Source organism: Triturus cristatus, chromosome 12 (assembly GCF_964204655.1).
Source record: "Triturus cristatus chromosome 12, aTriCri1.1, whole genome shotgun sequence".
Lineage (NCBI taxonomy): Eukaryota > Metazoa > Chordata > Amphibia > Caudata > Salamandridae > Triturus > Triturus cristatus.
The window spans coordinates 353,346,942-353,419,030 of record NC_140595.1 but is presented as its reverse complement, the minus strand read 5'-3'; positions in this window follow the sequence as shown (position 1 = coordinate 353,419,030).

Below are 72,089 nucleotides of genomic sequence, written 5' to 3'. Positions count from 1 at the left end.
CCCAGGTAGGGTTACAATGAGGTTTGGATCGATATGCTTATTTCAACGGCCTCTCACTTTAACCAAATGAAGACAAGCACTTACAATGCAATAGGTCTCACATTCACGCAAGTTTGAGCAATTGGCATTGTAAATGACAATGCCTTTTATTTATGTTTTGGGTTTTAAAACATAAATAAAAGGCATTGGGCCAAATGCCAACGACCATAGTAAATTGTGACGCGATAAATTGCGAGTCGCATTTTGCGGCCCCATTGGGAATGGCTGGCCCTCCCAGGGAAAGTGGCCTGCTGGGCTCAGCAGACCACCATGTCTGGGACTGCTTTTAAATAAAGCAGTTTTTTTTTAAATGCACAGGATGCATTTAAAAAAACTTAAAATGAAACATTTTCGCTTCATTTTTAAAGGGCCCTAAAACATATATTCGCATGCATTTGCAAAGGGGAAGGGTTCCCCTGGGGATTGCATTAGCACCTACATAAAGTAGGTGGTAATTTGCGAGTGTTTTGCGATCACAATCGTGGTCGCAAAACATTCATACATGGCTCATGAGTTGCTTTTAGGAAGGGAACGCCCCTTCCTAATAACGAGTCGCAAAACCTATTTTGCGAGTTGCTAATTCATTAGTGAGTCGCAAAATAGGTTTTATACATGAGCCCAAGGTTTTTAGTGTGCGCAAACGGGTCTAAAACCGGTTTATGCACCCTAAAAACTGTCGTATATCTGGCCCATAGTCATTTACAATACTAATAGCTTAAACTCTCGCAAATGCAAGACCTATAGCACTGCAATAAACGGCCTTCTCGACCGCTTGTTAGATTGTAAATATCAGAGGAAGTGACCAGCCTGCAAGGTCTTCAAAGTAGTGATAAATAGTGCAGTGAAGAAGATGTGTAAGTGTTGTAAATTACACAGAAACAAAGTGTGCAGGGAGAGTTACATATGATCCGAGCTATAAACACTAACAAAGCTCTCCAACACCTTTCGCTCTGCGATTACAATGTCGCGGCTCAGCAGGATGCTTGGGAGTGCTGTGTGACATTGCATAATATCATTGCTATCCTTGGCCTAATTAAAAACACTCAAAATCAAAACGTTTTATTCGGTACATTATACATGACCATAAAAGCATTCTAATAACAATAATAAATGACATGTTTCCTCACAATTATTTACAAAACTACAGTCCATTTTTTAATTAATAATCCAAAGAATTCAATATAGTGAAAGTTCATTAAAATCTATTAAAATCATTAGTCTTATAAAACTTCTCGAAAGTGCGTATAGTGCGTTCAATTCCATATATCATACATTTGGAGTAAGGGGCATTGTAACTCCAACTTCAATGATCATAATGTTCGTAAATTAATGCCTCTAAATAGGAGTAGGTCATTCTTCTCTTAATAGACATTTGTATAAAATTGCTAGCAGCATTCATGATTTGATCATTCTCCAAACTACAAATAAAATTAAAAGCTTGTCTAAAATGATAAAATGTATTTGCTAAAAAAAGAGGTTTCAAAACAAGTTTATGAATGTCCCTATAAAAATTACAAAATAATAAAAAATGCAGCATGGATTGAGGTGATTTTCCGTCACATGGGCAATTTGGTAAAATATGATACTGTTGTAAGTTAATGAAGACAAGTGAAGCAATCAAGACAAGGTAAGCTCGATCTTTATTTCCTGTCATCCGCTCTCCTGAACTGAGGCTCTAGTGTCAACGTTCTACTGTCACCTCTCCCAGGCCGTACCAAATGGCACTAGCGGAGGGGTGTGCGGACCATACCAACATGTAACTTAAACTTAGATTACAACACATCTCCCTTTATATGGAAAACAAGGATTCTACCACAACGTAATACACATTGCACTGACGTATGTCTTACGGCTGAGATGATGCAGCTATTCTGTCCTTACTCCATGTCTGACCATTCTCTAGGCGAACAACATTCTTTCCTTCCCTTTGCACTTTTTGGTGTGCCTGGTACTTGCTCAACCCTGGTTGTACATGTGTGGGCTTCTTAACAGCCACTGTGGAACCCCTGCTGTACTCTTGTGTTTTGACACCATGACTCTGGTCATACCACCCCTTGTACTTCATTTGGTGTTGGGATCTCAGCTGCTAACTCACGTCATGGTCTATGTTCACCTTGTTACCACCCCTCAACCAGTGTGGGACCAGTTTGGTACACGGTTCCCTTCCTCTCAAGATAACAAAAGGAGACACCCCCGTGACCAGATTCGGGGTAGTGTGGTACGCCCACAAGCACTCCCTTAAGGAATCTTCCACATTGAACCCACTGGAGATGGCCAATTGAATGTGCTCCTTGATGAATCTGTTTGTCCTTTCCACCAAACCATTGGCTCTCGGACAATAGAGCGCAGTTCTCTCATGTTTTATGTTCAACTCATCCAGAAAGGTGGTCATTGCTTCTGAGGTAAACTGCACTCCGTTGTCCGTAACCAACGTTGCAGGAATACCTTCATAGACAAATACATTCTTCAAAAATGTGATTAGGTTACTCGTGGTAGTCTGTGATGTAAACTTAAAATTCACCCAATGGGACGTGTAGTCTACTAACACAAACATAAATCTTTTCTGGGTACCTAGAACTTCCATGGGACCAATTATGTCTACTGCCAATTTGGTCCAAGGAAATTCTGGCACCTCTACTGGGGATAATGGGGTTTTGCGTGTAACCTTGCTCTTATCGCTACTTGCACAGCTATTGCATTCCTTCACTTTAAGTTCGATCATGGAGTCCATCCTTGGAAACCAGAAATAGTTCCTGACTTTGTTTTTGGTGAGGCTCCTTTCCAAGTGACCCTCATGGGCCAGGTCAATTATCTTGTCTCTCAAACTACAGGGAGGAACCGCTCTGTTTCCACGATGTATCATGTCAGACATTAATGTCAGTTCAAATCTCACTTCCCAATAATCTTTGGCCTCATCCGGAACCTGTGAACGATGTTCAGGCCAACCATTTAGAATTAACTGTCTGAGGATGCTCATCTCCTTGTACTACCCCTTGTACTTCTCATCCGCTCTCCTGAACTCAGGCTCTAGTGTCAACGTTCTACTGTCACCTCTCCCAGGCCGTACCAAGTGGCACTAGCGGAAGGGTGTGCGGACCATGCCAACATGTAACTTAAACTTAGATTACAACACATCTCCCTTTATATGGAAAACAAGGATTCTACCACAACGTAATACACATTGCACTGACGTATGTCTTACGGCTGAGATGATGCAGCTATTCTGTCCTTACTCCATGTCTGACCATTCTCTAGGCGAACAACAGATACCTTTTCCTGGACTTAGGGAATGCAACTAGATAGTGTAGGGTACAAAGCCTTAATCTTGTTAAAAATAACCTATGTTGGCTATTTCTTACTTTGATGAGATAGGGTTGTATGCCCGTAAAGAGTGGGCGCTCATGGTAAGAAATAATACTTTGTTTCGTGCTCGATTCACCATCCCTTACCAAGTCTATGGCGGCAATAAGCCTTATTTTCGACTCTTTTTTACTATACCCTTGTATAGACATAGGTTCTTTACGCTCTAGAGTTAATTTGCAGCTTTTTAATAAAGTTTGAATATATTCAAGCCACAGTATTTTTCTGCAATTGTCCAGAGCCAAACAATCCAGTATTATATTCTTAGTAAACCTTGTTTCTTCTCTCGTCCATATCCCATGCCATAAAGTAAGACCAGCTGTTCTTATAAAATCGCTAATGTAGGGGACAGACAATTCTCTGTGGACTAAACAATTTGATGTAGAACTTGGAACTGCTAACAAACGTTTTAAAAACGTATTCTCTTGTAATTGGAGGGTTGCAATATTAGCCCTTCCCAAAGAGCTGCACCACTGCATGCGGTTGAAATAGATTTGCTTCTATATAGGGTGAGCATTTCCCTTATGGGTTTATTTCCTATTTTTGTAGAAAATCTAAATATACCCTCTATTGTTCATGTAAATTTTAAATTAGATAGGTTAATATGCGTACCCCATGTACCATTTTCATTAAACAGTATGCCCAAATACATACAACATAAAACTTGAGACTCTATCAATTACGGTGCCGTCCACATAGTGCTTTTTAATCCTTGCTCTGTTTTTACCACAGGTCATGACGAAGTTTTGTGTTAAGTTCAGCTTTAAATCCTTTTCGGTCATGAAATGAGCAAATTTTTCTATAAGACATTGCAGACCATTTGCCATCCTAGAAATAAAGGAGTACTGGGGTGGGACGAGCGCCTACCTTTGGGGCATCGGCCTTTAGGTTCTTCAAAAAAGAGTCAACGTTATTTATATATAATGAAAATAAAAGGGGAGCTAAAACACACCCCTGTCTTATCCCCCGGGTTACCCTAAAGTCTGGCGTACATTCACCCTTTATACCAAACCGAACTCTGGATAGTAAAAAGGTATAGATCTGGGACAAGTAAATAACAATATCTTTAGGAGCACCTAGCTCAACCAGTGTTTGCCACAGTTTATCATGGTTTACCAGGTCAAAAGCACTAGTGAGATCAACAAAGCAAAGGTGTAAAGACCCTCCTTTTGCTAGGGTATATTTGCCCACCAAAAGATCCAAGGTAACACGTTCTACCGTTCCAATACCTCTCCTAAAACCATACTGGACCTCTGATAGTATGTCATTCTCAGAGGCCCAATTTTCTAGTCTTCCCAGCAGGACTCTCCCCATCAATGTGGAGGTAGAGTCAAGGAGAGATATGGGACGATAGTACTTGGCCTTCCCTCTATCCCCTTTTTTGAATATGGGAACTATTATACTTTCAACCCAAGATGTAGGTAGCATTCCATCTAGGATTGCGTTAAAAAAGTTCAATAGGATAGGTGACCAAAATTCGATATCATACTTAAAGACATCGATTGGGACCCCATCGGGTCCGGCAGCTTTACCACTAGCACTTTTCTTAAGTGCCCCTTTAATTTCTTCTAGGGTTAGCCGTGGTGACCTAACAGGCTCAACTATAATAAAGTTGCTTTTTTCCTTTTGCATAACTATGGCACCTCCTGGGTTAAAAATACTTTCAAAATACGTTATACATTCCTCTAATGGAACTAAAACAACTATCATTACTGCTGAAATATCTCTAAAAAAAGGATAGTTAATGGTTTTCCAAAATAGGGTTGTATCACGAGTTGTTGCAGCTTGTATTAATTTGTCCCAGGCCTCTTCTCGGAGTTCAGTTTTCCTAAAGTTCAGGGCAGTTTTATACTTTCTCCTTAGGTTACTTATTTCAGAATTGTTCCTGGGTTTTGTGTTTAAGGTGATTTTTAATTCCTTATTTAACCTTGAACATTCCTGGTTAAACCATCTAGGTTCTTGGTTACGCATTTTATTCTTTTGTTTTATTTTTAAATCGTCCGCTATTTCAATAATAATATTGGAAAAAGCACCAATAATATCTGAATTAATGGAAGAACTATCTAGGCAGGTATCAAAATCATGCTGTTTTTCCCAATAAGATTATCCATAAACAAAGAAGGGTTAACACCTGACCATTTTATTGAGACTCCGTTGTTACCTTGGGTCTCGATGTTAATATCGTCTGCCTTCCCCTTTTTGTCCGAGACATATTAAGCTTCAAGGTCAATGTTAAGGGGTGATGATCACTAAATAGGATTGCGCAAACTGTAAAGGATTCCACTAGATCCCTACATTGTTCTGAGACAATAAAATGGTCAATAGTTGAAGACGATCTAGCACCTACAAATGTCTGGATGGGTGACTGTCCATCAAAATCATCTAATTCCATGATTACTAAATTATATTTGTGAATAGCAAAGTTAGTGGCTTGACCATAAATGTCATGGGAAAAATGGGAGATTCGGGCTCCATGATAATCAAGATAGCCGCATTGTTCTCCTGCTATAGCTTTACATTTTTCAGTATTAAAGTCTCCAGCCCAGATAAACATATGATCACCCCCCTATCCCTTTCAGGAAACCATCTAAATCCTCTTCTAGAGAGTTAATTACCTAGGATCTTGTATCATCGAAAATGTTATTATAGAAGTTAATTACAACAATGGACTGTTTCCCCTTAACTTTAAAATAAAATAATTGATAAAATTGTGATGCGATATATAGTTTGTTTAAAGTGAGGGGAGAGGATACTGGAATTGTGGCAGCTAAGCCACCTTTTGCATTGCCCATTCTAGATGGTGTGGCATGTGTACATTTAGTTTGACAACCATTTATAAAAAATGATCCAGTATGCCAAGTTTCTTGGAGCAAAATTAGAGCACAGTTCTCAAGCTTTTTTAAACATTCCTCATCATTTAATTTATTTGTTACCCCTGCCACATTCCACGACATTATACATAGATTTCCATGGGGGTGGTGACAAACACCATCCTCTTGTACGGTACTCCTTACTTCCTTTTCACAATCTGGAGACCTCTGTTCGAAGGGTCGTTGGCTAGCACAATCCTCTTGTGCAGTAGTCCTACTATCCTTTTCATAGTATAAATACTCATCATGCTGTATTCTGTTATGCTTAAAAGGGATTTTCTGATTACTTGCTGCTAGCCCGATAATATCCATCACCTGTCAATCTATATCGTTACAACTTCTTAGTGGGGTATATCTGTTAAACATAGGGGTAATCCCCATTGAATCATACCTTCCCAAGTTGTTAATTTCATTATAACAATGCTCTTTTTTTGGTCTATAGAAATATCCAAGTGGAACAGCAGTGATGTGATCACCAAAATGTGCATTGGACTCTACTAAGGAATTACAAAACAAATCTATCCATTTTCCTACAAGTTCCCTGCTACGAAAATTAACTACCACACAGTCTCCCTGGCATGTTTTCCTTGAACTCTCTACCCAACTCACTCTTCTCAACATTATGATATTTTGTTGTAGTAAGTTAATATTGAGTTTAGACTTAATAGAAATCCAGTGCACAACCTGATTCTTTATTGTGCCATATGATTGCCTTTTGGTTTCCATAGCTTTAGGGACATTTTTCAAAATAATCACATAGGGGGTCACCTGTGGGGGAAAGTGCAAAGCTTCCACAGAGTTATTAATTAATAGTTTTGACCCTTCTATTGTTTCCGGCTTATTTACTTTAACTGTAGTTGTCAAATTAACAGTACCGTCTTTTTCCATCCTTTTTGATTGGCCAGGTGACAAGTCATTCCGTTGTGGTGGTACAGAAGGCATATATCTTGGATGCTTTTTGCCCACTGTGATTAGAGTCCCAGGACCTTCTTTCTGTGTCCCAGCTGGTGTTTTTATGCTGAGTGTTTTATTCAATATCTTTGTGGGTGATGAATCGGAGACCAGTTCTAATAGGTGCATAACATCCTTATTAACTAATTTGATCACTGACATCAGTCGGCGTTCGATACTGTCCATTTTACCATGCAGTTTTTTAAAAAGGTTTTCCAGATTTAATGTTTTTTGAGCATGGTTATCCAGGTGGGTGCCCCCCCCAAACCATTTAACACCCCCACATTTTTCCCTCCTTTTTTAGCATTTCGGCTTAGATTTTGCTTTTGTTAGCTGGGTTGCCGTAGGCGTGTATTTTACTTGGGGAAGTTGTTTCGGTTTTTTAGCCGGTGGAGAAACCAGTTCCAAGGAATCAGATAGCACAGAAATTTCCAAAGGGGACGTTAGAACACAGGAATTTACCCTGCCTGTAATGTTCACTGTGTTATTTTCACAAAGGCTTGTAGTTTCTACCATAGGGTCCTTATCGTTCCCCTTATCATTCCCCTTATTCGTTGTGACAGGTGAAACAGTTGGTACACTCCCAGCCTCTGGTAGTGACTTTTTCATTGTAGCATCTAGGGCGTCTTTTGTGGCTGCGAGTTCTTTCTCAACCTGAGTTATCTCGTTATTAATTAACACCACAGCATTTTTCAGAAAGTTAGTGATAGGCACATTTTTAGTAGTGGACTTCCCTCCATTAGAAGCTAATTTTCTCTTGCCCATAATCCACTAACTTTTAAGATCACTAGAATATACAATTTATATAATCCGGTTCCTTACCAGTAAGGTGATGCTCTTAGAGCCAAGGGGAGTGGCCCAGCCCAGCCTTGTCCTGCCACGGACGGGTGCACATGGGCCCGCCCTTGGTCCAACATTCTTCCCGGCGCGTCCCTCGCGTGTCCTGCATTGCGGGAGTTCTCGTGCACTTTTGTTGCGCCTCCTGGTGCTGATGGGTGACGTCGCGACCGTGCGCCGCCGGTAACAGGCAGGGCTGGATCTTGTAGTCCACTGTGGCTGGTGGAAGGGCTGGTGGAGTCGGCAAATACAGGGAAGAATACGCCGCAGGTACGGCTGGCTGCTGGTCGGAATTGAGAACCCGCGCTGTGGGAGTTCTCGTGCGCTTTTGTTGCGTGTCATGGCACTGATGGGTGACGTTGCGGCCGTGCGCCGACGGTAACAGGCAGGGCTGGATATTGTAGTCCACTATGGCTGGTGGAAGGGCCGGTGGAGTCGGCGAAGACAGGGAAGAATATGCCACAGGTACGGCTGGCTGCTGGTTGGAATTGAAACCACTCCAACTGTAGTAGGGCTCTGGCTTCACCTCCTGTTGCAGGGCAGGCTATGCTTTATGGCAGGTATGGAGGGAGGGAGGGATGGTCTCGGCTGCAGCTCTGGCCTCATGCAGTGCCCCTGCTATTACTAGTGAGCGAGAGGCGCTGAGGTGATGGTATTGGTAGTGGTGGTGGTGGCATTGGTGGTGGAGGCATTGGTATTGGTGGTGGTGGTATGTGGTGGTGGTATTAGTATTGGTGGTCGTTGTGCTGGTATTGGTGGTGGTGGTACTGGTATTAGTGGTGGTGGTATTGTGGGTGGTGGTACTGGTATTGGTGGTGGTATTGGTATTGTTGATGGTATTGGTGGTGTGGTATTGGCAGTGGTGGTATTGGCGGTGGTGGTGGTATTGGTGGTGGTGGTGGTATTGGTGGAGGTGGTGGTATTGATGGTGGTAGTGGTGGTATTGGTGGTGGTGGTGGTGTTAATAAACCAGGCTTTGGAAAACAACCCATCAGGTGGCTTTAGTACAGATGACATGTAACACATAAGTGCTGTTGTCAGCTTCAGCCTATTAGCACAGGATTATGTGCTACCTCGAATTCACATGACTTTCCCTAATCATTTCTAAATCCATTTTACTTGGGTTGGGGGGTGTTGAAACAGACACGAGATAATGCCGGGCTAAAGTGATTGAAAGCAGGCACCCGTGTTACGGGGCGGCCGTGCTGCTTAAAAAAACACAAGTGGTTTCAGCTGTAGCAGCGTATGTCCAGCCTGCAGTAAGAGAAACTCAATAAAGTAAATATTGCTTACAGACTAAATAACAGGTCCAGTGTAACAAAAGAAGTAAAAGGGTCAGTCACCATGGGAGGATACAAATGAAGACAAGGCCGTACTATGGAAGGACTAACGAGCCTATTACCGAATCCAAAGGTAGCATTTACAAAAGACAATGACACAAGCCAATTAAAAATATGGGGGGGGGGAGTGGGCATGGCTTCTCTCCCATACTCTACTACAGCAGTCTTGCAGAGCGAGCAGCGCATGCACGATGCCTCTAGGCTCGACCTACCAAAAATGTTGCATTTTGAGACAGGGAAGCTGAGTCATAGTTGGCACTTCGGAACAACTAAACTGAAATCTTCACCAGCTGTGATGATTCTACATCTGGATGTCGGGTATGCACCCAAGGATACCTGCCATCTGTAAATGGTTGCACGTTGAGTAAACACCACTAAAGAGTACAATTAAGAAGTAGTAAATCACACACAAATTGTGGGGAAATGGTGGCTGAATATGTAGTTTGCCCTGAGAGTTTTGAATACCCAAAAATTCACAGGTTTGTGGCCATCCACAAACCATTCTTGATTTTCATTGCCTGGACACCCTTGCAGTGGATAGTGCACTTTAAAAACAAGCACATAACATAACTGGAAATGGTTGATGATTTACTGCTGCAAAGGGTTGGAGTAAATCCCCTTTCAGGGTCGGGAGAGGTAGTGTACACCTGTAAATCTCATGATAGGATGGTTACCACCATAGGGAAAATGATTTGCTGTGGAGAAAAAAATAAGAAAAAGAAAAATGTGTATAGCACGCTGCCTTCCCTAAGACTGTGCGCCACTCTGATTATCACTTTGCACTGGAGAAATAGTAAATGTTACCTGGCATTCCCAAGATGTCTGGGCCGGCATGGTGCACAGATGGGGGAGGGCATGGGGGCGGAATGGGTGAGTGGTCACACGGGGGGGTTAAATAATCATTAAAAAACGTACCTTTCCCGGGTCCCGCGTTTTCCAAGCTCTGACTTCTGCTTTCCTGCCTCCGCTGGAACCGGAAGCAGCCAGCCTCCCTCCCCTAAGCCAATCACAACGCTGCAATGGCAGCCTTGTGATTGGCTGGGCCGTCGACCGCACAGGAGTCTATAGGGAGGCCATTTTCTCCATTGAGGCTGCATGCAGCCTTCATGGAGAAAATGGAGAGTGGGCATGACTGGTTTGGTTGGCCCCAGAGGGCCGACCCAACAATCAGGGCCTGCAACATTGGGCTAGCCATTCCTCCCCTGCCCTCGAGCAGGACTGCCCACCCGCCCGCACCAACAAAACCCTTCTCATGCTTTCTCGCAGTGTGAGAAGCAGAAACATAAAATGGTATTTATAATACCATTTTATGTTTCTGCTTCTCACACTGCGAGAAAGCAGTGGGGTGATGCTGCTCCGCCCACATGGAGGAGCTGCACCTGAGTAGGCATGTAAACCTGGCATAACTTTCCAAGTTTACTACTGGGAAATGTTTGTGAAGTCCCAAAACTCATAATTCTACACTTATGTGTACACATACTTCTTTAGATGTAGTTTAACAAGTGGATCTGACCCATTGTGTTCATCCTACAAAAAGAACGTGAAGAAAGTGATCAATCACCAAATGATGTGAGCCAGCACCTAGAATGACTCCACCTAAAGCATTAACCGCTCTCTCTCACGGGTCATACTTGAACAAGATGATGATGATGATATGAGATTTATAAAGCGCACAGACACTCCCAGGAGTGTCCCGGCGTTGGATTAGAGGCTACCTACTAAACACAGATCACCCTGTTAAACTTGTTGAAAAAGCCATGTTTTAAATTTTTCTTAGATAAATAATATAAACAAGATAAATACAGATATAATTAGCATCAACTTCTTGCCTAAATGATCAGATCCTGCTTGAGAACAAACAACATTCAAAAGGCCAAAAGACTCCTGGAGCGTTCAACCAGTCTGCATTCCCTCGTGCATGGACTGCCTCAATTTATGTTCAACTGTAGAAACAAAATGTGAAACTAAACTAAAACAATACAAAGTTTCATCTGAGAAAACACATGAAGCAGGAACTTAAAGCATTTCCCAAATAGTTATCACTTGACACTGTTTCAATGCCTTTCTTCAAGCAGTGTTAATCACCATTCAAGAAACGGTAATCTGAAAGAGGAATTCTTGAGTACACGTTTTGGGAATGCCTAGCCATTCTCCATGTTTCTGAACAGGGGCCTAACACAGGCTCCTGCAGTGCAGGGGTACCCTCAACTATTTGAGGGGGCCCCATTCAGCCCATATCTGTGAGATATGGGAGACTAAGGGGCCCCTCATCACATTCTACTGGTGGGGGGCTCATTTTGTATTATGCCACTGTTTCTGGAGGACTCATAGTGGCTTGCTGATGTCATTACATTACAATCTACACTCAAGACCAGAGGCCCATTTTCCTTTGTAATTACTTTCCTAGTTGCAAATGCAGTGAATGACATGCATTACATTTTGCCAGCGAACACACTAATTAAGAATTGTAAGCAAACAATATGTGGCCTCAGCGACTAAGACTGCACAGTTGCCATGCGAATGAGCAATAGTATTTTTGAGAACGTTATATAATGTTATTAAGCATTAGGGTAGTAAGAAGCTGCCAAAAACTACCTATAGTGTTTTGGGTGTAAAAGCTATATCCTTTACCATCACTCCGCAATGTTATCACCCACATCCCCCATGTGATGGGCCAGACTCTCCTCCAAAGAAACCTTAAGCTTGGCTAGAGATAAATCACTATCAGTAGATTTTTCCAGTCCATTGTAAAACATTTCCTTGCTGAATGTTACAAATTATTCAGGCCTGTAGAGTCTCGGGGGTGTTCCCAGCAGTGCTTCAGAACCAGTAGTATGCATGTGCCTATATCCAGTGCTTTGTCCTTTACCTGCGTTGAAGTCATCTTAGTAGTTTGAATCGGGTTGGATAGTTTATGGGGCAAATTATTTTTCTGCTTGCCAGGTGAGGAGCTTGAGGCAAGTACTTCAGTGGTGGATCAATAGATAAACTGCCCCCAAGTACGCAAGTTATTCGCCTGTGGCACAGTTTTGTTGTCAAATAGGACTGATGTTAGTGGCTGGACAGTAGTACCTGCTCAATAAGTGAATTTTCACAATGCACAGCCTTTCTTCAACCAAGTGAATCTCATTATTCAGAACCCCCCTTGGGCTTGTAAGAAAACTTGCAATAGAGGCAGATGCACAGCCTGACTTACCGCATTAAATTGTGGATGCTTTGCTTTTCACCGTCATGGAAGCTTCAGGGGAGCAGAGCCTTGGGAGGTTGTCCAGCCTCCTCCACGCTCGGACAGGCACAGACCGCTCTTGGCCCGGTTTTCATCCAGGAGCATGCCACGTGTATCCTTCACTGTCGGGCTCACTGATTAGGTAACATCAACACACTCTCTGCCCCTCCTGGCCCCTCCTGGCAGCAAGAAATTGCGGAAGATGACATTTGTGGCTAGCAACAGGAATTTTAGAGTCCAAATGAAAGATCTAACAATAGGGCTTGTGGGCATATCTCCCTGGGTGCCAGGACAATATCACCCGGAAAGTATTTTCAGGTTATCTGTATCTCAGGGGTTTTTGGATCCTTTACAGTCAATATATATTATTAAGGGGGCAAGACTCACCAACACCAAACATCATCATTAGCAGGTCTCAGCTATGCGCAGTGATGTTCCCTATGCATACAGATCCTATATATTGCACCAGTTCAGGCAATCAATGACTCAGGGAAAGCCAAAAAGATGGGCAATGACCCCTATCTTACCTACTTGCAGTCACTGTGTCTCAAGCATTCTATGACACCCCAGCTCATTCCAATTCCAGCCCTGAGAGGGCGTAATGGTGCGTGATGCAATGATTAACTTGGTACAGCCAGATGCTGTTCCAGGCTGAGCTGCATCGACTACACCCAAGACTGCACTCATGTTCACAGTGGGCAACCCAGTCTTCGAACTGCTCCACAGGGCACGTGTACTGTTTCAGGGAAAGACCAATTCACTTAGCTCTGGGAGACTCCCCTATTGCACTGGACTGGAGGACAGCAACAGCGAGGCTGCCTGTCTACTCCATCTGGCCATGCCTCCCTCAAGGAAGGCCTGGCTACCAGCTACAGGCCCACCCGTGCCCCTCCTCCTGGGTGTACAGCAATGTTAAGGCACTACAACTGGTGGAAAATGCCTTTCTTCAAAGGCTTCTGTAGCTAAATTAATGTCCACTTCTATATGTCATGCTGAGCTTGGAATCCCCTTTTTTAAAGATCTGATAAATCTCTGCCCCCTTGCTTTGTGGTTAACCATTTACAGTTAAAACAAAACATCGCTTAACCATGAGATAATTTTGGATTGCCGCCAAATTAGATCATGGTAGACGTATACCACAGTTGAAATTTTTTTTTAAAGATTTTTGAAAAGACAGGATCACCAGGTGATTTCAGATCACCAGAAACTTGAAATCTTTGTTCTAAGGAAATTCTAAAACAAATATTTATGGACAAATGCTAAGAAAATTGGTTCTTGACAGAAGTAAATAAAACAACTGTTGGTACATATGTGCCACATATCACAACAAAACTGATTGAATCATAACTCAATTGTGTATCTAATGTCTACCACAGATTGTTTTTAGCAGGGTTTTGATTTAACATCATTCATTTTTAGTAACTTTTCTGGAAAAAAGGCTTTGGAATGTTAAATTGTGCTCCTGTCCTTGTAATAACAACTCTGTATAGCCCAAAATACATTGTATTTTTTTTCTTTCTTTTTTACTAAGTGTTGGACCTGTCATCCTTGGCATGGTTTTCCTGTAACTTTTAGCCCCCAAAACTTTGGTTTTTGCTGGCCTTAGAACTCTGGGCACTTAACCGCTGGTAACCAGTGCTAAAGTGCTTGTGATCTCTCCTTTAAATGTGGTACAATTGGCTTACATCGAATTGGCCTATTTACATTACTTGCAAATCCTTAGTAAAGTGGTACAACATGTACTCGAAGTCTGTAAATTAAATATTGCTATTGCGCCTGCAGCACTTACTGCGCCACCCAATTAAGTAGCCCTTTAAGCTGCCATCTCAACCTGGTAAGCTAAACCTCTTGCAAGGCCCAAATACTTATACATCATCCCTAGGGTAGGCCATACATAGCCCAAAGGGTAGGGAGCAGTGTATTTAAAAAGGTGGACATGTACTTTTAAGTTTTAAGTCTTGGTAGTGAAAATCTCCTTAATTAATTTTTCTCTACTGTGTGACCTACCTTTTTTCCTAGGATAACACTGGCTAGACTTATTACATTTATAAATGATAACTCTAAATTGGGAGAAGATAGGGATGTTGAGTTTGGTGTCTAAAAAATTGCAGTTTTAAACCCTCTTTAATGGTAAAGTCAGATTTGAAGTTTCAATTCTGAAAATGCCACTTTTAGAAAGTTGGTATTTTCTTGTCCTAAACATTTGGTGCCTGCAACCTATATCACAAGACTATTTGTAGCTAGCAGATGATCTCTGTGTATTGTTGCTAGACAGTGGGACAAATGGGGAATAGGTGTTGGCAGGATAGGCCATCTCTGACTTGATAGGGGGACAGAGCTGTCACCTTCAACACTTACACATCACAAAGGCTCTGCTTCAGCATACTCACAAAGGCTTTAACACCAGTCTTAAGTGCCCCCAGACAAAATGTGACCAGAGCAGGGAAGCAGAAAATTCCAAAAACCTTTGGGGTGGGAAACTCTATAAGCTTCTCCTACTTCAAAATGGGCAATAGGTATAAATATTGGACCCTCACATCCAACTCTTCAGTACACCTCAGGAGTGTGGAGTGCTGCTTTGCTGCAAGAGGGACTACTAATCTGCTGCCCTGGTACCCTGCTGCCTAAGTGAGAAGGACTGGACCAGCATCTTGCACTCAGAACCACCAGAGTGACTCCAAAGGATAGTCGGCTGGCCTCTGATCAGTGCATCAGGGATAGAAAAGGCTCTGCCCACCTGCAACCCTACACCTGGACTCAGACTGTGAGTACTGCCCCCAAACCTCAAGTGGCACCCCCCAGTCCTTGACACCTGGAAGTGGGCCTGAAGGTGCTCTGCCAGGCCAGCTGTGAGCTCAATCGGAACTGATGCAAAGTGAAGCGAAGCCCTGCAAAAACTCACCGCACACCTGTCAGCCTCATTGGCATCGACGATGAGCCACACGAAACCCGGCAGAGCCTCGCTGTCAGCTCCACTGGAACCGACGCAGAGTGATGCAAAGCCCCACAAAGCCTTGACACACGGCTTCATCAGAACCAATACCAGAAGACGCAAAGCCTAGCAAAGCAACACCGCACAGTCCCTGCACCAGGATTTAAGGTACTCTATTTAGTGGGCCTAACTTGATTGTGGTTGGCCTGAACTTGTGCCCCGGTGAGACGCTACCAGATAACAATATTTGGCGCGTTGAGATTTTTAGCACTGTTTTTACTTAAATCTTTAAAAGTTGCATATCTCTGGTTTTATTGATTGGATTTTTGTCATTTTAGTCTCAAATCTACTTTTCTAAATTGGTGTGGGATTTTTGGTTGTGTTGTGTTTTCACTTTATTACTGTTTGAAGTGCTGCATAAATGCTTTACATATTGCCTCTAAGTTAACCCAGACTGCTCTTTGCCAAGGTACCAGAGGGTTGATCACAGTTTAATTTGGGGTTTGCTTGTGTTTCACCCTTACAAGAATTGTGGTTGCGGCTTGAGTCGGGTTTCACCCCCTCAACCAGTAACCCAATTTCCTACATTAGGGAACTAAGGAAACAATTTTTATTGCCATTATTGTGTTCAACAATTTTAGACATCACAGCACTGCTTTTTTTCTACAAGGAGTATCAACTGACTTAATTTTTGCTTCTGTTGCAAGATTCATACATTATTTAATTAGAATAAGGAATCAATTCTCTGTAGTCCAGGATGTCTCCTGAAAGAATTGCTCCTATATTCCAAGGTACTATGCTATTTGCACTTTTCAGACTTGGCAAATAGATGAATTGTACTTTTTATTGAGTTTTTTATTGAATATATTGAATGTATCCTATTGTTCTTTTTTGTGTGATTTATATCTTTAATGGCAGATCTGAACCAAATAAAAACTATTGACTGACTTACTACTCTCAGTCATAAGTGAGAAGTAATCAAATGGTAGTAAAATATTGTAAAATGGTATTATCTATATTTCATAAGACATTCTTGAATTTTTGAATGTGAGGGAGGCATTTTAGTAAAGATTGTTCCCATTCATATTTTGAAAATTGATTGTGCTCCCCAACTTGTAGTATGTGTTTTAAAAGATAGGATATTCATTCAAAACAAATCACCATATATGAGATTCATCAAAGTCTTCATTCATACATATATCTAATGTTTGTAGTCTTATTTACAAGTTTATACTGTCAAGGTGCATCTTTGTTTCCTTATACTCAGTTTAAAATGCACATTGTTTTTGGATACAGATTGTAATTTCTTATTTTGTGATGTGTAAGAAAACAAGGCTCTTTGTAGATGCCCCCCACTTTTTGCCCCCATTTGGACTGCTAGATGCTGGTGTTAGACGGACAGTGCACTGAAACCTGCTAACCAGGCTGTTGTGCCATTGTTCTCTCCCTAAAACTGATATGTATGGATTGACAATCCCAACTGGCAAGGACTTTACTACCTTATGAGTCCCTAGTACATGGTACCAGGGGTTCACAGGGCATAGGTGAAACAGGGGCCCCAGATCTGCAGCACTGTTTTGACCCACCCTGGGTAATCCAAGCAAACTACTGACAGAAGGCCTGCCATTGCAGACCGCAGGAGCAATGCAAACTAATTGATCTCGACTGCTCCCTCACCATGTGTGGTAAAGTAAATACACTCTGTTTAATATATATCAGGCACCCCTAAGGAAGGTCTCCTCAGTCCAGAAGGCAGGGGGCAGTATATTAAATGTGAGGATATATAAGTGCAAGCCCTATGTTGGTGTTCCCCATTGGAAACTACTTTAAGTGTTAGCGGACCATGGGATAACATGGGCAGCCACACGTGCAGCATAGAGGTTGGCAGCTTCATTATAGTACCACAGAAGTATGTCATGTTCAGTATCAAACAACGTGCCTTCTCATCCCTGACATGAATCTCATGCCCTGCGTGACATGGCCTGCACCAAGGTGGTGAGCTTAGAGGTTGCCCACCTGGTTCCCCCAGCTTGTCTGAGCTCTGGCTGGCAAGTCTGTGCTTTCCTGCATCTGCTGCCACCAATACAGGATTCTGACATCCTGCCAGGCAGTGTAGTCACTCCCAGGAGTCAAGAACAAAGGCTAGGGCAGGAAGGAGGTCACACCTCCCTCCTCCCAAGCAGGCTAGTGAAGTGGCACATCTAGGTGGTGAGCTTCAAAGGCTGCGCCACCTCAGATATGCATCAGGGCTGACTTGCAGTGGAGGAAACTGCCATCCCCCTGTCCCTGGCACAATTGCACCTGGGCAGATGGGAAATTAGCTATGCAAGGAGGTGTACACCCCCAGAAGGCTAGCCTGGTCTGTACACCACAATTTGGGTTCTGCCATCTTTAGGAATGACAGAATAGAGGGTTCTGGGTTTTGTCCCTGTGTCAAGAGACTTGGATCTGAGTGAACAAGAATAGTCTTTGGCTAAAACGTGGCACTCCCTAAGAGAGAGACCCCTGTGGAAGCCAGAAGTACCCTCAGACTCCCCTAGACTACTGGCATTATTCCCATGTCAACTGCAAATGAAAACACTCACCGGATCAGAAGAATCACTGTCCATCGGACCCTCCATGAAATCGCACAAATTCAAATGGTCTAGTGCATTGTGGGAGTTATAGTCCTGCCTGCCACAAAGTTTCAGGCCACTACCTCGTTTCCTGGTACCCCGTCAACTGCCAGTACCAATTTGCTGGGCTTACTGCTGCCAAGGCTTGTTAGTCGTCAATTTGGTAACTAACCCCCCACACTCGACTCTGGATCTATAGGGAACACTGTGCAATCTTCATCCAATGTCAGCAGCTGTGCATCTGTTGTGTTTTTGCATTCAGTTTTCCTTCAGCACTGTGTACGTGGTAAAACCAGCATCCCTGTGACTCCCAATCAGCACCATGGACAGCCAGGACAACTCTGCACCTGGACTCCACAGGCTAGGTAAAACTGAACTGACCATTGTGGTCTGGTTCAGAAGCTCACATGACTTTAACCCTGTAAGGTAATCGACCTGCAAGTGACCGATTGTCACTAGGGGTTTTTCCCATTGACCTCAATAATAGTAATATTCTGCCCTGATTTAATATTGCTTCTAAAATCCAAAACACCGGTTAAATGTATGCTATTCTGTTCATTTGGGTGTCTAAATTAAGATAAAAATGCACTTTAATGTTATGTATTAGTGTCAGATTCCTATTGAGTCATGTCAATTACTTATTGTCCATGGTGAAACTCTGAAATGCTTAACACTTGTTCCTCTAGTAAAGCCTGACTGTTCTTTGCCACTCTCCCAGGACTGAGCTAAGGATTTATTAGTGTGAATCCAAGGACCATATCTGGGGTATTGTGATAGTATTACATGGTGCGGTCTAACCCTCACACTGCATAATACTACATTTTCCTACATTTATAGGTTATAGTCATCCACACCTACTATTTGCAGTACACTGGACCTATACACTTAAAACTACTTTTTGACACGTAAGAACATCTACAATCCTTCGTGTTATGGTTATTTGAACTATGGTAAACATTTCTTTTTACATTACAATTATTGAGATAAATAATTGCTATACATGTTTTCGATAAGAATGAATCTTGTGCATCTGTTACCACCATATGCTTTGGTGTTCAAAAACCTCATTACTGATTCGTATATATTATTAGCAAATGTTGTGGAGATTTTTCTTACTTGAAAATTATTCCTTACTTTAGGATTATTTCTGATATTTTGATCTCAACTGCGAAGATTTGCCTGTATAAAAATCTAAATGTATGAAATGAATTCTTAGTCTTAAGCTGTATAAGCCTTTTAGAAATGTAGCCTATTGACATGTTATGTATTTTTAGGTATATTGCTTTATGAATAACCTTGAAAACAAATGAAGATGTGCCCACTTAAATATAGTTGGGGTGCCTCAATGCTCAAAGTGCATTCCACAGAAAGTACATTAATTAAGTATGTACTTGGAGGTGTAACATCAGCTGTGCCCTCCGATGCACATTGGGTACCTTGCAATGAACTTCTATTTCCGAGACCACCAAAAACTATTGTTTTTTTAAAGATTTCACAACTAGAGGAAAAGCGCTAACTGAAGCCTGTGAAAAAGAAGTATAATCACCACTCCTAAGGACTATAGTTACCCAGTATTCCCAAACGTACCTTTTGGCACAGTGAAAAGACAAAAACAAGTGAAGATGCTAATCCTTAATTTAAAAGTTGGGAATATCGATGTTCATCAGTTCACTATCCAGTTTGAGAATTCTTTGGAATGGATACCCCATAAGCTGGAAGAAACAGAAGATGCATGGAAACTTCTGGAAACAATACAGAAAGTTGGCCCTTCAGTTCTCTATTAGAGTAATAAATTGGAGTTTTTCAAAACTGTCACCTTCCAGTTTTTTATTTGCGGCTGAGCTAAGGGAGCAGATGATTGTTGAAGACACCACTGCACATAACTTACACTATAGCTTCCTGCTACAAATGTTAAATAGGTAATTTCAACACCTTAGGCATAGGGAATTGGTAGGTGGGGTGACAGGATACTACTTCCCTTGCCAACTGCTAGTGCAGGAAAAAGGGGAAGGCAATGGGTGGGGAAAGAGTGACAAGAGCAGCTAGGGGCTGGAAGGGAGGAGGCTGGGATGAAAACAAAAAATAGAATATAATGAAATATAGTACTATCCAGGAAGTAAAGTTTGTAGTCAATGGACGTTGTCAGGGGTAGCAGCTGTGACCCCTGTCTTGCCACTTTTGACCCCATGACACTGGCTTTGCGACTACAGGCATCAGAAGTGCATTGCATATTTTCAGCGTGTTTTACTTTATACTAACAGCGAATAATATCCTGTTATTCACTATTAGTGTAATAAAACATGGAGCACACTTAGCTGGCATGGAAACTTTGGTGGCAGCTAAAGTAGGCAAACATATTTTAAAATGTATGTTGTGTGTGTGCTTACTGGGGGACAGTGTGCTTATGTGATATAAGAGCATGTGTATGTGTGAGCATGTGTTGTATGCGTAAACGTGTGAGTGAAAGTGAGTGAGAGTCAGTGACATATAGTGAGTTAGATTGTGTGAAATAAAGGACCAAACACTGCACCAAAGATTTTGGGCTGCCTTGTGTCAAAGGGAGAGAAAAAATGTACTATGATATTGTGCATTGTTTCCCACCCTGTGCGCTGGTGCACCTTTGGCAGCCACACGTCAATACATACACCCTTGCGCTATAGTGCAAGGGTGTGTGCGTTTTCTGAAGCATAGGCTTTATAATGGAGGGGGTACATTCCATTACACAAACTATGCTTTAAGGCTGTTCCCCCTTTGTATACATGCTAATTTAGAAAAATGAACAGAAATGAGAAAAGTTCTCCCCATTATGACTGCCTTAAGCAGACATAAGATTGTTTGCGCAAATTCCTCTCTATCAATGTTTGTAGTTAGGTATCAAATCCCTTTGGTAGTTGCATGGGAATGCCCATGTACCATCCATGGAACTCCCACTTGATGCTAAACAATGCATAGTGCAATTTTGCATTACTTTGGGAAACTATCCAACGCAAATAAGGATTTGCGTTGGATAGTGCGTTGGATAGTGAATCCTACCTTAACTGTATGCACTTGGTTTGCAGCACAAAAGCAATGCAAACATGGTGCAAAGTGTTAGTAAACCTGGGCCTTAATGTCAGTAAGTAGGAGTGAGATTTAAAGCGAATGCAAGTGAGTGAGGTTCAATAAGAATGGGTGTGAGGAGGTGTAGGAGAGTGAGTGTGTTGTGAAGGGCATGTGGCATACCTTTCTTCACAAATCTGGATTAAGAGACATATGATGTCACTTCCTGTGATAAAAGTGTATGTGATTTCATGTCCACTACCCCAGGCATTTTGGTGAAATTCCAAAAGAAACCAAAAATGGTGGATCTTTAAATGAAGAGGCCTACTCATAAAGAACATTTTGTAGTACTTTTAGTGGTAGTACAATAGTACTATGATATGCTATTCACAAACCAATTTGTGAACTCCTATCTTGTCTTTGTGGGGATCACCACCCCAAATTGCGGAGATCTCCAGACATGTATGTATATGTTTTGTAGTAAATATGGGAGGGGCCAGGAAATCACTTGTCTATGGTAAATATTTATGACTGCCTAGATGGAGTTCAGGAGGAGTAAGGTGGGGCTGAGGGACGGCTGTGAAGTTTAGGGTGGGACATGCACCCAACCTATAAACTGCTAGCAGGACATATCCGGTCTGCGTTGATAGCGGGGCGCCCTCTGACCGCCTGCACTTGTTTAGGTTATCCAACCAATCCCCTTTTATCATCCGGGATTTAGGTGTTAATCATAGGACCATGATATTTATCGACCCATAAAATCGACAAAATAGAATCAATAAAGTCTCAGTTCCTGACCCAGACGTATAAAAGATGCCCAGAGTGTGGGGGGGCTGGGGCTGGATCTTATGATTTCTAGCCGAGCCATTGCCAGTGCAGACTTTAGCCAGTCTTCAACTTTCGGGGGGAGGGGGTCTTTCCATTTAAGACAAATTTCCCTTCGGGCCAGCAAAATCAGACATAACAACAGACCTCTGTGGGATTGTTCCATATGAACAGTAGACACCTGGTCATTGGCAAAAAAAATCAAAGACCCATTCAAAACAATATTAAATCCGAAGGTCTTACATAGATATCTACACACCCCTTCCCAATATGTTTCCAATTTGGGACATTCATAAAAGGTATGTATATCATTGGCTTTGGGGAGCAAGCACCTAGGACATCTCGGTTCGGGGTTTGGGGCAAATTTTGAAATCTTCTCCGGAGTATAGTAGATTCGATTAGTAACAAAAAAATGATTTTTCTTCAAACTGGCTGAGTTTGTATATTTATAGAGCAGGATCAAGGAAGGTTCCAAAAGGTTTCCGATATCAGCTTCAAAAGGAGAGTCATTCCAAACTGACACCTGTTGTGAAATACCTACATCGTCTGCGTTAATCAGGAACCTATACCAAATTGCGATTTCCTTCTTCAACTGATGAGTGTTTTTAAGCACAGCTTCCACCTCTCAATTGCCCCTTAAATTCTCCTTTTCTGTTTCAAACCAGGATTTTAATTGGATGAACTTAAATCTTGAAAACCCTGGGCCTATCCTTGCTTTTAATACCTCCCAAGGGTATATACCATTTTCATCCCCCAAGTCGGACCATATGGCTACTCCGGCGCTTTTAATGGGGAGAGCCATACTGTCCTGAAGACAGAGGGGGGTCCCAGGGGAGTCCCAGATCGGAGCCTGATCAGAGTAGTAACCTATCCCACATCTAAACCGAATACTATACCAGACTTCCAAGGCATTTTTAATCACCTTCAACCTTACTCGTTTAAAGAATTTTGGTGAACCAAACTTATAAAGGAACCCTACCTTACCCCCCCACCTTCAGTGGTGACCGACTCCCCCAACAGTTTACCCGAGGCACTTGCAGTTGGTTCACCTAGGAGCATCCTGATAGCCTTGAATTGAAAGGCGACCAAATAGCAGTGGATATCGGGGAGGGCCAAACCCCCTTTAGCTAAGCGGCGCTTCAGTTTTTTCCAAGATAGCCTAACACCCTTCTCCCCCCAGATGAAACTCCCAATTTTACTCTGCGCCTTTGAGATGGAGTGTTTAGGAAAACCTAGAGGAACCGCGTTAAACAAATAAGTTAATTTCGGGAGGATGATCATTTTTACTAGATTCACCCTCCTGAAAATAGTCAGGGGGAGATTCCTCCACCTTGCGAACAGCTGATCTATTTCTTTTATTATTTTTTCAACATTTATTGATGGAATTTTTTCGAGATCTTTCACAATTATAATACCAAGATATTTAAATTTATTGCTGGTGGCCCCGCTCCACTGATCGATATTCCAACACATAACCTCCGTCTTTGTGGAGTTAGCCAGATAACCGGAAATTAAACAAAAATCTTCCAACAGGGCCCCAACCTTTGGCAGTGTTGTCCCGGGATTATCTGTGTAAATAATTATGTCGTAAGCATATAATGTGATTTTAGACCGATATTGCTGAGTCTTAAACGGGGAAATAGTCTCGTCTAGCCTTATAGCCTGGGCGAGAGGCTCAATGTATAGATCAAATAATAAGGGAGAAATAGGGCAACCTTGCCTAGTCCCTCTCTGAATTTCAAAGCTAGGAGTGAGTAGACCATTGATGATGGATTTTAGCTGTGGCATCCTGATAGCACCCTCTCAGAGTGTGAATAAAAATTGGACCAAAACCCATCTCCTCTAGCACCTCCCAAAGGTAGGCCCAGCACACCCTAGCGAAAGCCTTGGCGGCGTCTAACGCGACCACCGCCAAGGGTTCCGCTCTAGTGATCGCCAGATCGATATTACCAATAAGGAGCTGGGTTTGTTCCTGGATATGTCTCCCAGAAATGAACCCTTTCTGGTCTGTATTAACCAGTCCAGGGACTAATTTACCCAATCTCCCTGCCAAGATACCCATAAAGATCTTATAATCTGCATTCAACAGGGAAATTGGGCGATAAGAGTCCGCTTTTACTGGATCCTTCCCCGGCTTAAGGATTAAGACAATAATTGCCTCCTTCCATGAGCTAGGGATATGACCTGTTGGACTGTAGCTTGAATGAAACAGTGAACCCAGGACTGGGGTTACTTCCTCGGAGAGGGACTTATAAACTTCATTTGGCAGGGTATCCGTACCAGAGGCTTTACTGTTTTTTGAGATCTTTATTTGGGTTCTTATCTCCTGCAACGTAATTGGGGAGTCGAGGAAATCTTTGTTGGCCTGAGTTAACGTGGAAAGGGATTTTGAGCTCAACCACCCACAAATTCGTTGTTTAGAGGGGAATACATTCTCCCTATATAAATCTGAGAATAGGGTAAGCAAGGAATTTTGTATATTGCCTGTGTCTGTTGATCTATCCCCTTGGTTGTTTATCACCAGCTCGGCGATATCATTTTTTGAGCGATCAGATCTCGCCTTCCACGCCAAAAGAGCCCCAGCCTTCTCCCCGTATTCATAGTTCTCCATCTTGCTCCTTTCCCATTGGATCTTGCACTTCTTTTCTAGGATACCTCTATAGTTTTGTCTGGCCTGCTCAAGTTCAACCAGAACCTTTCTTTGTCCTTCCAGAGAATTTGATAGCTTAAGAAGCTCAGATTCTAGCAATCCGATATTTTCTTCACCCAATTTTAATTCACGTCCTTCAGCACGATTTTTAAGGCATATGAGACTGTGTAATCGGCCTCTTAGAGTAGCCTTGTAGGCATCCCATACGACCTCTATGGCTACTGAACCTATATTAAGATCAAAAAACTCCAAGGATGATGTTTTAACTACCTGAATTAATTCTGGATCATCTAGCCTTCCCCTACTGAGTGTCCATCTCGATTGAACTTTTTTGATTAATTTTTTGATGGTACAGAAAACAGGGGAATGATCCGATAGATGGCTAGGAAGAATGGATATATCCGAACCCTTTTTGAGTAAGCACTTACTAGCTAACAAGTAGTCGATCCTTGAGGAGTGATGACATCTCTTGCTGTAAAACGTGTACCCAGCCCTATCCCCTTTCGTAAACCTCCATATATCAGCCAAGCCAAGGTCGTGAATCAGATTCTTCATTGCCCGTCTAACGAGAGGAGTCGCAATGGAGCGCCCCTGATTCGACCTATCCATGTAGGGGTCTAACAAGGCATTGAAATCTCCTCCGACAATTATCGGGGGAGCCACCAACATGAGCTTGGACTGCAGCTTAACGATATAAGAGGGGTCGTCGACATTCGGGCCATAGAATGAAGCGCACGTTAAAACAGGACCCCCAAAGTCCAACTGCGCGATCACCCACCTCCCTGATTGGTCGGTCTGGATGGATTTAATCGAACAGGTTAACCCCCGTTTGACCAAGACTGCCACCCCACGACAATTCATGTTTTGGTCCGAAACACCATAGGCTTTAATCCAGGGTACTCCTGAGAATAGTTTATCCGACTCCCCGGCAGTCAGATGGGTCGCCATGAAAAAGGAGATGTATAACCCAAGCCCGATTTGAGTTTCTTCAACAACTAATGGGACCCTGGAAAAGGGATTGGATAGAAAGCAAGCCATATTTTCAGATCATGTATCCATCTGCATTGAAATAGAGATAGGAAGGTTGACTTCGAACAGCAAGTGTAATTGCAATTTTGAAGAAACAATTTGAAAAGTGAATTATTTAAAACATAATATTGCCATATGTATTAAAGTATGTTTCAAAAACAGTCGCAAAACTGCAAGCCCATTAATAGTTTGGGACTGCTTTAAAGTAGTATTATCGGGGTGCTCAGTCAATAGGATATTTTAGAAGGGTTTAAAATATGAGTAAACTTTAATTATATATTTGTCTCAGTTTGAAAAAGGCAATACCTTGCAGAGGGCTAATATCATTACATCTGAGATTGCTGTAATTTGGATTGTGAGCCCAAAGCAGCTCGAGCAGGCATGACAAAATAGGAGCTAACCTGGAGATAAGCAGATGAGTCTCTGGGTGATGAAAGAGGGGGGTCTGAAACAGTGCAAAGGGGTTAGGACATTGCCGGCATGACCAGACTAGCGTTCAATAGCTGGAGTAGTTGAAGTTATTGAACTCATGGTGTAGGACCACAGAGGTGGTATGGAACCAGTACTCTTGGTTTCTAGTACTCTGGAGTAAAGGGAAAACACCAGTGAATCGTGAGAAGAATTCTAGCTCAGAACTGGATAAAACAGGCTCAGTAAACCAGCTGAAGGAGTTCACTGAGTGCTCACTCTCCACCCATGAGCACAACCATGCAATGCAGGTAAGTTGAGACCAGTAGAGAGATTATGAGAGCTTCCACAGGCTTCTAGCTGCCATGTCTCAATCTTCATTTGGCAAACAGTTGTAGTTGTTAGAATATTTTTAATGATCTTCCTGCACTGACCTTGATAATGGACCAAGCACCCTTTTGGCATCCCCAAATGAAAACCCAAAAATTGAACATGCAATGAAAAAACTTTTGATAGGCAAGATCACAGAGCTAGACAGGTTTGGCAGTGAGATATGTAAAAACTATAGGGACAAGCTCACTCTTCATCTGCTGATTCTTTTGAATTAGATCTTGATTCCGAGACATGGCTCTGAAACCTTTTCCCATCACACTTATGATAATCAACCATAAACTTTTAATTAAAATAATGGCCAACCATCTGGCATCTGTGACTGGAAGTGTATTGGAAATATTTATGGAATATTCTTAGTAGAATGGTTGCTCCATATCAGTTCACAGGATGATAGCAGGAATATATAAATGTGCACGGGCACAACCTAACATTAGTTACATAACTGGAGAAAGAATCACTACCAACAGAGGAACAAAGCAAGCATGTCTCCTCTCTCCCTTACTCTTTGCCTTTTTATAGAACCGTTTGCCAATAAGCTAAGAGGAAATGAGAAAATTCATAGCTGGTTACCTTGGCTGAGAAAAATGCAATGCTATATGCCTATAATATGTTATTGTGTTTAAGGCCTGAAGCAATGAACTTACAGAAAACAATCATTCTTATAGCTCGGTTTCAGAGATATCTTGATATCAGCTCGTGCAACTCAGTTTTCAGAGACATCTAACTATAAGATCAACCATATGAAAGCCAAATGCCTAAATGAAGCTGTATGGCTGAATGCGAGGCGTGAAATCTTACTTTGGGATATGAAAACTATAATACCTTATTTCTAATAAGCTATATGGGTTTTCATGTAAAATCAAGAATCTATAAACTGTAGGATCTGAACTTTGCACAAATAAAAAATAAATTTAAAACTTGGAGTAAACTACATTTAACATTAATTGGAAGGATCCACATGGTCAAAATTACTGTCCTTCACAATTTCTTCAAATTGTTTATTTATTACTGTTAGGGCCAAATGTACAAACCTATTTTGATTGAAAATGGAAAATAGGGTTTACCTATGCAACAATGCCATTTTAAGATTGGTACACTTTTACAGACTCCTAAAATTTGCCATTTGAAAGGGGCTTGTTGTAGACATCCCATCCAAATACCACATCAGTTCGAAATGTATTAATGTTTTGCAATTGAAAGCATTGAAAAATTACTGACTCTCGAGTTGGGGTAGTAAAAAAGGGCTTCCTTTAGAACCCCTTCCCCATCGTTAACGTAAAAAAGTTTGATAGGGCGAAGGCAGTTGTCCCTGGTACCACTGCTATCTTATAAGTGTTTCAAAAACAAAAAAGCTTTTTTTAATGCAGCTCCATTCTCTTTAATGGTGATCACAGACATGGTAGTCGGTTAATCCTAGCAGGACACCATCCCTGTGATGACCAGTGATGGAGTGGATCGACATTTGTGAAATAAATAATTATTGTTCATGAGTTACATCAGATTACGCCCTACTCTGAACTGGAATTTTGAAAAACAACCTATGGATACATAGATCGGTTGACAAAATTCTTAACTGGTTGCAAAAATACTGGTCAGAAATTTCTACCAATTTTTAGCAACCAATATTTCACACTTGGGACCCAAATTCTGACATTACTATATTTGTATGTGCAAAAGGAAAAAAGCTCACTCGTACTCTATTTCATGGAGGATGGGCACTCCTGAATTTTGAGAAATACTGTCTTGCTCCCTCCTTGAGTTATGTGTGTAGATTAATTAACTTTGGTTGAGCTAAAGACAGATAATTCTATAGTTGAGTCACCTGCATGGATACACTTTTAAATATATATGATCCCTGTAGGTTCTTTTTAAAATAATGATGCTTGACAAAGTTGGCAGCTCCTTCCTAAAGTCTGTGGAGTCTCCGCTGTGTCTGCTGGGTCAGATATCGCTTTGATCTCTGACAATATCACATACATGCATCAGAACAACAGGTGATCATGGGGAAGTGCCTGATGTACTTCACAACAATCCACAATACAGCTTTTTGTATCAAAGGATTTCCGTGACAGAGACACCCAAGATGGAGGTGTCTGTGTGTTTCCTCAGAGCCTCCTCTCCTCACCGTCTACCATCGTGTGGGCTTGACGGTGCACTAAAACACAGCCTGACTCGGCTTGCCACTAATACTCTCTGAGAGAGCACCTGGAAGAGTGCTTAGATCGAAGACTGTATGGTCCTGCCGTCATTCACCCAACAGGTCTAAAGGTCAGATATGTGTCAATACCCGGTCTGCACCTGCTCTCAACCCATGGACTCTGGCAGAGCTCCTAATGCCTTGGCTGCAGATCAGTGAAGTATAAATTTGGATCATCATATTCTTAACCAAACGTCCCTTATAACAACCCAGACTGGGACTCTTGAGCTCCAGAGAACCCTGTAACTGAAGCACTTAATATGACGGCACCCTTCTGTGATCGCAGACTGACCCGCAGTGAGTGTTGAGAGTTGGATTGAGGGCACATTAACAAATTGCCTGACCCATTTGCTTTGGTTAACTTATGAGGGAGTGACCTGTGAGAGAGCACTAGAATTGATTGCCACAGGAGTCCCACCACTGTACAACTAACAGCTGGTGTAAGAATGACATGCACGCCACTGCCGGGCCACGCTTACATTTGATTCCAGGAGATATTCTTCATATGTAATGACTTTGGGTACTAACTAGTGCAAAACCAATGCCGGAGTTGAATCTATCTCAAGACGGGTGATTCTACCATTGGATTCCGGCCCCTCTCCCTATTTCACAGAAGGGTACTATACGGTGCTAGACAACAGCGGCAACGCTTTCACAAAATGTCAGCGAGTTGTGGTAAATAATTTAATTACCGGGACTTAATTTGATACAGAACATAATAAAAATAGCTCAATAAATAAGAGGCAGAATCCGTGGTATTAGAGGTTAGGAACGGGCTTTATTCCAATGGACGATTTCGAAATCGTGGACTCCAGGTTCCATCACCACGGAGGTTCAGGAAGTGAAGTACATACATTATTGATAATTAATCACTTTTATACAATAGGCATTACAGTGAAGCAAATGCGAGAGGCGTAACAATTGATAAGGAAGATAACATTATACATGCGTAATGAAAAATGGGCGTGATTGAGCGTAACAAAGGAACGTCATCAGGCATGATGTCATAATGGGGTGGTTCCATGAAAGAATTTCGCAATTTCAGCAGAAATACTTGGCAGAAATGCGCGCACAGCAGCATGACGTGTGATTGACGTGCGACTAGGGGGTGAAGGGGACTTGACATTTAGCTCTACATGTGGCGACAGATGTCTGGAGGGTCAAGTCAACCTAATCCCAAATCATATCTAACATCCTATGTTTAAAGAACTATGTTATCCAAAAGAGAGGTCTTTTAGAGTAGAATCTTATTCTATACGGACTATACTGACTGTTAGTGCGTGTACAAGCGTCTAAGTGTCTACACTAGATGCGAGGGCAGAAGTCTTCCATGGTAATAGGGCTATGAATTACTTGTATAAAGACAGAGAAGCCGGGCCTCTGCTCGGTAGCTGGCAGAATGTTTACTTAAACTACTAGACAGGAATGCATTGGGCAGGGAACGGAGCAGATAATTTCGAAGGTGAAATACAGTTCTTGGCAGGCAGCAAGCTGATGTCAGGCACTGTGAGCCGCGCAGAGGATGAGACAAAGTTCATGGTCACAGATGCAGGCTCAGACTGGAGCTTTCAGAGGCAGAAAGCAGAAAAGCTTGATGACAGAATCAGGGCCTACTTGCCTGGACTGTAAAATGGCATAAGTGAACCATATAAAGGCGGTGGCCTTTCGTACTTAGGAATGGAATATCCGGCCCATTCATGGCAGGTCTGGAAGAGGACATGTTAACGGTGGACGCACATGTATTTGCGTCTTCATAACTGGAACTGGAGGGAACATACATGTACTTGTAACATGCGAATAGAACCGTTGGGGTCCAAGATAGGGGACATAACTGACCAGAAAAATCCATATTTCCACATTCCCTCCTTGTCCCCTACTTGCCCGTCAAGAGATATCAATCTTCATCAATCCATTGATCTGTTCATATAACATCATTTGTTCTTCTTTCTTCTTCCGGGATCTTGAACGAAAATCTTGATGTGGAATACACGATGTGGCACACAGACCACAAATCGCTGGTCCACATTGTAGGCATAAGCAGCAACTGAATAGTATGAGAAGGCCAATACCTAGGAAGGATAGAACTCTCCATCCCCAGGCTGATAACACGCTCCAAAACCACCCGGACCTAGTCCAAGTGCCTGGATTCTGGTGTATCTGGCTCACAATCTTATGAAGGCGCGTTATAGCTTTATATACAGATGGCGAATTTTCTGGTATGAATACGCAACAACTTGATCCAATGACCCTACAAGCTCCGCCCCTATCGGCCAGGATGACGTCAAGGACAAGACGGTTTTGAAGTACAACAATCCGCATAGCAGACTGTTCTTCTGTTAAATTGCCTAAGGCGGAAATAGTTTCGTTCACTACTGCTTCAAGGGTTCTAGTTAATCTACGTATCAGCTTACTATTAGTAACGGTACCTATATATGGAAAGAGACCTTTATTGAAATCTGTGTATTTTTCCCATGCTGTTTCAGTGTAATCGACTATTGGGAGATCTCTCCTTTCTCTATTGTGTACTAAATGAGTATTTCTGTGATAATCAGGAGGAGCTAGAAAAACAGGTGGCAAAAGGAATCCAATGTAGCAGGTACCATCCCAGTCTAGAGGCAAACGTGCATATGCCGTCTGACCACATATAAAATAGGAATGGCGGGAAGCTCTAAATGTCGACTTGCCTTGATCACTGAATTCTATTACAATGGTGCATCTACTATGGCCCATATGTATGGAACCATTCTTTCTTACACATAATTCACCTTTTACTGGAAATACTGACATGGCGGGCAAACTTGGATTAGCTTCGGATTCGACATTCAAGATCAGGAGATTAAGCGTAAAATTACCTAATCCATATACTTCATTTTCTAGATCAGTTCCTGTTCTTTTGGGAAGTCCCTCCTTGTTGGGGTGGCAGACTTTAAGTAAAACTAAGTTCAGATTTCCCCATACCCCGTTGTCTTGATAAACTGCGGAGTTCGAATCTTGGGAATTAAGTAAACTAAACCATGCTCCACAGGAGCCGTTGTGTGTGAACGGGTATGGAAAAAGAGGTAGAATTCCTTTATAGTTCTGATAGGGAGGGAGTCGGCCACATATCCAACAATTTGTAGCATTGCTAACCTGATGGGAATGATGTAACATACTAATAAAAGTGTTATTGCGCAGCGCAAATCTGTATGACAATTCATGCGGAGGTAATTCACTAAAAGAATGTTCAGCAGTAACATTATAAACATGTCTAAAAATAGGATAACATATGTGCAACAATATACTTGCAATAATTATTAAAAGACTTAGGAACAGCAAAATCAATAACGTCACTGTGCAATGACTACGCAGTGATTTACAGTATGTATGTCGTTTCAACATTTTTCGGGTTCTTTCTCTATTCAGATCTAAGGGATACATGTCAGAGACAAATTCAACCGCTTCACCTTGGAGAGGACTTAAACAATCAAATTGCCCGACTGGTTAGATCTGAGTTTTAGTTTATATTGTTCGTGACTACTTGAGTCAACCAAAGGAAGTTTTGAGTCAATGGGTGAAGACACGCGAGGTGTGGTTTTTACATCCGATGGTAGTCCATAAAATTTCTTGATATGACTTGAATGTACCCAGCCTTTTCTGCCTTCGATCTTCACGGCTGTCCTTGTGGTGAGCAAGACCAATTGCGGCGACCTCCACCTAGGATCCAGCTGAGTCTTTCGATCAAAGTTCCTCACTAAAACGAGATCCCCCGGAATTACGTCGTGGGGTTTCACCTCAGTGTTGTCAGGAAAAGCTGCAGCTACCTGTGAACGACAAGATTGTAGTGCAGACATCAAGGAAGCCAAATAATTTGTCAGCATATTACAGTCAATATCAGTTATTTTACGTGGTATAGGCGTCCCCCACATATTTGGTGGTCTGCCAAAGATCACCTCATACGGGGATAGCCCTGTTCGAGAGTGTGCTACCATTCTCATGTAAAAGAGTGCAACTGGTAATGCTACTACCCAGTCGACACCTTTCTCCCTGCATATTTTGGACAATCTAATTTTCAGGGTCTGATTATGTCTTTCCACGAGACCTGCTGCCTCGGGGTGTCGGACACAGTGGAATTTCCACTGATAACCTAACAAAAGTGAAACGTGTTTCATTAGTTCGGACGAGAACGGCTGGCCGTTATCTGAGTAGACAGCACGTGGTAAACCGTATCGTGGGAAGAATTCTCGAACTAACTGTTTGGCAGTAGTCGGGGCAGTGTAATCTGAAACCGGGTATGCCTCTGTCCAACGGGAAAGAGCACAGACAACTACGAGAACATATTTGAATCCTCGACATCGTTCCATCTGGATATAATCCATCTGGAGAATTGCAAAAAGGGTGATCAGGAGGCTGAAATATGCAGGACGTATTAATACATTTAACATTTAACATTTTTAAATGAGCATCAATGAAGATGACGATCTAAGAAAACTTAATCACAAAACATAATTCTCGACATTAACGGAATTTTCTGAATTTATATACTTGATATACTAGATATACTGCTAAACAGTACAGATACACTGCTAAAACAGTGCAGACCGGATTTGTGTACCCAAACCCGTCTGGATCGGCACAACTTATGTGCACGCCAGAACGCCTCCCAGTAATGGTACTCACCGGGTAGCTCGGAACGGAAGGCCTCGGAACGGAACTGAACTGAACTGGATCGGACTGGACTCGACTCGAAAACTTCGGACACGTCGGGACATCGGAAACCTGGTGGGCCTCTGTATACCTCGGATCTTGCTCTCTCAGCTAGGCTCTGGTCGGGATACTTCGCACTTCTCACCGCCTCGTCTGGGTGTTGATCGCAGCCTCAGTCGCCCCCGCTTGACCGGAGGGAGATACAGGAAATCCTGCTGGTACGCGTTGTTGTCCGTCCAGCTGTGGCAGGAGACCGGGCCTGCAACGCACCGCCGGCGCGTGAGATGAGAAAGTGTCCCTGTTCGGGCGCCATTCATGTGGTAAATAATTTAATTACCGGGACTTAATTTGATACAGAACATAATAAAAATAGCTCAATAAATAAGAGGCAGAATCCGTGGTATTAGAGGTTAGGAACGGGCTTTATTCCAATGGACGATTTCGAAATCGTGGACTCCAGGTTCCATCACCACGGAGGTTCAGGAAGTGAAGTACATACATTATTGATAATTAATCACTTTTATACAATAGGCATTACAGTGAAGCAAATGCGAGAGGCGTAACAATTGATAAGGAAGATAACATTATACATGCGTAATGAAAAATGGGCGTGATTGAGCGTAACAAAGGAACGTCATCAGGCATGATGTCATAATGGGGTGGTTCCATGAAAGAATTTCGCAATGTCAGCAGAAATACTTGGCAGAAATGCGCGCACAGCAGCATGACGTGTGATTGACGTGCGACTAGGGGGTGAAGGGGACTTGACATTTAGCTCTACATGTGGCGACAGATGTCTGGAGGGTCAAGTCAACCTAATCCCAAATCATATCTAACATCCTATGTTTAAAGAACTATGTTATCCAAAAGAGAGGTCTTTTAGAGTAGAATCTTATTCTATACTGACTATACTGACTGTTAGTGCGTTTACAAGCGTCTAAGTGTCTACACTAGATGCGAGGGCAGAAGTCTTCCATGGTAATAGGGCTATGAATTACTTGTATAAAGACAGAGCAGCCGGGCCTCTGCTCGGTAGCTGGCAGAATGTTTACTTAAACTACTAGACAGGAATGCATTGGGCAGGGAACGGAGCAGATAATTTCGAAGGTGAAATACAGTTCTTGGCAGGCAGCAAGCTGATGTCAGGCACTGTGAGCCGCGCAGAGGATGAGACAAAGTTCATGGTCACAGATGCAGGCTCAGACTGGAGCTTTCAGAGGCAGAAAGCAGAAAAGCTTGCCTGGACTGTAAAATGGCATAAGTGAACCATATAAAGGCGGTGGCCTTTCGTACTTAGGAATGGAATATCCGGCCCATTCATGGCAGGTCTGGAAGAGGACATGTTAACGGTGGACGCACATGTATTTGCGTCTTCATAACTGGAACTGGAGGGAACATACATGTACTTGTAACATGCGAATAGAACCGTTGGGGTCCAAGATAGGGGACATAACTGACCAGAAAAATCCATATTTCCACAGAGTGTTTCAGTCCATGTGCGTCGATGTTCTTTCCAATCCATATCTATTGGAAAGTCTCCTGTCACCACCCTGCCTTTGGTCTGCTCTGTACGAAGTGCTTGCTGACAGAGGGTGCACATCTCCATATCTACTGAACAGCCTGCTGTGACCACCCTGCCTTTGATCTGCTCTACTCTATCAGTCCTTGATATTGATCCTCTTACTTGTGGCCACCCTGAGTTCAAGCAACGTCTAGTTTACTGCTCCATCTGAGTTTTTGTACAGCTGGGATCATCGCTCCACCTTCTCTCAGAAGCCTGAGGCCTTGTCCTGGATTTAGGCCATAAACACTTTCCAAGGTAACAGTGTGTATTCTGCAGGCTTGGGGGATGTTAAGCAGGAGACCTTACTGTTCACAACCGTCGCTGTCTAAGCTCATTGGTCCAATGACTCCCCCCGTTGGGGGTGGCTGCTCCTCATTTCATTGAGCGCATTCATCTACAACGCCAGGTCCTAGCTTAACTCAATCAGCATTGCATAAATCTAGAAGGACTGCACACCCTACAGCCACAAGCTTGAACACAGCAGGGAGGGCAGCAAAAAGGAGAGAGGAATCAAAGCAAACTTTAAGTGCACCAATTATTCACCCTGATCCCAGAATTACCAGGAAAAGGGAGCCCTGACTCCTCCTCCACCTTAGAGGCCATTCTACTCAAACAGAACTTGGTCAATAACATTGTGCAGACCACCAAGACCAACACAGATCTGCTTTAGGTAGAAGTGGCTAGAATTTGCATGAATCTCAAAGACCTGACAATAAAAATATCTAACGCGGAGACATGAATAAGTACTGTTGATGGCTTCACTAATGTCCAAGCAAAACAAATACAATGCCTCAAATGTTCCTTATCCTCATTGAAGAGAGAACTTATGGACCAGGAGGATCGCATCCGGAGGAGAAACCTTCATATATTTGGTTACTGGAGGGTATTGAAAATTCAGCTTGCTCTGTGGCCGACTTCCTAATAACATGAATTCCAGAAGTCCTTCAACTCTCCTTTACCAAAGACTTCAAGATCGAAAAAGCCCATAGGGTGCCAACCTTTTGACAAAGAAACATGTCTTCTCCAAAACCTCTCATCTTTAAACCACTACATCATCAAAATCTGGACCAAATCCTGGCACTACGGCATAGGCTCACTGACATGGAGATCCCCTTTTCCTTCTAGAGTCCCTGTGGGTTCTGAATCACGTTTAAAGATCAAATGAGATTATTTTCGGATTCTCTGGAACTATCGACTTTCCTTGACAGCAAATCTGATTCAAGAATGGACTCGAACTGCCTTTCTGGTTCTTCTGCGAATTTGCCCTCTGCCTGACAGTCCCAGGTGGCTCCGGTGTTAGTGCCGTCACCACCTCTGCATAATTTCTGTACCCTGTCAATGAATGTTGGTCCTCACTTGCTTTGAATGCCCAGTTGGTTGTTGGCGCTGTTGCCAGAGCTGCCACAATTTCTGTTAATATGGAGACTAAGAGCTCATGTTTCCGGTCTCGAAGGTCATGCTTACTAAACTTGATATTCTCTTGTTTATCCTTGCCATGTCTGTGCTAATGCTCACTGCTTTCTGGGGTTGGTGTGGACCTTATTGTTTTGAAACCTCGTCTGCACATTGGTCAGTTAAGCAGAAACCATGCTCATGAGTTTATCAAGTTTTGCATAACACTACTGGTGATAACCTCTCCACACAGGTGAAACCTTCAGACAGCCACCAAGATAGCTTCCTCACCACCTGACCTCTTGAACACTTCCCTTAACGTTTTGTCCATTGGGGCTAGAAACCATGGCTAATCGCAGGCCCATCATGTGAACCCAACCAAGGTCGGGGTTAGGTATTCCTTTCTACTATCAGCCACACAGGAGCTACCAGAGTCCTTAAGGTGGTTTTACCACACACACATTGGGCTTACAAGTTTAGTCTAATAAGCCTACCCTTTCAGCAACTCTTGTCATGTTTTGGCAGTGACCTGGTTCACCCCACAGAATTCAATATACCCCTACGGTGGTTACCTGTTCTCAGGGTGATTGTCTTAATCTCCTAGTCCTACTTCTAACCCCTCTCAGCCACTGCTAGTCACTGACAGACAGCCCATTTGCTAGGTATCAACAGTTTGCCTATCCTGGAAACTGCACCCCGATATACCTTGTGCCATAGGTAGTCTTTCTGACACTGCGTTGCACTAAATTGGACTACACCATGCTTTTTCTTTTATCATATATACTTGTGCACCTTACATATGCTGTATACGGGGAAGGAGTATTGGTAGGACACAGTGGTCACATGCTTTGCATTTTGCTGTTCTCAAGGGACAACAAGATTCAGTGTTGCTCTGATTTTCCCATACTATACTAACCTGTTTCCTTCTTGAACTGATCACAATTGTTTTCATGGCGTTTACAGTCAGTGCGTTTCATGCATGTTACCCGAACAGTCTGTTCAAGTTATATTTTTTGCTTGCAGCTACTGGACCATGTTGTTTTTCTCACAAGACCAATACAGTGTCACTTTTCCTCTTATCTACATGTTCAATTACTTATCCACTCATTTTTACCGTATCCAGCCAGCCCGCGTTGCCAGATACTGCTGCCGCTCCCGTGCTCTACTACGATTCTCCCATACACTTTGTCTCTTAAAGACATCCCCTTGTGGGTAGAGACCCTAGCAGAGATTTGGGCTACCTCTGAACCTGCACACGGTTGTTTGTTTTTCCCCCAGTTTTTCTCCCATCCCCACTCTTCCCTAATTTACCGTTCATGTGGGATGATGATACTAAAAGAGAACTGCATCTTTTTCTATACGGCCTCTTTTTGCAGCTCCATAATCCAGATAGCCTACCAGTGATCCCGTACAATTACCAATGTCCTCCTCAAATGTTATCTCCATTAACGCCAAAGGACTAAACCACCCAGTTAAGAGCTCCAAATACTTGACCATTGTAAAGACTTAGCAGGTGATATAGTACTCATACAAGAAGAGGGTTTAAGGAGTCCCTGTTGATGAGGAAGGGCTGGGTTTCAGATGCTACTTGCTCCGAAACTCATTGCAGAAAAAACAAGCATTTGCAATGCAATAGGCCTCACATTTGCGAGAGTTTAAGCTATTGGCATTGTAAATGACAATGCCTTTTATTTATGTTTTAAAAACCAACACGTAAATAAAAGGCATTGCCATTTACAATGCCAATAGCTCAAACTCTCACAACTGCGAGACCTATTGCATTGCAATGCAATCGGTCTCGCCTTTGGGACCTAATAAGTATTTAGTGATGCAGAATAGTTTGTCACCGTTGCAAGATACATTGAATGTCATTAACCAGTGAGATTTGTATTTTTTTTTGTTTGCTCCGGCATCATAGCTGCATGTTTCCCTCTCGGAGTATCCGAACTGTTCTCACTAAAGAACAGCGACCATTCTCAAACAGGAGTCTTCCAAAGACTCAAAAATGACCAGGAGATGAAAAGTGGGGATGGATTCTGTAAACCTTCCTTCGCATTACCCCGATTTTCTCCAGAAGCTCCAGAGCGACTCTTGGCATGTGAGCTCCTTTAATGAACTATATTAGTTTTACCTTTTTAAAACGTAAGCTTTAACTTTGAGGAATCGCACAGAATCTGAAAATTTTAACTCTGTTGGTACCTAGTGCTGGTAATAAAGCCACAAAACCGTCTTTGCCCTTGGTGGGTTTTTAGTGGTGTTACATTTCGGGACTGCCGGCCTAATGCTATTTTAAAGAATGAAGGAAGAGACGCCGAGCAAGTGACGTATGTACAGACGAGGCAGCATTTCAGTGTGTGCTGACAGTCATACTATAGGCTTACTTTAGTGTAACTTTCACGATCAGAAAAAACATGTAGCCTTATTTTATTAGGTAAAAATATCCACAGAGCACATTGAGATAATTAGCACTATCAGCAGAATTCCATCATTATGAAATGGGTACAGTAATTTAAACGTGAGATGTTCGTTCGGGTTGGGAATTCCTCCTGCCACTGGATGGGGCCGATGCTGACCCTCACTGGGTATAAGCTATCCCTGCTTTCTATTGCCTGCCTCTACTGCAGAGCTTAACAAGGCACCACTGATAATGGGAGCGAGGGGGGGTTGGGTAAAGTCACCACAGACAACGGGAGGGAGAGGGCTGGGGTAAAGTCACCACGGACAATGGGATGGAAGGGGAGGTAAAGGCACCACGGACAACAGGAGGTAGGGAGGGGAGGTTGGGTAAAGGCACCATAGACAACGGGAGGGAGGGGGTGGGGTAAAGTCACCATGGACAATGCGAGGGAAGGTGAGGTAAAGGCACCACGGACAACGGGAGGGAGGGGGCTGGGGGGAAGGCATCATGGATAACGGGAGGGAGAGGGTGGGGGAAAGGTACCACAGACAACGCGAGGGAGGGGGTTGGGGTAAAGGCACCGCAGACAATGGGAGGGAGTAGTGTGATTCTAGAAGGAACACAGCACTGCAGCACTTTTTAATGATTGAGGAGGGTTCATTTTCTTTCTGGAAGCATGAAATGTACATATATGTAGAGTTAGGAGGAAGCAGCCTGCACAAAGGCATACCTGTAGAACACGAACAGCATGGTGAATTCTGCATTTCCATTCAAGGGAAGTAGCGCTTTCTCAAGCGCCTAGTAGCAGCTCGCTAAGCCGATAACATGCAGTGAACGGTCGCCCTTACCTACAGCCCCCGTCTCCTTAGGATGCTGGACTCGTCCATGGCAGCGGGTCCCGCGGCTCCCCTCAGTCCTCCCGCGGCAGACCCACCAAGCTGTACAGGAGCCAGATCCCACAGCAGGGCGATTCACATTCAGCAGCCGCCAAACAGTTACATCACGGCTTCTCCCATTGGAGAGGGAGGAGTCAGTGGCCCTCACTGAGTTATTAACTCCAACAACTTCGGAGATCCCGCATGTCCGCAGCACACTGTGTGGAGCAGCAGCAAGTGGGCTGCAGGCGCCTGGAAGCGTAGGGCATCCTGCCAAGGCACAGGGCAGTGAGTGCCACCGGCGCTATCCCGAGGTTACCGCCTAGAGCGTCAGCTCCCTCCGGGGTCAAAGTGTCAGGATGCTGCAGCAGCGACCTCTCACTACAGAGAGCTGCTGAACTTGGAGGTGGGCGCGGCTGACCAGGGTGGCAGCACACATCCACCCCTGCTGGCTCTATCACACGGAACCAATGACAACAAGCGCAGCCCAGCAGGCATGCATTCTCCCAGAAATGCAAAGAGACAGACACTGCTTCCGTCGGCGCTATGACAGCCCTCCACTGCCATTTGCGGGGAAACAAAAAAACAAATCAATTGTTTTCAGTCAAAGACACAGGCATTAAAGAGAGCTGGGGAAAATGTGAGGACGGCAGAAACAACCAAGCGCTCGCCGCTGCGGGAAGGCAACGCTGTTTATATTTACACTTTTACTTTAAAGTGAAAGCGCGATGCAAAAATAAACATACGGTGCCCTGTCTCCTTTTGAGACAGCCCATCTGGACTGGATCTCAGGGCTTGTTTATACAACATGCCTCCTTGAGATAAGAAACTGCTTCACGACAGCCATGAAGTAAGCGATCCAGTCCGGATGGGCCGGACCAAAAGGCGAAAGGGAGGCAACGCCAACAGCTCATTTCCAATGGCAGGCCACCGTTTAGCATAAATGGTGACGCCAACCCATGGAAATGAAGGGCGGGCTTAAAGCCCTTTTCTGAAACTCCTCATCTATAATAAATCTCGTGGAGCAAGCTGGGCATGTGCGCAGCAACGCTAGGCGAGACCTAAAAATGGGGCTCTCACTCTTTTGTCTAGAAAGTCTGGTCTAACAATCTTTGCATCAGAACATGGTTATAATGACAGATGGCTTCTTTCCAGGTTAAACAACACTGAACAGGATTTATATGTGATGAACACATACACACCCAACATTGATGACACAGCATTTTGGCTAACTCGCAATAAAAAATTAAATGAAATTCGACAAGGCATGAAATTAATTCTGGGAGCCGAATTTACCTTCCAATGGACCCAATTTTGGATAGCCACTCCACCTTCAAAATCAGAACCCCCAGGGCCCACAAGCAGATAATCAACTTATGCTCCACGCACTGACTCTTAGATGTGTATAGATTACACAGTCCAAAGTGTAATGATTTTACCTTCTTCTCCTTTCCCCAAACAATATTGGTAGACCCTGATCCAAAGATTCACCCCAACCTCATCTTGTACCAACCCGACATTTCCTTATCCGTTTTAAACCGTCCTGACAAAGTGGAAAACCGAGTGTGTCGGTTAAATTCAGACATCTTAAATAATGAGACAGAAGCAGAAGACAAAAAGAAAGAAATTGAACACGTTTTCAATGACAAAGAAAAATCTGTTTCTTCCCTTGTTACACTTTGAGACACATTCAAGTGTCTCATCAGAGGCTATGGCATTAACCGAATGGCAAAGAAAAAAAATCATTGATGAATCCTTACAATTGCTAAGCCTTCAGACACTCTAGTAACAAGTCCCTACTGAAGGACATTAAGCAGCTAAAGTACACATATAATACCATTGTTAGTAAAAGAGCTTATCTTTATGTTCAGGTACAAAAATCAAAACAAATCCTTTTCCGTAATAGAGTTGATATAGTTCTTGCAACTACACTCAAAGTCAAGAATATAAACAATCAAAAAACACATATTAAGGCCCAGGATGGCTTTCAGCAAGTTAAAACCAAAGAGATAATTGAGATGTTTAAAGAGTTCTATGAAAATCTCTAGACACCATAGAATACACATGATGAAACTAAGGGAGATATTCTCAAGAACGTGTGATAACCATCTCAAAAGTAACCTAACGCAACATCCAACATCGCAGTCTATCGCGGGAAAATTACACTGTGTTAACAAAGCATTCTCAACATGGCGGCACCATGCGATATTCCCCAGATAACGCGTCAACTACCCGCGTTAAAATCAACACCACGCCGCTAAAATGCGGAACGCAAACACAAAAAAAGCTGTGCTGAGGCCAATTGCAATACAAAAATCATCGAAAACCAGCTACAGGCCTGCAATTCACATGCGTCAGGCAGGACTAATCACCAAAAAAGTAGAAAAAAAACTGACAATGTAATGTAATAGTGTCTTATAAAGCGCACTGCAACTCAACAAGCATCCTGGCGCTAAAGAGGGAAAAGCAAGGAATTAAAAAACGGATAGAGGAGTTTTAAGTTTTTGGAAAGAGCCAGGTTTTAAGTTGTTTACGAAAGATCATGAGGTCTTTCACCTGGCGCAGCTCCAGGGGCTGAGTATTCCATAGTCTCGCAGCTGCGACACTAAAAGCTTGACCCCCAAGCCTAGTTCTTCTAATTCGAGGTACTCCCACCCAGCAGGCTGTGGAGGATCGAAGGCATCGAGAAGGTGTATACCAGCAAAATTTACTCTGCAATGGTATGGGACCCAGACCATGCAGTGCCTTAAACACGACACAGAGGGACTTAAAATAAATCCTTTGTGCTATGGGGAGCCAATGCAGCTCCGCAAGGGCCTGAGTGGAGGAAGAGTGACGGGGCGCATCAGTGCCAACTTGGCTGCCATATTCTCAACTCGCTGCAATTTCCCGATCAAAAATCGAGGGGATTCCAGCAGTAATGAGTTACAATAATCCAATCTACTCAGGATGACACTCCTAACTACCAAGGGGCGCACATGAGCTGGGAGCTGGGGGAGAATCTTCCTCAAGATTCTTACAAGAGAGAAACAGGTCCCCAGAGTCTTGTTAACATGTGACTCCAAAGACAGCTTTTCATTAAATATAACTCCCAAATTACGGATTGCCCCAGCAGGTCGTAATGGGGGGTCTGCAGGAAGAGGCCAGAAGTTGACCGGGAGGGGAAAGGAATGATACTTTCCCGCCCGTGGTACAAAGGATTTCAGTTTTGTCTGCATTAAATTGCAGCGAATTAGTTCTCAGCCAGCAGGCAACACTCTGCATACATGCGTGAAAATTCTCCAGGGAGGATGACTGCTCTCCCTCCAGTGATAAAATCAACTGGGTATCATCTGCATAGTTTACCAAGCCTATGCCATAAGATTTTATAATATCCACCAGGGGACGCATGTAGACATTCAACAGAATGGGGCTTATTGCAGACCCCTGCGGTACACCATGCTGGATTTTGGTGAACTTAGACTGAAAGGGGGGGGGGAGAGCTACGGCCTGGCTTCTATCCGAAAGATATGACTGGAACCATTTCAATGCCAGACCGGTCACCCCCACTCCTTCCAACCGCTCCAGGAGAACCCTGTGATTGACCGTGTCAAATGCGGCAGACAGATCTAACAGGATCAAGATGGCATGATGACCCTTGTCTGCACGCAAACGAAGATCATCCAACACGGTCAAAAGGGCAGTCTCTGTCCCATGCCCCGGGCGGAAACCAAACTGGACCTCTTCCAGTAGGTTATTTGCCTCAAGGAACTGGGAAAGTGCTCGACTCACATGGCGCTCAAGACTTTTGACTGGATAGGGGAGGAGTGAGATAGGTCTATAGTTTTTGAGACACTCCGGGTTAAGTGAAGGTTTCTTCAGAAGGGGGGAGACAACTGCTTGCTTCCAGCAGGGAGGGACCGTCCCATTAAGCAGGGATTGATTACACAGCTGTCTAAGTGGACGAAACAGTTCAGATTTGAACGCTTTCCAGACCTTGTGTGCAAAAGGGTCTAAGGGTGAACCGGAGGAAACCCCCATAGCAAGTTGCTCAAATACCTCCATGGAGAGAGCATCAAAATGGTCCAAAGCGGAAATCACAACCGGGGCCCTTCTTGACGCTCTTTTCCTCCTGTTTATCCTGTATGGGACCATCGGTCTTAGCCGACCTGTTATTTTCTTCCAACCCTTTAATGATTTTTCCAATCTTATCATTAAAAAAACAGCTAGGCTATCACAGAATTTCTGTGTGGGAAGGACCTTATTTTTTGTACATGTCGGATTAGCAATATCATTCAGAATATTAAAAATGCTCTTGGAGCTGTTTGGAGCCTTCAAAATTATCTCGGCAAAATACTCAGCTTTTGCAGCAGCAATACTTTCCTTATAACTAGAAATTCTCTCTTTCCAGAGAATTTTATCTACATCCGAATTCCCCTTCCTCCATTTTCGCTCAGCCTGACTGCATCCCAATTTTAGCTTCTTCAGGGCAATATTATACCATGGCGCAGAGGGTTTGCCACCTCTTCTGAGCATTTTCTGCGGAACGATCCGATCGAGATGATTCTTAATATGTAGACAAAAAGAGGTGTAATTATCATCCACTTCTTTCCCCGAATCGAACAGACCTTCCAGATGGAATATCGGGGAGGAGCTAATATTCCTCAACAGGCCTTTCCAGTCCCTGCCAAGAAAACATCTTACCTCCTTCCTAGCCATATGCTGCCGTTGATATTAAACACATCAAATTTTATCAAATGATGATCAGATCAGCCAACTGGGGTCACACTTACAACTTCCATTGAATCTTCACTGGCAAATATCAGATCCTGGATATGCCCCCCCCCCTTATGCGTAGGCTCCACCACCCACTGGGTAAGGGACAGATCTGTACATGACTGTAAAAGATTATTATATCCTGGATCCATACTTCCATTGGCCCATAGATTAAAATCCCCCAGGATAAGGAGCCTCGAATGTGCAAGTGCCATATTACTAAACACATCTACCAGGTTTTTTTGTTGCAAGAGACTGGCTACTCCCGGCGGCCTGTAGCAGATAATACCCGTCAGCACCTGGTGCCCAAGAGTGTTTAGGGCGAATCCCAGTAGTTCGACCCCTTCAACCATGTCAATATCTATGGGCGACACATTCCAGACCTCCTTAAAGAACAAATGCCAAACAACAGTCAAGCACGATAGATGTTGCCTGAGCAAGTAAGGAGAACCAGAACCCCACAAGCCCCCTGGAAAACCTGCCTGGGACCTCGGGGTTAGGGAAGGCAAGGAGAAAAAGAGTAGGAAGAAGCGCTTGAGTCCGCAGGAAAACAGGATCCTGATAATGGAGGTGGTCGAACACCATCAACAACTGTTCGTCACCTCCACTGTGTCATTGGCAACAAAAAATGGACTATGGCAGTCGATGGTGGACAAGGTGAATGCAGTCGGAGTGCTGAAGAGGACAAGCTGAAACTTGCCAACAACCGGAAGGCAGCAATGCAGACTGGAGGTGGGAGTCCTGTGCCACAGGAAGCTGGACGACATGGAGGAAATGGTGTCCACAGTCATCAGTAGAGAGATGATGGCTGGAGTCGGGGGACCGGACACTGCTCAACATGACCGGACACAACAGCACCAGGGTGAGTAACGACCGGGGATGGGGGGAGATAGGCACAATGGCACACATGCACAATTGAGCTGAGCACATCTGTGGACAAACCATGCCCCAGACCCCAACTCCCACCAAGAGAACAATGTACCCAAGTATGCTACATGTCAGCACTGTATAAGCACAGAAGTCAAAGGCACACCACATGAAAGGGATACAGGGTTGCAAAACAGAGCAGCAGGGGCCACCCCCCCAAAGCAGCACACACACATAACATGCAGAACACATCAACACTGACAACAAAGTGGCACAAACCGCAACACGTCCACAACAGAACACAGGACACAACTGGCGCCTACTGGGTGTAGACACTGGCCAATCACAAGTGGCATTGCAGGGAAATTTGAATAGACAATGTACAAGTTCAAACACACATCCGTGATGTTGTCAAAATGTCCACTGTCCCGCAGCAAATAGGCAGCCCCTCCAAAACAGCCACGATGTACACAGTCATGCAGTCTGCATGTGAACATGTACAATTCGACAACACACATGTGAACACGTTGTCAAACTTCATCTCCCCTTCACACTGCAGAGGGACAATCAACACCTCCTGCAGAGCAGCCCAAACCTGTCTTCTGATGACGAAGAGGACCACCACAGCTTAGACTCCGACGCCCTCCAAGAGTTCATTGACAGTCTCTGCAGCCCACCTCCAGGAGCAGGGCAGCCCAGCTGCAACGGGGACACCCCACCCCCTGCACAGACCACACAGCAGGTAGCACCGACCACCACGGCTGCCTCCCAAGACCCCCACGAAGAACACCTGGCCTTCCAACGCCGTGTGTTGGGATGCCAGGAGCAGCTGGCTGAACAGGTGCGTGTGGGCTTCAACCACATCGCAGACAAACTAGATACCATAAGTGCCATACGTGGGTGTCTAAGTCCCATCAGAGACCACTCACAGTCCCTAACGGACACCCACAGTCCACTCCATGCTCTCCAACGAACCATGGCTGACATTGCCAGAGTCCAGGCTCTGAGACAAGAATGACTGTCTGGTCAGAGTGGCTCCAGCGAGCTCGCCCGGGAGTTGGGACTCATGAGGAGGCTCATGGAGACCATGGAGCGGGCCAATATGGGAAGAGCGGCTGCCACAGCTGCACAGCAGCGAGAGGTAGCTGGGTTCCACAATGACCTCAAAACCATCCTCATGGAATTGCTGCCACAAGGCCTGGCGCCGATGCATGCTGCTACTACCACTACATCCACATCTCCTCCCCCTGAAGTGTCAGTACCACACAGTGAGTCAGACATTACACCTCCGGCCCCTGAGGTGTCACTGCCACACAGTGCTGGAGAAAGGCCAGCACCACCCACATGTGAGGCACATGAGACAGCAGAGGACGAAGATGCGGATGAACCCGCCTTACTGGTACGGAGAAAACTGTAGCATTCATCTCCGTCATATGGCTGGTTTCAGCTTGGTTCTGCCCTCTGCATCATCACCTTCCACTGTCCCCCGAGACACTCTGCGACACTCACCTTGTACCTTGCAATGGACTGCCATATTCTGTTTGATCGCCAATGACACAGCTAACAGACTGAGGACTGAACTCTGCCTCTTCCTTTGGACTTGTCATTCCCTGAAGGACTCTGGCTGGCGCTCCCACGGGCCAAAATGTAAAGTGGGCTTTGCATGGCCCTGTACTGCTCCAAATGCAGCACTCCACTGAATGTGCATTAAACATTCCGAATCACACAGATGTGTTGTGTCTATGGTCTTTCAAGTGCGGTAGTATGGACGAATGTAGGGTCAGTAAATTCCTCTTACGTTCATGTGGCTCATGTCGTTGGACTTGGGTCACAGTGTGACACATTGCCGAATGTTGTAATTGTGGCACCGACGCAACAATAGCGACACATGCATTTGTTACTTCCTTGTCCAGCCCCGTATGGAACAACGCCCAGAGCCCCGGGGTCATTGTTCAAGCCCTTACGCTGGACTGGCATAAGCCAGGCCAGCCCACTCCGCTTACGCTTACAGGGGGGAACGACAACGCTACATGTCCCAGGTCTTCCCTGTAGGGATCTGCTGCTCACAGTTTTAGTTGTCAGCATGTCACAGCCACACCACACCCATCCAGCAAACGCGTCACAGCACATGTGACCCTGCCAATAAAAAGGGCCGGGCGCACATGCTCGATGCCATTTCCAACCTCTCTCGGGGTGTATCCATGTGGTGTGCATGTAGGCATGGGGGCCCAGGGGCCTGCGACATCACATTCCGCAGGCCCGAAGGTGACATGATGGCGTCCGCACCATGATATCAAATCATAGAGGGTCCATGACTTGCGGGGCACAGAATTGGTGGCACCGGATACACTGCAGACGGCACAGGCACACCGACACGGGACGGTGACTTTCGGTGCACTGAGGTAGGGGCACCGTAAGTGCTGAGCGGGTGTGCAGCCTGCAATGATGCACCGACCCGGCCGTCTGAACAGCTCAGGTTTTGTGTGCCCTGCTGGACTGCAATGTAGGCCTGAGCCAGCGGACAGCGAGGGCCTACCGCCATGTGGCGTTGCCTCGCGGGTCACAGAGTCAGTGGCACCTCAAGGGCTGAGCGGGTGTGCAGCCTGCGATGATGCCCTGTGCACTGGTATGTCCTCTGCCATGGCAAAATCAATACCAAGCATTAAAAGTGAGACCTGGTGGCCTGTGGAGCGGGGCTGCATGATGTGGAGGGTGCCATGTCCACGGACCCCAGGCTTGTGGCTTGCAGCGGCACAAAGTGGGCCCTCTTTTCTACACACCGGTGGCGGAAGGTAAGCAGTGAGGCCTGGGTGCGCAGAGCGGGCATGCACCACTGGGCAAGAGAAGGGTCTGGGATTCATCTGCCTGGGCAGTCAGGCGATGATGTCTTGTGCACTTGTATATACAGTGCCATTCATGTATCTGGACTCTATTTCAGATGACGGGTCTGTCTCAGATGTGGGACCTGGTGAACTGCACTACATACCGGCACGTGTTTGGAGACACACCGGTGGCAGCAGGTGAGCAGTGTGGCCTGGGTGCGCAGTGTTGTCACTCTCTATCTCTGTCGCTCTCTTCTTTTCTCTCTCTCTCGCTCTCCCCCGCTCTGTCCATCTATCTCTCTCTCCCCCACTCTGTCCGTCTATCTCTCTCTCCCTCTCTCTGTCTGTCTATCTCTCTCTCCCCCTCTCTGTCCGTCTATCTCTCTCTCCCCCTCTCTGTCCGTCTATCTCTCTCTTCTTCTCTCTCTCCTTTGCGTTCTCTCTGTCCCTTGATGTGCGCAGGACATACCTTCTCATCATGATTTTTGTCTTGCAGGCTGTGACCTACGGATGGTCCCGAGGGGAGCCGCCATGTGTTTTCATTTCTGTTCTGTGTTTATTTTAATACATTTTCATTTGTTGCTTCGAAGGTGAATGTGTGATGCTCATTTTTGTGATATGCATGTCACCAGATGTGATTGTGCAACATCAGGCAGATTATTTGGTACATGATTCCGTGTAGTTGATGTGGCATGTCTTAGGCCGGGGGGGGTGCCGGGGAGGGGAGGTCCTGGGGGTGGTGGCGGTGGGTGTTGTGGCCCTCTTGAGTGTCCGGCATGCATGTTCAGCTGCTCGGGGGCATCTGTTGTTCTTCATGTTTGGCTATGGGCTGTGCTCCCTAGGCTGCTGCCGGTTGTTGTCCAACTTTACACCAGGTCAGAGCAGGTGTTAATTTTCTGCCACTAACGCGCCTTATCACATGTTTCGTGGTCTTTTTGCCGATCTGGCTGGTCGTTGAGAATGTTGTGGAGTGGTGTTGTCGCGGCTTTTTGCACGGGTACGTCTACTCTGCATCTCATTAGCGGTAGTTGCCGGGGTCATCTGTGGGAATGATTTTTGCGGCTGCTATCGCATGTAAACTGGTGCTATGGGCTGTTAGCACCAGCTTGTGAATGGGGTGATACATTTATCGCGACTTTGGCTGCAATAAAGTGCCGTTAACTCTGCGATAGCTCCTTGAGAATATGTCTAGAGTTTCTAAAATCCCTTCCTGTAGCTTCGGTTTCTGACACCGCATGCCTATTTTTAAACAATTACAACTAATGAGATTGTCAAAGCAATAAAATCAATACGTTCTGGAAAAGCACCAGGCCTCGACGGCTTTTCCTTCATGTTTTCTAAAACATTTACACACTCGGTCATCAAACACCTTAAAAATACCCTTAATCACTTAGCTCTCAGTGGCAATGTGTCCGGAATGTCCTCCAAGGCCACGATTGCTGTTATCCCCAAAAGAGGATAAGGACTATTCTGACCCAAAAATGTTTCGTCCCATAACATTACTAAACATATTAAACATGGAAGCGAACATTTTTGACAAAATTCTTGCCAAAGATTGGAGTTATTCATCTCTAATCTGATCCATAATTCCCAAACGGGGTTCATCAAGGGGAGACTCTCTAGAGACAACCTAAGCACATTTTGCCATTTAATTAAAAAAGTCTGCATTTCCTCACCCCCGGCAGCAGCGATCACCCTTGACATCGAAAAGGCCTTCGATAAAATCTTCTGACCCTTTCTCCACGCAGTCCTTGAATCTCATAACCTCAGAAGGTCATTTATCAATATGGTTATGGTCCTATATGCTATCCCTAAAGCTAACATTAGAGTTAACGGTGCCACCTCTACCGCCTTCAGCCTCCACCAAGGCATGAGACAGGGTTGTCCTCTCTCCTCTCTGTTATTTCTACTCACCATCAACTGCTTACATACATTACTGAACTCATCTCCAGAAATAAGAGGTATTCAATTTGGTTCTAGATTCTATAACACCGCAGCATACGGGGATGGCATTCTAATTTTCACGGAAGATATTGAGATTCCGTCCAAGTATCACCAACCCTATTCAGAAGTTCTCACAGGTATCTGGGTCACCTTAAAAAAAGGATAAAACCAAGGTATTTCCTCTGAACTATATATGCTTCTCCTCACATTTAGGTGACTGTGAATTAAGTGGCAACTCAAATGCCTTATGTATCTAGGGATTTGGTTTTGCAACGATTTAACCGAAACACTACAATATACCGAATCCCACACCCTTTCCAAAGTTCTAGACCTGCTTTCCTCCTGGTCGCCTAAATACATTTTATGGTGGGGTAGGCTTCAAACACTCAAGATGATGATAACTCCAATTGTGAATTTTGTATCTGCTATGTTGCCTATGAAACTGTCTTCCTCCTTTTTTCATTTTATTGATAGATGAACCTCTACATTTTTGTGGTGCAAAAAAAGAGTAAGGATTTTATATAAGGATCTTAAAAAGAGATTTGCTAAAGGGGGTTGCAATCTCCCAAACTGGAACCTCTATCTATCAGCCTTTCTAGCAGCGCAGGACACTTTCTGGTTTGTTCCAGATTCCCTGAACACCCCACGATGGATAGAGATAGAACATGTCCTTTGCTCTTCCTCTAGCCTATCTTCAATAATTACAATGTCAAAGTTTAAAGTCACGCAATTTCAGCTCATACTCTCAGATACAATGGCCACACTATATCTCCTAGACAAACACATGGCAGAATCTTTTCACAAATCTAGGCTGGCTTCACTATGGTACTATCATAAAACAAAAGCGGATTTTACTGTGAATATTCCCCACTCATGGGCCTCCAATGGGATTAGACAAATCAGAGATCTCTACGATGATAACAATAGCCCATTTCTTTTCTCATATTTAATACAATGTATACTTCCCTAATTTAGAATTCTTTAGCTTCCTGAAAATAAAAGTAAAGTTGTGCAAGTTCAGACATGCCATACACTAGATTCTTCCAGTTCTTTTGGCCTCATGGCTTTGCTTCGGTCACATTGCCTCAAAAAGTTACAAAACCCTTTCCAATCTGCTCCAACCACAATCTACGATACTAACCAATTAATGGGCTAACCATTTTGATTCAGACATGTTTGACCACATTTCAGAGGAAAAGTGGCTAAATATTAGCAAGCTCTCTTTGTGGAATAAAATAGCTCCTTCTCTCCTACAATCAAAATTCTTTACAATTAACTTATTACACTGGACCCCAGCTACATTACAAAAACTAAAATTGCGGTACAGTGATTCTTGTTGGAACTTCAACAAAGAGACTGGCTCATATCAACATATGCTCTTCCACTGTCCACTCCCGTAAACTTTCCCATGGTGGCTTTGGGACCCTGGGCCTCTAAGACCACGTTGAACCTTGAAGCAATTGACATGGCACTCCTTTACCTCCTTCTGCCGATCGATGTGAAAGTCATTCTGTCAGAATGGAAATCTTCCAATCATCTCTCTTACCACACCTGGTGGGGTTGGGTTTATTTTTGAAAGCGACTCATGGTTCTCAATCCAGTCGCCAGATCTATCCCTAAATTTCGAGTGTGGTCTGGCGGTCCCTGGATAAGTTCATAGAGCTAGAGGAGAACACGCCCACAATTTTGCCACTACCAAGCTCGGGCTTCTAGATACTGACTTCATCTCAGTGCTTGAAGATCCCACTACCCCTCTCCTCTTCACTGCCCACTCTTCATCTCTGCTTTACTCATTTGTGCTTTGCAAGACCCTCATACGGCAGTTGTTTGGTATATTTCAGTATCATATGACGCAGATCACACACTATACCTTTTACTCTAGTTTCAATGGGATTTATTTCATCCCTGTTGCCTCTTTAGTGTCTGAATCAGGTATAGTCATTATGCTCGTACTTCTGTGACTATATCATGAGACTGTTTGCTGTATAGCAAGTTTTGATGCATGTGTTTTTTCTCTATATACGTTTTGTGGTCACATGGACTGCACATCCTCTGTATGTATCACAAGGCCTCTGCAAGACTTCACTGTTTGTATGTTTCACTAAAATACCAATAAAGTATTTGGAACATTAAAAAAATGCACTTCAAAGAACTTGTTAACAAGATTACATTTTTAGATGAATTGTTAGAATGTTGCATATTCCAGGTTATCATGAATTTACACAAGTGTAACCCAATACTAGCAAGAGAAATGGCAGCTGGTGCTGAATATGGCATAACGGTGGTGGGAAATCTCGTACAGGGTGGGCATATGAAACTAAAGAAACTGCAGAAATAATTTGGGTTACCACAAAGGGTAACTTAAAAAAATAAATATTTCCAAATAAAAATTGGTGGACATAATCAAGCAAACAGAGGAATGGATAGAGGTGAAATTGATCTGAATACGATATGCCAAAAAGGGAAAATCACTTACCAATACTCTACCCTTCTCACCATTCTAGAAAAAGGGAAAAAGCAAGATGTTTTTTAAAGAGTAGAAAATGGCGATGATTTGTAATAAGATGCACACAGTGCTAGAAGGGGATATTGTAAAGCAAGGTTTGTACTTAACAATTTTCAGGTTGTATTTTATACTTCAAGAGGTTAGATGCCAACCTGCATTGCACTCAAAGTAAGATTTACATTAGTCAATCGAATACTTTATTTCAGTCACTACGACCATAAAAGTGCAACGCATACAATACAAAAGGAATAAAAGCAGACATATACATTCATTACCTCTGGGTTCGCCAAATCTTCTTTATGACATTCAGCAAGTTGTGTATCCAAATGCGGGGATTGGTAGCACAGCATGAATTAAAAATCCAGGACACTTAATCGTCTACAAACTCCGGGGAGAAGACCAAAAAGTGCAAATGCATACACTACAGTAGGAAAATGGAGCAGCATGCTAAAAACTGGTAGCTAAAAACTAACACAGTCCATCTAAATGCCCGTATGAGGAAGTTAATAAATATATGGTACTGATGTCCAGGACAATTAGTAATCTGCAATCCAAGGCAGAGCAGACCAGAAAGTGCAAGTGCATACGATAGCAGCAAAAGATTGAGCATAACGAGAGAAAAGAACTATCTCAAACCATCTAGACCTTGATCGACAATAGTATAGTGGTAGCCTAGGTAATGTTGAGCCTGGAGTACAAACAAAGTGGATGTATGCGTGCAAAAAAAACAGTAGATCTAACTCGTCTAGCATTGCCAATTAGACAAAATTACTAAGACAATGATAAAAATGATTAAAAGAATTACCAAGACAGTTATAGACTATGACCGCATAAGTCTATACTGTAGGAACAGAACAGCATGACCCGTCATGCAGGCATAATGGTAGAGGGAACACTCAAACCAAACCTGAAATGGGTATATACATGAATAAAACAGTATAAAACAGATTGTTAAAAAGAATTACAATGGGTGTAATTTTATCACGGACCTCCTAATGATCCACATCTTACCAAGAAATTTGGCAACTGCACAAACTATTAAAAGACTTGATTCAGATTTTAAAATGCGCAAGCCTTCACTATGGCAACGAGTACCATGCCGCCTGCAAGCCGGAGCCAACCACTTAGTTCTTAGCAGTTGGTATCTGGGGCACACAAAGAAAATATGGCTGATTGACTCGGCTGCAAGGGCACAGCCTGGACAAAGATGCAATACAGTGGGGGAGTGGCTCCAGGAAGCTGTAAAGGTGTTTACGGGAAGTGAGCAAAATCTAAATTGCATGTAGAGCTTGCTGTCCTGCGGTATAGTGATAGTCTCCAAGTATTGTTCAAAGGCACGTGTCGGTTTAAACTTCATAAAATCAAGTGTCAACCGGCCCAAATTTAGACAAGCAATAGAGGACTGTGCCACCCAGTCCCAATATTGCCTCTTGATCAGGGCTTTCTTGGTAGCAATGCTTGGTTTTTAGTGTGCCATGCTCCTTTCAGCCCTATAGTATCAAGCATAGACTACACCTTAATCATCCATCCAATTTTGCTGAAGCGATCTGTGGTAAATAAAAATTCCTTTACCGGGACTGAATTTGATACAGAAACATTATAAAATAGCTCAGTAAAATGAGAGGCAGAATCCGTGATATTAGAGTTTCGGAATGGGCTTTATTCCAATAATCGATTATAATCGGATGCTTCAAGTTCCATCACCACGGTGGTTCAGGAAGTGAAGTACATACTTTATTGACAAGAAGTAACTTTTATAGTACATACATTATAATGAAGTGAATACAGTAGGCGTAACAATTGATAAGGACATTGACGTTTGGTCTGCGTAACCGAAAATGGGTGTAATAATGAGTAAAAAGGAACATGATTGGTTATGATGTAATACATAGGTGGATCTATAAGATAATACTTGGCATAGATGCGCGCGCAGCAGTATGACGTGTAATTGACGTGTAACTAGGGGGTGACGGGGACTTGACATTTAGCTCTATATGTGGAGACGAGAAGTCTGGGGGGTCAAGTCAACCTAATCCCAAATCATATCTAACATCCTATGTTTAAAGAACTATGTTATCCATAAAAGAGGGACTCTCGGACAGAATCTATTCTATACTGACTGTGCGTGCGTGTACAAGCGTCTAAGTGTCTACACTGAATGCGAGGGGGTAGGAATATTCCATGGTAACAGGGCTATGAATTACTTGCATGAGGACAGAGAAGATGGGCCTTTTTGCTTGGTAACCGGAAGAATGTTTACTTAAACTACTAGGCAGGAATGCATCGGCTGAGGGGGAGGCAGATAATTCGAAGGTGAAATACAGTTCTTGGCAGAGAGTAGGCTGATGTCAGGCTTCGTGAGCCGCGCAGAGAATGAGACAAAGTTCATGGTCACAGATGCAGGCTCGGACTGGAGCTTTCAGAGGCAGAAGGCAAGAGGAGTTTTGATGACAGAATCAGGGCCTACTTGCCTGGACTGTAAAGTGGCATAAGTGAACCATATAAAGCCGATGGCCTTTCATATTTAGGAATGGGATATCCGGCCTATACATGGCGGATCTGTCAAAGGACATGTTGACGGTGGACGCACATGTATTTGCGTCTTCATAACTGGAACTGGAGGGAACATACATGTACTTGTGACATGCACATGGAACCGTTGGGGTCCAAGATAGGGGACATAACTGACCAGAAAAATCCATATTTCCACATTCCCTCCTTGTCCCCTACTTGCCCTTCAAGAGATATCAATCTTCATCAATCCATTGATCTGTTCATATAGCATCATTTGTTCTTCTTTCTTCTTCCGGGATCTTGAATGAAAATCTTGATGTGGAATGCACGATGTGGCACACAGACCACAAATTGCTGGTCCACATTGTAGACATAGACAGCAACTGAATAGTATGAGAAGGCCAATACCTAGGAAGGATAAAACTCTCCATCCCCAGGCTGATACCGCATTCCAAAACCAACTGGACCAAGTCCAAGTGCCTGGGTTCTGGTGTATCTGGCTTACAATCTTATGAAGGCGAGTGATGGCTTTATATACAGATGGCGAATTTTCTGGTATGAATACGCAGCAGCTTGATCCGATGACCCTACAAGCTCCGCCCCTATCAGCCAGGATGACGTCAAGGACAAGACGATTTTGAAGCACAACAATCCGCATAGCAGACTGCTCTTCCGTTAAATTGCCTAAGGCGGAAATAGTCTCATTCACTACTGCTTCAAGGGTTCTAGTTAATCTACGTATCAGCTTACTATTAGTAACAGTACCTATATAGGGAAAGATGCCTTTATTAAAATCTACATACTTGTCCCATGCCGTCTCAGTGTAATCGACAATGGGGAGATCTCTCCGTTCTCTGTTGTGTACTAAATGAATATTTCTGTAATAATCAGGAGGAGCTAGGAAAACAGGTGGCAAAAGGAATGCAATGTAGCAGGTACCATCCCAATCTAGAGGTAGACGCATATATGCAGTCTGACCACATATAAAGTAGGAGTGGCGAGAAGCTCTAAATGAAGATTTTCCTTGATCACTGAATTCTACTATAGTAGTGCATTTACTATGGCCCATATGTATGGAACCAACCTTTCTTACACATAATTCACCCCTCGCTGGGAATACTGACATGGTGGGTAAGACTAGTTCAATTTCAGATACGACATTTAGAATCATGAGATTAGGTGTAAAATTACCTAATCCATATACTTCATTTTCTAGATCAGTTCCTGTTCTTTTGGGGCGACCCTCCTTGTCAGGGTAACAGACCTTGAGTAAAGCTAGGTTCAGATTTCCCCATACCCAATGATCTTGGTAAACTGCTGTGTCTGAGTCTATGGAATTAATTAAGCTAAACCATGCTCCACAGGAGCCATTATGTGTAAATGGATGTGGAAAGAAAGGCAGGACTCCTTCATAATTCTGATAGGGAGGGAGTCGGCCACACACCCAACAATTGGTGGCATTACTAGTCTGATGGGAATGATGTAACATACTAATGAAAGTGTTATTGTGCAGCGCAAGTCTATAAGACAATTCATGCGGAGGTAAGTCACTAAAAGAATGTTCAGCAGCAACATTATAAACATGTCTAGAAATAGGGTAATATATGTGCAACAACATACTTGTAATAATTATTAAAAGACTCAATAAAAACAAAATTAATAATGTCACTATGCAGTGGCTACGCAGTGATTTACAATACGCCTGTCGTTTCAACATTTTTCGGGTATTTTCTCTACTCAGGTCCAAGGGATACATGTCAGAGACAATTCAACCGCTTCACCTTGGAGAGGACTTAAACAATCAAATTGCTCGACTGGTTGGGCCTAAGCTTTAGTTTGTAATTTTCAGATTTGTTAGGTTCAACAAAAGGGAGTTTTGTATCAGTCTGTGAGGGAGTGCAGGGCACAATGTCTATATCCGAAGATAGTCCATGAAATTTCTTGATGTGGCTTGAATGAATCCAGCCCTTGCGGCCCTCGATCTTCACGGCTGTTCTTGTGGTCAACAGGACCAACTTGGGTGCTTTCCACCTGGGCTCCAGCTGAGTCTTTCGGTCGAAATTCCTCACAAAGACAAGATTACCCGGAACAACGTCATGGGGTTTCACCTCAGTGTTGTCGGGAAAGGCTGCAGCTACCTGTGAACGAGAAGATTGTAGTGCAGACATCAAGGAAGCCAAGTAATCTGTCAGCATATTACAGTCAATATCAGTTATTTTGCGTGGTATGGGCGTCCCCCACATATTCGGTGGTCTTCCGAAGATCACCTCATACGGGGATAGCCCTGTTCGAGAGTGTGCTACCATTCTCATGTAAAAGAGTGCAACTGGTAACGCTACTACCCAGTCGACACCTTTCTCTCTGCATATTTTGGACATTCTAATTTTCAGTATCTGGTTATGTCTTTCTACGAGACCTGCTGCCTCGGGATGTCGGACACAGTGGAATTTCCACTGATATCCTAACAGAAGTGAAACGTGTTTTATTAATTCGGATGAGAACGGCTGGCCGTTATCTGAGTAAACAGCACGTGGTAAACAGTATCGTGGGAAGAATTCTCGAACCAACTGTTTGGCAGTAGTCGGGGCAGTGTAATCTGAAACCGGGTATGCCTCCGTCCAACGGGACAGAGCGCAAACAACTACGAGAACATATTTGAATCCTCTGCATCGTTCCATCTGGATATAATCCATCTGGAGTACTTCAAAAGGATGATTAGGGGTATGAAATCCACCCTGTTCTACGGGAACGCTTTTTCCTGGGTTGAACTGACAACAGATCATACAGGTACGGACCTTTTGTTTTGCTGCTGCTCGTAAATGTTTATTGAACCAAATGTGTTGAATGCTGTCTAGCATAGCTTTTTCTCCTAAATGTGCTGGACTATGTATAGTGTTAATTATGACTTGGACCATTGAATCAGGAAGGAACCATACAGACCTTTCCTTCATCATCCATCCTTGGTCCGTTTGGATCCCTCCTAATTCAGTCCATTTCTTTATTTCGTCTGGTGTAGCATGTGTCTGTATGTCAATTACGTCAAGAGTAGGATCTTTAACTGTCATACAATGTGTCGGTGTCGGGACTATTGTCTTTGTCATATCGGGGGTTTGAGTTTGAGCAATCAGTTTAGCTGTTCTGTCGGCTAGATCATTGCCTTGGGAAATGATATCAGTAACCTTTGTATGGGCCTTACATTTCATAATTGATATTTCAGTGGGTAGATGTATTGCATCTAATAATGCATGAATGAGGGGTCCGTGCTGAATGTGGGCACCGTGGGAAGTTAAATAACCTCTCTCTCGCCACAGCACGCCGAAGTCATGTACAACTCCGAATGCATAACGTGAGTCAGTGTATATGTTGACTTTTTTATTCATGGCTTGAATACAGGCTTGTGTCAGAGCGATAAGTTCTGCGGCTTGAGCTGACAAAGTAGTTATACGATTAGTTTCAATGACCTCAGTATCTGTTGTGACTGCGTAGGCTGCTACTAACTCTCCTGTACTTGTTCTCATGCATGAACCATCTACATACAAGGTCAGGTCTGGATCTGACAATGGGACATCGGTTAAGTCTTGTCTGGGTTTTGTTGTTATAGTAATAACTTCAATACAGTCATGGGCTAGTGGGTCTGTTCCGACTACTGGTAAAAGTGTGGCAGGATTCAATGTGTTACAGCGTCTGATTTCTATATGTGGCTGAAACAATGTAAGCTCGTATCCTGTAAGTCGCGCTACAGTCAAGTGTTGTGTTTGCGTTCTATTTACAAGAACCTCTACTGCATGTGGTACTTGAACTGTCAATGGATGTCCTAACACTATGGCATCGCTTTGTCTGATTGCTAAAGCTGTTGCTGCTACTGATTTTAGGCATGCGGGCAAAGCCTGAGCTACGGGATCTAATGTACTAGAAAAATAAGCACATGGTTTGTGTGCTCCTGCTTGTTCCTGTGTGAGTACTGACAAGGCCGTACCTTCGCGTTCTGTAACAAAGAGTGTAAACTGTTTTCTGTAACATGGCGTTGCTAAAACGGGTGCTTGACATAAAGCTTTCTTTAAGCTTTCAAAAGCTTGTGTGTGTTCCTGAGTCCAAGGAAGAACAGTCGGTGTGGCTGCCTCCTGTGTTGTCAATTGAATGAGTGGTTTTGCTAGAAATGCATACTGAGGGATCCACTGTCTACAATATGAAGTGAGGCCTATGAAAGCCCGCACCTCCTTTTGTGTCTTGGGTATTGACATGTTAGCAATTAACTGAATGCGGTCGGGTGTAAGCTGCCTTCCCTCCTTGGACAGCGAGTGACCAAGATAAACAACTCGCTGGACACAGAATTGCAGCTTAGAAGGGGACACCTTGTGCCCCTTTTCGGCTAGAAATTGTAAAACTGTCAGTGATGCTTTCTCACATTCGGGTTCGCTTCTAGCGGTGATCAGCAGATCATCGACATATTGAAGCAGGGCAGTGTTAACCGGCATGTGGATACTGTCAAGTTCTCGTTTCAGTGCTTGGCTATAGATGCTGGGGCTTTCTGTAAATCCCTGAGGTGCGCGGGTGAATTTAAAGCTACGCCCATTTAAACTAAATCCGAACAAATATTGGCTTTCCGGATCTATTGGGACGCTGAAAAAGGCATTTTTGAGATCAATTACAGTAAAGAATGTTGCTTCGGAATCAATAGCTGTCAATAATGACGAGATATCTGGGACCACAGGAAATTGTGGCACAATACATTTGTTTAACTCGCGCAGATCAATAACCAATCGATATACTGGCGGAGCTGTAGGATCTGTTCGTTTAAGAATCGGAATTATCGGTGAATTACATACATTGGAGTCTGTTTCTACAACTACTCCTTGGGCAATAAGCTCGTCAATGATTTGTAGTAAAGCCGTTACAGCATCTGGTGGTAACTTGTATTGTCGCATTCGTGGTAGCACCACTCCTGCCTTTAGTGTGACTCGATATGGTGTAATATTCATGCAACCAACATCAGTAGGGCCTTGTGCCCATAGATGTGTAGGTAAAGTCTGCAGTCGGGGATCCATGTCTCTAGATACATAGTGACCTTTAAAATCACGTAAAAACAACCTTACTCCTTCCGGAGAACAACATATTATGGCTCCTAGGGCTTTCAACGTTTTTATTCCTAACAAGTTTTCTGGACATGATTTAGTAAGCAATAAATCTGTAGTTCGGGTCAGAGGTCCTATCGTAAGTGGAAGAGGCTGTGACACTTCATTAACAATAGGTTTTCCTGAAAAACCAAGGGAAATATTCTGTGAGCCTGAGAGGGGTGCCCCTGGGACTTCACTTCGTTTTATAGTTGTTCGACTTGCCCCTGTATCGAGTAAAAATTTTCTATCTTGACCTAATAATTCACTATGTACATAAGGTCCTTCTTGATCTACAGGAATCTCGATAAGGGGTAAGTCAACTTCCCTCTCTAGGCTAGTTCATGCGTAACGTTGATACTCCGGATATTCATACTGTGCAGTCTGATACATTTGTCGTGTTGTTGTCTGTGTGGCAGCAACAGGCAACGGTGGTGCAGCTGGCACAAACTGTATTGGCTGTTGTGCGGCTGGCATGGCCTGGGCATGCTGCGTAGCTCCTTGTTCATTCTGATCTTGTCTTAGTGGCCGTGATCTTTCTTGTGTTTTACCTATGGCGATATTATGTTTTAGCACTGGACAATCGTGTACGTAATGACCTGGCTTTTTACAATAATTGCATGTCCCTTTTACAGGTCCTGCTGAATCGGAATGTGTCATACCCTTTTTATGTCCTTCAGCTGGAACTGTCTGGGAAACTAGCATTTTCATTTTCGTGTCTTTCATGCGTCTGTGTTCATGTTCTTGTTCCTCTTTAATTCTATTGTGGTGGTACTGTAACATTTGTAACATTTGTGTTGGAGTGTTACCTTGCCAGGTACTCTCGAATTTTAATACTCTATTCTTTACTGGGGGCAGGGCATTTTCCACTAATTTTGTTACAAACAGATGCGGGTATGATTCGCTACTTGCTTTTATGCCACTATTTATACCAAAACATTTCTCGAATCGGGCATAGTAATCGCTAGTGTCTTCATCTTGCTTCTGTTTACAGGCTGAAATTGTACCCCAATCTTCCTTTTTCGTAGTTAATAAACGTGGCAGTACCTGTACTAGTAGACCTGGTAGTGCTTTAGTTTTGTCCCCAAGCCCCGAACCTGGACCTCGGGCCCTTTCTTCTGCTTCTAATGCTGACCATTCTATCTTTTGATCACCTACCTCCCACTCTTTTTCCTTGAGTTTCTCATAAATGCCAGCAGGCATCAACACCTTTAATATTGTCATAATGTCGGGGTAGGTATACTCTCCCATGAGTAACATGTCTTTAATTTCTCGGTGAAAACCCGCTGGGTCCTTGTCATGACTGGGTACTACTTTCTTCATTTCTAACAATTCTATTTTCGATATAGGCGTATATACAAATACACGTTTAAACTGATTGTCCTCGCCTTTTATTGGGTGTACTTCTCGTAAGGGATTCTGTCTATCCAGGTGATACGTCGTTCTTTCCTTGACAGGCAATGAGACATGCTCTGAGCATACAAAAAGAATATACTGCTTTCTAGATACTAGAATTTCTTTAATTAATTTGGTACCTGGACCTCTCCATTTATTCATAAGCAATTCAGTCAATATGTCAGGTAAGGGACCAGGGTCCGAATGCTGACTCTGATATAGTATAATGAGTTGTTGAATCATATAAATCCCAGCTAACCTCTGCTCATCTGGGGTGAGATTCAAAAATGTGCGTACTACTGTCTCATCACTATATTTTCCGGGACTGTCCACCCAATGAACAGCTGCCCTCGCTAAATCTTGTTCATCCATAGAATCGAGAAAATGATAACCCCTTCGTTCTCGGAGTAGTTTGTCGGCGGTTTGGAACGAATGCTCGTTAGACCTTATGTTAATTATAGGTATTTGGAAATTCCTGTCATTATCTGGACATATTGGACGTATTGGGTCAGTATGACATCTAGTCTGATTCCTATTACAAGATCTTCCTCTACCTACATAGGCTATGGTGTCTGACTGTCCGGCGGGCAGTCCTGACCCTTCTTCCTTGCTTTGCTCGAACTCGTCTGTCTCTAATCTCTCTTCGTGTAGGCGTTCTATTTCTTTACGGATCTTTCGGCACATGGCTATTATACAATTTTGCTTATCGTGTCTCCCTTCTGATATATTCTGGCTCCATTTTGTAAGAATTTTCATTGCTTCCGGATCTACCCCCGGTCGGTCTTGATTTCTGATCACACAGTTTATGAGGAAACGCAACAGTTCCCCCTGTATCTCTACTTTCTGGTATTCCATAGCTCTGTTAATACATTCTGGATCTCGCCCTGTTTGAACAAAATGATATATTTTATCTAGATGCGCAGTCATTCCTGGTAGCTTCGCTAAATACCCTGCGGCTCGTCTGATACGTAATGATGCCAGGATCATTTCGTCCTCTTTACCGAGCACCGGGTCATATCTACAATCTATAAGAAGTTCCTTAAGCGTACGATCACTTACGAATTTGGGTGTACGTGAATGCGCTGACTCTTGGAAAATAAGTTTATTTATTCTAGGTGGCATAGAAAAAATATTGGTAGCACCTCCCGTGGCCCCGTCTGGGGCGTCGGGTGTGAAAGGATTCGTCGAACGTGACACAGCAACTATAGGTGTGGACTCAGCTATAGAAGTACCTGTAGGAACAGATGCAGAAACAGATGTGCTTGCCGGAACTTGTGACTCGATTTGTTGCTGCAGGGATACGGGTGCTGGATCTTGGCGTTGGACCTCCCTGGTATGCGGTCTACGTGGGGCGGAATTAGCATACTCGGGAGCTGCGTCATCTAAATATGAGGAAAGAAAAACATCTTCTGCGGTTCTAGGATGCCCCTTAGGATGTACCTTGATTGGGAATAATGGGGGTGGCAAGTCTTTCGGTATCTCTGGAGTAGCCTTAGGTAATCCTTCGGCCAGAAGGGGATACATACCATTCATAAGGGCATTTCTTTGTCTGTCTACTTGTTCTGATTTCACTCGGATACCTTCCTCAATTAATAGATTCTCTCGAACTTTATTGGAATTCTCTTTACTCTTCTCTTCCTGTCTACGTGCTTTTTCTGTTCGTCTATGTGATTCTTTACGCCATAATTCAACGGCGTCTTTCTGTGACTGTCTGACTTTTCTCTTCCATAACTCTTCCTCGACTTTCATGATGCACTCTGCATCCCAGGTCCCCGCTGTGGGCCACCTCTGACTTTCTGGTAATCCCTTGGTATAGTCTACCCATAAATCAAGAAATAATATAGCGTCTAAGCCATGTTTGTGATACATAAAGTGCCCTGGAGTGTCCCTAGGAGGAATAGGGACGGCTTCTTCGAGAACCCCTTTTCTGGTAGTGATCTGTCTTAATTTCGAAAAGAGCGGCATATTGAGAACTGACCTTATACTTGATTTTGACCTGATACTTGAATTTGAACAGACTTAATACAATAAACACGATAATGAACAGTCATTCATACCACGATATACAGAACATACTTAAACACTTTAAACATTTAACATTAAACCTTTAACTGAAACAACAATGATGATCGTCTGCATAACTAATCACCAAGCTTAATTCTCGACAATAACTAGACAATAACTAGATACTTCGGAATACTTCGGAATACTTGATATACTGCTAAACAGTACAGATACACTGCTAAAACAGTGCAGACCGGATTTGTGTACCCAAACCCGTCTTGACCGGCACAACCTATGTGCACGTCAGAAATGCCTCCCCAGCAATGGTACTCACCGGGTAGCTTCGGAAACGGAAGGCCTCAGTAACTTGAACTTGAACCGGACTGGACTCGACTCGACTCGACTCGTCGGACACTGGGCTTGACTTCGGACTGGTGGGTCTCTGTATACCTCGGATCTTGCTCTCTCAGCTAGGCTCTGGTCGGGATACTTCGCACTTCTCACCGCCTCGTCTGGGTGTTGATCGCAGTCTCAGTCGCCCCCGCTTGACCGGAGGGAGATACAGGAAATCCTGCTGGTACGCGTTATTGTCCGTCCAGCTGTGGCAGGAGACCGGGCCTGCAACGCACCGCCGGCGCGTGAGATGAGAAAGTGTCCCTGTTCGGGCGCCATCATGTGGTAAATAAAAATTCCTTTACCGGGACTGAATTTGATACAGAAACATTATAAAATAGCTCAGTAAAATGAGAGGCAGAATCCGTGATATTAGAGTTTCGGAATGGGCTTTATTCCAATAATCGATTATAATCGGATGCTTCAAGTTCCATCACCACGGGGGTTCAGGAAGTGAAGTACATACTTTATTGACAAGAAGTAACTTTTATAGTACATACATTATAATGAAGTGAATACAGTAGGCGTAACAATTGATAAGGACATTGACGTTTGGTCTGCGTAACCGAAAATGGGTGTAATAATGAGTAAAAAGGAACATGATTGGTTATGATGTAATACATAGGTGGATCTATAAGATAATACTTGGCATAGATGCGCGCGCAGCAGTATGACGTGTAATTGACGTGTAACTAGGGGGTGACGGGGACTTGACATTTAGCTCTATATGTGGAGACGAGAAGTCTGGGGGGTCAAGTCAACCTAATCCCAAATCATATCTAACATCCTATGTTTAAAGAACTATGTTATCCATAAAAGAGGGACTCTCGGACAGAATCTATTCTATACTGACTGTGCGTGCGTGTACAAGCGTCTAAGTGTCTACACTGAATGCGAGGGGGTAGGAATATTCCATGGTAACAGGGCTATGAATTACTTGCATGAGGACAGAGAAGATGGGCCTTTTTGCTTGGTAACTGGAAGAATGTTTACTTAAACTACTAGGCAGGAATGCATCGGCTGAGGGGGAGGCAGATAATTCGAAGGTGAAATACAGTTCTTGGCAGAGAGTAGGCTGATGTCAGGCTTCGTGAGCCGCGCAGAGAATGAGACAAAGTTCATGGTCACAGATGCAGGCTCGGACTGGAGCTTTCAGAGGCAGAAGGCAAGAGGAGTTTTGATGACAGAATCAGGGCCTACTTGCCTGGACTGTAAAGTGGCATAAGTGAACCATATAAAGCCGATGGCCTTTCATATTTAGGAATGGGATATCCGGCCTATACATGGCGGATCTGTCAAAGGACATGTTGACGGTGGACGCACATGTATTTGCGTCTTCATAACTGGAACTGGAGGGAACATACATGTACTTGTGACATGCACATGGAACCGTTGGGGTCCAAGATAGGGGACATAACTGACCAGAAAAATCCATATTTCCACAGATCAAGTGCATATACCTCCTTTAGGGCAGCAGCATATGGGTGTAACTCAGGGGTGGTTTTTAGGCGCAGCCAGAAGAGTACGGGTCTTAGCCGGGCTTTTTCTACGATTGAGGTTCTGCCCATATCTAACCTCATAGGGTGTAGGGGAGTACTCTGGGGGAGCGAGCATAATGACCTTAAGAATTTGTTTTCGCTTGTGAGTAGTGCGACCAATTTGTCAGCCCCCAGAGTTCAGCCCCGTATAAAGCTGCGGCCACTGACTTAGGATCATAAATGCAAAGAGGGGTAGCTACTGTCTTACTCGAGGAGGTCTTATGCTCCTTGATCAGAGCCCCTGTGACTCTCCTGAGCTGGAGGTCCCGCCTCTTAACATGATGCTTCTAAGTCAAATCTTCAGAGAGAGTAACACCCAAATAATCAAAGGTACTTACTCTCTCGAGAGGGGGGTCCCATTCAGAAACAACTTATCCATGAAGATTCTATGGGGGTTCAACATTAAAAGTTTGGTCTTCGAGGTATTAACCTCGACATATCTCATTGCACAAAAGGATTCAAAGCGTTTTAAAAGGTCTTGCAGGCCACTAGGGGTCTTGGAGACTTTCAGGGTATCACCGGCGAAGAGTAAGGTCGTCACCTTGTTCCCCCCCCACCCTCCCTCAGGGTTGGTGCATCGGCTGGACTGTCAGCGAGATACTGTACAACGCCGTTAATAAAAAGTAAAAAGAGGGTAGGAGCCAGCAGGCATCCCTGGCAAACTCCCCTTTCTACTCAAATCAGGTTGCTCAGTTGGCCCTGGCTACCCTAAAGGACCCTTGCATAGTTTTTCTCATGAAGATGAACAACCAACACTAGTATCTCGGAGGGGAGGCCAATCTCCTTCAGAACACTCCAGAGTCAGCGTCTGGAGATAAGGTCGAATGCAGCCCTTAAATCAATAAAAGCTACCTATAAGCTTCCCTGGCCAATAGTTACAGTCTTCCATGCCAATAGTAGAAAGCAGAAAACTTGATCGATAGTGCATACTTTCCGTCGAAATCCTGCTTGATAAGGAAACAGAATGTTATTATCACTTACCCAAGTTTGTATTTTAGCAAGGAGTGCAAGGACAAAGACCTGCCGAACACTATCGATCAAGCGAATAGGTCTGTATTTCGAGGGTATCGAGCGGTCGCCCTTCTTAAAACACCGGAATTACTTCCACCCCCCCTCCAGGAAGCCGGAATTGTGGAACCTGCTGCGATACCATTGGCCAAGTAAAAATATAGTTCGACCAGTTCTCAATGTTACTGAGAAAAACATCTCCGGGAATGGCATCCGGCCCAGGGGCTTTAGATCTAACAATTGATTTGATGCTGGACCTTATATCTGATAAAGTGAAAAACCCAATCGTCTGAAGATCATTGATTTCAGGCTCGAAGGCCACATTTGTGAGCTCAGTTTCTCCGGTGTATAATGAGGAAAAATGCCGGTGCCAGGCATCAATAGGAACATTGTTACTGGGTGGCCGAGATCTTGCTGCATCACCCCTGGCCACCAGTAGCCAAAATCCCTACATGTCGTTTTTATAACAAGCTTCGCTGATCAATGACCAGCTATCTTGTTCCCATTCCTTTTTGGCTTTATTTAAAGCCATCTTGTAGGCCCTCCTAGTTTTCCTCACTACCACCACATTATTTGCTTGAATAGCTATAGCCAGTTTAAATCTCAGGTTCCTACACTCATGATTGAACCAGGAATGCTGTGGGCTAAAGCTCCTAGAGGCACGCTGGGTGGGTCCTGATGTTCTAAAATATAAGGCCAGCTGGTGAAAGAAATTGGTGTGGCAATGAGCTAGCTTATCCAAGTCTCCTGGGTGCTCTGGTAGTTTAAGCATCTGATTAGTATTAGTCTCCAGGTCAGCTTTCCTCAGATCTAGTTCTCATGATTCATGGCTACACATGCCCATCTAAGTCGTCTGCTGTCATTGGTAGGGCATACCTCCCTAGTTGTGAGTGTGATATCTGGAGGAGATAGGCTTTCGGCCCAAGGTGAGGTAAAGGGAAGCTGGAGTGGGTTGTGATCACTATCCGGAGTGGTTCCTACTACCATATCATTAGTGCTTAGGACATAAGTTGATAAAATTACCTGATATACAGGAGTTCCAGCTGAAAGTGCAAAATACGTTAAATAGCTTAAGAGTAAAATTTCTCATATTAGCCACCAAACCGCACTCACCCTAAGTATTACATAACATGGCCATAACAAGAATATATTCTTTTTTGGATGCACTATCCACAAGAAGAGTAATTACAAAGAGATGGAAAGATAATCAACCATGTGTTTACAGTGTTATGTAAGAATGGGGACAGTAAAGAAAAGGGGAAAAAAAGGTGCACTTATTAAACTAGAAAGATGAAATGGTGATCGACTAACATAAATGCAGAAAATGGAGAATTGGTTAGATGGTATTCTTCAATGTAAGGTACTAGACATTTTCAATCAAGTGGAACAATTATAGGCGATGCAGTTATGCAGAAAATAATTTTAAAACATGTTTTTGTCTACAGGTAAATTATAGATAACGAATTCTGAAGATATTTGAGTAATAGAAAAGAAATTAATCTGATAATTAATTTGTAAATGGGCTACAATGATTTATGAACATATGTTTTTCTTTTTGGTAAAATGCTAAGCACGTTTGTTTTACACTGAAGGTTCGGTAAAAAAAGATTATTTGTGATACTTTGATTTCAATTGAGAAGATTGACTTGCATCCAAATTTGAATCTACCAAGTGATTTCTTAATCCTGAACATTGTTGGAGCCATTAATAAATGTAGCCTACTGGCATGTTATGTGTTTTTATCTTTATTTCTTTCTGACTAACATTTTGAGTTGGCTTGACATGTTCAAATGGTTTGTTGTACTTCTGTATGCGTTTATGAATACTTTTTAAAGCTTTCTTTGTTTTGATTCTTTTTTCTTCCTTTTCCCTTTTGTCTATTTTATGACAAACTGCTTTCTATGGTGATTTGCCCCCTGAAGAAGCGATTTGAAAGCCATGTGTTGCCTTGTGTTTCTAGCAGTTCTTCGCTCTTAATAATTAAGTACATCACAGATGAAAAAAGTGCAGCATACAGTTCTGTGATTTTTTGATGTTCATACTATATTTATGAATTTATTCTATAAATAAATTAACACATTCTGCTTACAGTCTTTTAGCATTTTTGGTAGCTCCGTATGTCAGAACGTCACACAAATATCAAGCCTTATCAGAAGTAAGAAAGACATGTTGCAATGAAGCCCAAATCTTGAGTAGGCACTTCAAGAGCAATCAATCAATCAATCAAACATTTGTAGAGCGCACTACATACCCGTGAGGGTCTCAAGGCGCTGGGAGGGGGTGGTGGTCCGCTACTGATCGAACAGCCAGGTCTTGAGTAGTCTCCTGAAGGTCAGCAGGTTTTGGGTCTGTCGTAGGCTCAGTGGGAGGGTGTTCCAGGTCTTGGCGGCGAGGTGGGAGAAGGATCTCCCGCCAGTGGTTCTTCTTCCGATGCGCGGGACAGTGGCGAGTGCGAGGTCAGCGGAGTGGAGCTGGCGGTTGGGGATGTAGAAGGAAAGTCATCTGTTGAGGTAGGCTGGGCCAGTCTTGTGGAGTGTCTTGTGTGCGTGGATGAGGAGCTTGAAGGATATCCTCTTGTTGACGGGCAGCCAGTGCAGGTTTCTCAGGTAGGGGGTGATGTGGCCGTGGCGTGGTACATTGAGGATCAGTCGTGCCGAGGCGTTTTGGATGCGTTGCAGTCGTTTGATGAGCTTGGTCGGGGCTCCAGCATAGAGGGCGTTTCCGTAGACAAGTCTGCTGCTGACGAGGGCCTGGGTGACTGTTCTTCTTGTATCTGTCGGGATCCACCTGTAGATCTTGCGGAGCATGCGGAGGGTGTTGAAGCAGGAGGACGAGACGCCGTTGACTTGCTTGGTCATGGAGAGCGTTGAGTCGAGAATGATTCCCAGCTTGCGTGCATGGTGGGTGGGTGAATATCAAACCGAATGTGCCCAAAATGCTACAGGGATAGAAGCCCTGGGTCCACCCACCCACCTAATCCCCAATCCCCTCTTGTGTGCATGCAGCAAATATTCATTTTACCCCAATATCCAGAAACTGTAGCCTCTGTTACACCACGTTCGACTTCCAAACAGCTTATTTAATCAGTTGTACTAATGTAGCCATACATTAATTACCCTATCCTTTGTACCTACTAGATGTTTCAATTTGAATGACCAATACCACAAAGTATTTTACCTTAAGTACCTACTGTCTCAAATGTGTGTGACCCTTCAGGATCTGTCAAGTCACCCCCCATCCTTCTTCCTACTACTCCACTTTTTTAAGTGATTGGTGATCTATCCGACCCGGTATGATCTCGCTACATTGCTTTTAATTGGCGGTATTTGTATACCCCTAGATGTAATGGCATTCATCTAATGTACCTCATTATGTGCGTGATTAATGATCTAAAGTAACCCATGTTAAAGAAGTGCCTTATATGCTGCTCGTCTAAGTTATTGTTGCCACACAGCAAAAGTGTCTCTAAAAGAAGCATCCAAGCAAGAGGATTAATTTCCATCATCCATTTGCACAGTCAGTGACATGATTAGATTTCCCATCATCCATCTGCACAGGAAAAGAATTCACTGGTTTCCCACCAAAACTGACTTTTAGGGCCTTATTACGATAATGGCGGACAGGGTTACTCCGTCACAAATGTTAGGCGTATTACAATTCAATTATATCCTATGGAACTTGTAATACAGCAGATGGGATATCTGTCACAATTGTGACACAGTATCCCATCCATCAAGATCGTAATCAGGCCCTAAAAGAAGAAGCCATCTGCACGGAAAGTGACATCACTGAATTTTTAATCATCCATCTGCACAAAAGGAAGTGGCATCACTCCTACCCCCTTCCAGTACATACTTTATGGCAGCTGCAGTGCGGGCTTGCAGCAGACGTATGAAGATGGTGCACGGCTGGTGCGCCAAAGGTGCAACCAAAGGAAGCCCAACTGAGCCTGGACCGCAAACAACTCCAGAAACCCAGGTCCTCGCCACTCCTGCCTCTACCCCACAGTGACTTTTCAAGCCCTCAACCCCAGCAACTACTTCCCATGCTGCTGTCTTGCCGCGCCACACAACAGCAAGGGAAAATTCCTCTGAAGTTCCTGCAAGTATTAATGCACTAAGTCACTTCCCATAATCACGCACCCGTGCCAACAACACCCAATACCCCACTCTCTCATGCACACAAAGTCCTGCAACCACAAACACAACACTCTGCACTTGCACCCTCTTCAACGCCAACTCACTCACCAAACATACCAATGAGATCTGGGGCCTGCTCAGAACAATCCCTCTGACCTACGTTTTCTTATGGAAAATTGGATGAACCCCACATTGAAACCTGACATCGCCACAGCCAACCCCAGCTACTATATAGCCAGGCAGGAAAGAACTTACAAGCCCAAAGGCAGAATCACCATCATCCTCATGAATGTCATCAGCTGCACCACCTCCACAGACATGTCATCCTCCAACTTTAAACACCTGGGGGCGTATTACAACGGGCATTTGCACCCGCTTTGCGCACCCCCGGGGCACTTAGGTATTACAGAAGGGGTCACAGACACTTGTGCGGCCTCTTCTGTAATACCGATAGCGCTTGCGCACATAAAGCGCCAGCGATATCTTCAAGGGGGCATTCCCTCATTTGCATGGGGGTGTGCAACATGAAAATTAGGTAATCCCCGTGCCTCTGCGCCCGTGTCGTATTACCGACATGGACGCAGATGAAAAGAAGCTCTCAAGAGTCGCACTGACAGTGTGCCAACTAAAAGTTTCAGCCCTCTGCATGGAGTAAAGAGGGGTCCTATGGACCCCCCAGACATCCCCTTGCAGGCAGGTGCAGTCATTTAATGTACTGGTCTGTAAGGGGATCTCTATTCCCCTTTAAAAGCAGCAGCTCCATATTTCACATGAATGAGCTGCCCCCAGGGCAGCACGAGTTTGCGGCTGCCCTGGGGGCAGCGCATTCCCCATAATGTTGTCGTACTTTGCAATTTGAGACCGCGTAAGAGGCAGGGCCCTACCCCTGTCTATCCCGGTATTAGTGAACCGCGAATGGTAAATGCGGTATGTACAAGTGCTTTGTGTAATGTTTTAGCTATGAATGCACTGTGTATACGTTATTATACATCACTACGTGGGTTCCATCTTAGAGCGGTGGCCATCTTATGGTTGCCCTCACATAGGCTACATATCATGAAGCAAATACGGGCCTTTTAAAGCACATGTGCCTTCCTTTGACTTCTCTGTGACCTGGGCAGCTGGCTCTGCTGCCCCAGGTCAGTCCGGTCTCACGAGCTCCCCGTCCTCTGGCCACTTGTGATTGGCATCAGGGCTTGACACACCATAAAGCCTTTTCATCCTACACGAGCCTCCGGCTGGTCTCTTTCACACCTGACTGTTCCTGCTTTATGGCTTGTTTTCCAAACAGGAGATGCTCATGTTTATTGGGGCCTATCGATATCTGATGTGGGATCTGAGCCTTGCGGGGTAAATAATTACGGGCTGGCTTAACTGGAATGTGGGATGGTCATCATGACTCTGCCTTTTCGTTTGAAATGTATACATTTGAATGACCATGCCATAAAACAAGGAATGTATGCCTGAGGC